This window comes from Muntiacus reevesi, chromosome 8 (genome assembly GCF_963930625.1).
Source record: "Muntiacus reevesi chromosome 8, mMunRee1.1, whole genome shotgun sequence".
In the NCBI taxonomy this organism is placed as follows: Eukaryota; Metazoa; Chordata; class Mammalia; order Artiodactyla; family Cervidae; genus Muntiacus; species Muntiacus reevesi.
In genome coordinates, this window is record NC_089256.1 from 82,021,977 (window position 1) to 82,087,876 (window position 65,900).

At 37.8% G+C, this 65,900-nt stretch overlaps 1 protein-coding gene across 1 annotated transcript; it reads right to left on the reverse strand.

The window, feature by feature from the left end:
• Positions 1 to 15,530: 15,530 nt before the first annotated feature.
• On the reverse strand, positions 15,531 to 54,541 carry NMD3 (NMD3 ribosome export adaptor). Its single transcript, XM_065943064.1, has 16 exons — positions 54,433 to 54,541; positions 53,821 to 53,876; positions 52,555 to 52,689; positions 51,078 to 51,174; positions 38,717 to 38,797; positions 37,855 to 37,983; positions 37,347 to 37,437; positions 30,002 to 30,080; positions 29,222 to 29,318; positions 26,989 to 27,106; positions 25,576 to 25,721; positions 21,032 to 21,144; positions 20,185 to 20,257; positions 18,725 to 18,831; positions 17,361 to 17,431; positions 15,531 to 16,924 (listed from the first exon to the last, which is right to left on the reverse strand). Exons 2-16 carry the CDS (start codon positions 53,862 to 53,864, stop codon positions 16,794 to 16,796), a joined length of 1,512 nt encoding a protein of 503 aa, XP_065799136.1. The 5' UTR covers positions 53,865 to 53,876; positions 54,433 to 54,541; the 3' UTR covers positions 15,531 to 16,793.
• Between the last annotated feature and the right edge of the window lie 11,359 nt (positions 54,542 to 65,900).

The window sequence follows — 65,900 nt, forward strand, 5'->3', positions numbered from 1 at the left end:
TCAATACATTCTTATTTCAACAGATTTTAACATAGAAATGTGAGAATGCTTCTGATTTTCCTAAGTACTTATCATGCACTAGTGCCACCTGGTGGACATTTTTAAACTACAGCTTAAATTATTATTTAAAAGAGTTTGAGGCCTTCTCCATTAACTTAAAAAAAAAAGTAGAAAAACATACTTTATTATTTTGCAACATACTTTATCTCATAGTTTCTGTAACTTGGGGACCAATGCATTAATTCACTCCATGAGATTCACCTATTAACCTAATTCAGGGTCACTTGCAACCTGGCCACATTTCATCTTTGTCCAGATTTGTAAATGGATTGCTCCTTGGAAGAAAAGCTATGACCAACCTAGAGAGCACATTAAAAAGCACAGACATTACTTTGCCGACAAATGTCTGTCTAGTCAAAGCTATGGCTTTTCCAATAGTCGTGTATGGATGTGAGAGCTGGACTATAAGAAAGCTGAGTGCTAAAGAATTGCTGCTTTTGAACTGTGGTGTTGGAGAAGACTCTTGAGAGTCCCTTGGACTGCAAGGAGATCCAACCAGTCCATCCTAAAGGAGATCAGTCCTGAATATTCATTGTTAGGACTGATGCTGAAGCTGAAGCTCCAATACTTTGGCCACCTGATGCAAAGAACTCACTCACTGGAAAAGACCCTGATGTTGGCAAAAATTGAAGACAGAAAGAGAAGGGGACGACAGAGGATGAGATGGACATGAGCTTGAGCAAGCTCCAGGAGTTGGTGAAAGATCAGGAAGCCTGGTGTACTTCAGTCCATGGGATTGCAAAGAGTTGGACACAACTTAGAGACTGAACTGACTAAATGGGTTAAATTATCACATACATAAAATAAGTATTTGCAGTAGTGTCACAAAGCAAATTCAAATGAAATGGGCAAGAAGAGAGCACAGTGCTTATCTGTATCTTTAAACCCACTTCAATTCTTTAGTGAGAAGACTTTTATTTATTCAGAAGATCCAAATTATAGATGGGTTTCCCAGGTAGCTCAGCTGATAAAGAATCCGCTTGCAATTCAGGAGACCCCAGTTCAATTCCTGGGTCGGGAAGTTCTCCTGGAGAAGGGATAGGGTACTCATTCCAGTATTCTTGGGGTTCCCTGGTGGTTCAGATGGTGAAGAATCCGCCTGCAATGCAGGAGACCTGAATTTGATCCCTGGGTTGGGAAGATCCCCTGGAGGAAGGCATGACAACCCACTCCAGTATTCTTGCCTGGAGAATCCCATGGACAGAGGAGCTTGGCGGGCTACAGTCCATGGGGTCACAAAGAGTTGGACACGACTGAATGACTAAGCACAAATTATAGATATCAGTGGTCCTGCCTGAACAGGATCCAGAGAAGCACAAGCTTTAAGGAGAAAGAATTTATGGTTCTAACTACATCAAAGTTAAACACTTCTGTTTAATGAAGGATATTATTTGTAAATTTAACAGCTTAATATAAGGAGTGAAGATATTTGTAATTTCTGAGACCAGTAAGGACTACAAGACATTTCATCAAATGAACACATGACATAAAAATCAAATAGCAGGCAAAGAATATTAATAAGCACTGACCAAAAAGGGATATGAATGGATATTCTGCATTTTATCAAATAAGTAAAATGAGAGATCGCTTTACACCTATCAGGCTGGCAAAAAGTTATTTAGAAAAGTCTGATACTAGCAAGTGCTAATGAGAAGCGTGAGGAGACAAAAGCCCTCAAGTATTGCTGATATGAAAGAAATCTGGCATATACTCACAACCCAACAGTCACATCTCTGGTCATATTAGCTACTTATTACTATACAACAAATTACCCAAGATTTAAAGGCTTAAAAGGACAAATATTTATTATCTTAAAGTTTCTGTGGGTCAGGAATCAGATGTGGTTTAGCTGAGTAGGGTCTCTCAGAAGGTTGCAACTGGGCTTCGCCAGGGGCTAGGGGAATCCACTGCCAATGCAGGACACAGGTCTGAACCCTGGTCCGGGAAGACCCCACACGCTGTGGGGCTACTAAGCCCGTGCACAACTCCTGCGCCCACATGAAAGAGCTGCTAAAGCCGGCTCCAGGACCTGTGCTCTGCAACAGGAGAAGCCATTGCAGCGAGAAGCCTGAATACTGCAACTGAAGAGTAGACCCTGCAACCAGAGCAAGCCCACAGGGCAATAAAGATTCAAAGCAGTCAGTAAACAGGAGAGTCAGCTGGGGCCGCAGTTCCCTCAAGGGTAACTGGGGGAAACACCTGCCTCCAAGCTCCCTCACAAAGCTGTTGCAGGCCCCAGTGCCTAGCTGGTTGTTGGTCAGAGACTTCAGTTCCCTGCTGTACGGATCTCTCCATGTTTCCCCCAAAGAGAGGATGAGAAATGGCGGGTAAGACAAGAGTCAAATCTTTAAAAATCTCATCTTGCAAGTGGCATATCATCACAATTGCCAGATTTTATTCACTAGAATTGCTAGAACCAGCCTACATTAAAGGGGAGGAGATTACACGAGGCGTGAATATTAGGAGGCAGGGATCATTGGGAGCCATTTGAGAGGCTGCCTGCCACACTGGATATATACCCCAGAAATTCTCAAAAGATCAATGTAACAGGGATGAGGCCGTTCATTGCAGCACTGTACGCAAAATAACTGCAGGCAACTTAAATGCCCATCAATGGGAAAACAGATGAGAAGAGAAAGGGTGATAAAGGAGTATGGTAGAATATCATGAAAAAAAAAAAAAGTGAACCAAATTTATCTTACAGCAACATGGATTCACTCCAGAAACCGACTGCTAAGTATAAAAAAAGTAATAAAGAATTAAATTATTGGCACATTTATTTAAATTTAACCCATGAATAGCATTATTTACCTTTAAAGAATTTATGGGAAGTAGACACACATGGGATAACTGATGATGAGAAAAAGCAAGAGGCATAATAAATTACATGAACCAAGGTCAACATGCTACTGAAATGAGTAAAATCAACCTAATTCTGTGGATCTAAATGCATTAAAGACAAATTCCAAAGACAAGGAGTAAAAGGACTGCAACCCTCCAGTGCCATGCCCGAGCCCCCAAGTTCTTCCCAGACACAGTTGCTAATTATAGAAGCTATGTGCACAGTCTTTGCACAGATTAGCTGCCGGTTGTTTTTCACCCCACCTACCCTTCCATATGCTACTCTGAACATCTGGGGCTGGGAAACATCACACTACTGACACACTTCTAGGGTCTCCTGCCAGGTGGCTTCCTGTTAGGCACTGAGGGGAACTGAGGAACCTGAAGCAGCAGAAAGGCCCTGGCTTCCGATGTGCGCCAGTGACTGGTGGACACTTGCCGCTATGGAAATGGACTCCAGATGAACAGCCAGTGCAGAATCATCAGCCTTTACCTACGTGACACCACTTCGGCAGACCCTGGTGTCTTCAGGAGTACAACAGCAGGTCACCTCAAAGGCAACACCACCTGCACTTCTGACCTGCATCTTCCTTTTCCCCTTGTCTTCTTTTTTGCACTTCCAACCCCTTTACGTCAGTACAGTGTACAGACCATCTCACAAATACTACACTTCTGTAATATTATCTTCACAATCATTGGACACAATTTTAAACAACTGAATTCCCATTTTACAGATAAGGAGATTGAGTCAGAGACGGAAAGTACCTGCCTGAGGATCACAGCTGGGATGTGAACTCAGGACATCTGACTCTTACGTCTCTGCACGGAACTATATTCTTCACTTCCTTTCACATACATATAAGTAGACTAAAACTATTTCCACATGATGTCATATGGAAAAAAAAATGTGACTGTATGGTAAAGACAGCCGAGTACCACCTGCGGGCCTTTAAAATAAACATTTTGTATCCTCATACTTTAGAAAATGGAAAATATTATAAAAGTTATACAGTAAAGGATATGACCAACCTCCCTTCCTTCTTGATAGATTCATTCATATGCTTGGTGATAAATATGGTTTCATAAGTCATGCTACATATCTGATGCTAACCTTTCCATGATAATAATATCTGACAGCAAAGGAGCAGGTTACTGTGAACATTTATATTAATAGATCTGAACATTCCTAATAGAAAGAAAACTTCTTTTAATAATTTCTTAACACAAAGGTCTCCCTGGGAGACCTAATATTAGCTCTACCTAATGACTCAAACAGTAAAGAATCTGCCTGCAACGCAGGAGACCAGAATTCAATCCCTGCGTCAGGAAGATACCCTGGAGAAAGGAATGGCAACCCACTCCAATATTCTTGCCTGGAAAATACCATGGACAGAGGAGCCTGGCGGGCTACAATCCAAGGGTCACAAAGAGTTGGACACGACTGAGCAACCCACACTTTCACTTGACTTTCACTATTAGCTTGTATACATGGCAGTGCTTTTAACTCTCAAATTTTAACTCTGAAATAATAATCCACTTACAGGAAGTAGTAAAAAATATATATATACATATACACACACATACACAAGGAGGTTCTATGCATTCTTCATCTATCCTCCCACCATCCTCTTACATAACTATAGTACAGGACCAAAATAAGGAAACTGACACTGAGACAATCCATAGAGTTTATTCAGATTTTACCAGTTTTACAAGCATATGTGTATGTATATGCATGTGTGTGTGCACACACCTGTCTATGCAATTTTATCACCTATGTAGTTTCATGTGATCACCACAATCAAACCATGGAACACTTCCATCATCATAGCTCCCATGTGCAATCTCAATATAGCCACACCCAACCTCCACACATACCCCCATTACTAAACACTGACAATCACTAAGCCATTCTCTTTATAAATGTGTTGTTTCAAGAATGTCATATAAATGGAATGACACAATTTATAACCTTTTGAGATTGATTCTTTTCACTCAGCATAATTCCCTTGAGGTCCATTCAAGTTGTGTGTATCAAACAGTTCATTCCCTTTTATTGATGAATATCCCACAGTATGAATGTACAAGTTTGTTTACAAGTAACAATTTTTAATTTTGTAAAAAATACCTGCTTTTCCCTAACAAAATCTTACATGAAAATCAAATATCTAAATAAAAATGAAGTCGCTAGCTTGAAGCATGAGTTGGGACAACCAGAGCTAGGTCTTCTTGGCCTCCTCCCCAATCTGCCCAAGACACCATTATTTAAACCAGTAAAGCCTAAAAAACAGGCAGGAGAATGCATGGGAATGAACCCAATAAAATTTTTGTATCTGCTCACAACAGTGAAAGTAGCAGTAAAACTCAGGCTGCTTTAAGGGAATCTACAGGAGTATACCCCCATCATCTTAACTGTAACCCTATGTGATGAGAGGGGGAAGGGAGACTGCCTGTTTCTACATCAGAGAAAGTACTGTCCGTTAACAACTACTTAATGAAATGAATTTTAAAGATGAGACTATCAGTTGGCTATTGCCAATAATACTACATAAGAAACCACTCCAAAGCTCAATGGCTTAACAATAATCATTTATTCTTACACTTGGCATTAACAGTTATTTAGAGTGACCCTGCTTCAGATGTTCCATTCTGAGTCCAGCTGAGGAGGCAGCGACTACAAAGGGCATTTTTCTTTGTGGTGAAGATAGAAAGACAGGAACACAAGTGCAAATAAGCAAAGGCATTTTAATCTTCTTACCATATCCACTAACACCTCGCTGCCAAAGCAAGGCACACAGTCAAGTCCAAAGTTAAGGAGAAAAGAAATACACTCCATCACCATGAGCACTGGGGAAACAATGCTATTTATTACCTACAGAGGGATTAAGAACTGTAACCAACAATTCAATCTATCACACTCAGAGGACTTGCTATCTCCCAAAATGTTTCCTCCACCTGACTGTGCCTTTGCTTAAGCCTTTGGTCCCTAACAAAAATGAAAACACTCCCAGGACTAACACTTTACTCCATAACTGTTTATCCATCCCTTACTATGAGTATCAGACCATTTCCTATGAAGAGAGAGAAAAGGTACCAACGGGGAAGGCTAAGAGTAAGGGACTGGGGAAACAACCCCAAACAAACTTTTTGCAATATACAAATTTGCTGAGGATCAGAATCTATGTATTATTACAAAATGAAAGGCAAAATGTCACAGAAATACAGTCACAGATGTAGAAAACAAATTTATGGTTACTGGGAGGAAAGGTGGGGGTAGAGGGGGAGGGATAAATTGGGAGACTGGGACTGACATATACACATTACTATACATAAAATAGATACCTAAAAGACCTACTGTATAGCACGGGGAACTCCACTCAACACTCTGTAATGGCCTATACAGGAAAAGAATCTAAAAAAGTATATATGTATAACTGATCCACTTTGCCATATAGCTGACACTAACTCAACACTGTAAACCAACTATTCTCCAATTTAAAAAAAAGGCAAAATGCCAAAATAGAGCTCTACCATCAGAACACAGATATTTTTAAGATCCTCTCTGAATCACAGAATTCCACATCCCAGGCTATTCATAGCATCACCACCCCAGGAATCTGTCTCATAACACTCGGCAGGGACTTCTACAGCATTCATTTATGCTGATACTCTGTAGAATCCAGATGAACATGGATTTATCTCAGCCTCTGTCAAGTAGCCTGCACTTCAACAGTATTTCCGATCTAAATGTATAAACAAAGAACTATCAGACATACTTAATACTTCCTGAATACAGCCCAGTAGTTTATCCTTTTGATTCAAGGCTACCTTCTCTGAGTAAGTCATTTGTACTTCTCTGTCCACATGACCAATTACAAATACCATCTGTGCTATTATATACAATAAAGTACCCTGAAGGAAGAAAACTATTTACTGTGTGTTGCACTTAACAGTTTGTGATGATACTACGTCAGACTTCTGTGGTTAACCAATTATAATCAGTACTACTCAAATAAAATTTATCAAGCTTAGAATTAGATGTAGGTTTTATTTAAGTAAAATGAAGTCTTGACCAACATAAATAACTCTCCCTACAAATCCGATTTACTGCCTCTCTAACACCATTCAGATCTGCTTGATTTACTTCATGGACAGACTTGTAAGTAATTACTTAAAACTATGCCCATTTTTTAAAAATACTGACTTCAATCAAATCATACTACTAACTACCTGAAGACTCTGCATTGCACTCACGTTGCCTTAAATAAATGCTAATTAGAAAAGTCTAGTTAGAGGAACAAATACATATAAAAACAGTAACGATAACTTAGGAGGCATCTAAAAACTAAGGAGAGATGGTAACTGCCCTAGAAGTTCAACACACAGACCACTGTGGACTGGGCCTCACCTACTTAAGTCCAGAAAATATTAAGTGAAAAGAGAAAACAGGTCAATCATTAAGAACAGATTTTAAGAGACACTCCTAAAAATTATACCACACAGTATCATTCTGGAAAGGACTTTTTGTAATGTATCCTAAGATTCTTATATGCTCTTTGACAGCAATTTCATTCCTAAGAAAATAATGACCATAACAAAGATTGTTATAAGGAAAAAAAATGTGGCAACAACCAACTTTAGAGGTAGGATAATTAAATGTTGGCATATCAATCTACCAATTGTCTAATGCTGGGCAACAAGAGCAAACCCTAAGTGTCATATAAGCTTACTGCTTACATGCCAAGTTAGTTGAGGCTGGCTCACCAGTTCTGCTGATCTTAGCTGGGTTTGTTCAATGTATGAGGTTGGCTGGCTTCATACAGGGTAACTGAGGAAACCTGGTCTATGCCACCTGTATCGCTTCCTCTGACACTCATCCAGGCATGTTTTCACAGTTAAGACAGAGGCACGAGCCTCCTGAGCCCTCAACTCAGAACCTCATTCCAATCACCAAACCCAAAGAGTAGAAGGGCACTTCAAAGTTACATCAGAGGTCAACAAACTATAGGCTACAGGCAAAATCTGATCCACTACCTGTTTTTTTAAATAAAGTTTTATTACAATATAGACACTTCCTTTCATTTATATATTTCCCACAGATTTTTTATACTGTAACAGCAGTGTAATAGTAACAGAGACCATACAATCTGAAAATCCGTAATTATTTGGTCTTATTGCGAATTACAAGATAAAGGGAATGGACAAAGGGAAGAGTAAAGAATTAGGACTATTTTCGTAATCCACCAATGGAATATGCTTTATTATTAAATATGTTTAAAAATTGTTAATGGTTTAGAAAAGGCTTATAAGATAATGTTAATGTTAAAGAGAAAGGAAGGTACAAAAATACAGACAGTATGATCTCACCTCTACATAATTATATATAAGTAAATACAAATATCACAAATAATTCATATATATATCTTCATATAAATATTTAAAGGCAAGCCACAGACAAAAACATTTTCAAAATATGTATCTGATAAAGGATTTTATACAAAATACACAAAGAATTTTTAAAACTCAAAAATATAATTAACACTGTTGTATGTTATATATATATATATGTTATATATATATAAGAGTGCAAATTCTAAGAATTCTCATCACAAGGAAAATTATTTTTTTCCATGCATTTAATTCTGAATCTATATGAAATAATGGTGTTCACTAAACTTATTGTGATAATCATTTCATGATTGTATATCATTATACTGCATACCTTAAACATATATAATGCTGCATGTCAATTTTATCTCAACAAAACGGGAAAAAAAAAAGCTCAATTTAAAAATGGGCCGCCAAAGACAAATATCATATGATATATCCTTTATATGTGGAATCCAAAACAAAAATGATACAAGTGAACTTATATACAAAGCAGAAATAGACCCACAGACATAGAAAACAAACTAACGGTTATCAAAGAGGGCGGGGGATAAATTAAGTGTTTGGGATTAACACACATGATAAACTTGATAACCGAAAAGGACCTACTGTATAGTACAAGGAAGTATACTCAATATTTTCTAACAATCTACAAGGGAAAAAAATCTGAAAAAAGATACATATGTATATATAACTGAATCACTTTGTTGTACACCTGAAGCAAACACAACATTGTAAATAAACTATACTTCCATTAAAAAATGGGCCAAAGATCTGAACAGACACCTCATTAAATACAGAAGATATACCAGATGGCAAATAAGCAATATGAAAAGACACTAATCATCCTTTTATCAATGGGGAATTGCAAATTACAACCATGAAATACCACCAGGCACCTATTAGAATAACTAAAATCCAAAAAGCAAACAAAACCAAATGCTGGCGAGGATGCAAAGCAACAAGAACTCTCATACATTTCTAGTGCCAATGTAGAATGCCACTTTGGAAGACAGTTTGGTAACCTCTTCCAAAGCTAAACACAGTGTTACCATAACAGCCAGCCATCTTGCTCCTAGGTATTCATCCAATTGACTTGAAAACCTTTATCAACACAAAAATCTGCATACAAAAGTTTATAGCAGGTGTATTCATAATAACCAAAAGCTAGTAAACAAGATACTTTGACAGGTGAATGAATAAAGTACGGTACCTCTATACTAAGGAATATTATTCAACAATGAAATACATGCACTATCAAGGCACCAAAGATAGAGTAACGTTAAAGACATACTGCTAAGTTAAAGAAGCCAGTATATAAAAGGTTACATAAGATTGCAATTACATGACACTCTGGAAAGGCTAAACTATACAGATAGTAAAATGATTAGTGGCTCCCAAAGATATTGGGTTCAGGATGAATAGGTGAAGTACAGGGGACTTTTAGAGAAGTAAAACTATTCTGCATCATATAATGGTGACTAGAAGACATTATGCATTTATCAAAATCCATAAAACTTGATAGCACAAAATGAATCTTAATCTAAGAAAATTTTTAAAAATCATATAGGAAGTCAGGGGATTAAATGCAGACTGTGACAAGAGATTCGAACTGTATTGCCAATACACAGAAACTTCACTGAACATGCGTGTGTGCTCAGCCAGCCATGTCCATCTCTTTGCAGCCCCATGGACTGCAGCCCACCAGGCTCCTCTGTCCATGGCATTGTCCAGGCAAGGGCACTGGAGTGGGTTGCCCTTTCCTACTCCAGGGGACTGTCCCAACCCAGGGTTGGACCTTGAGTCTCCTGCATCTCCTGTGTTGGCAGGCAGATTCTTTACCACTGGGTAAGCCGCCCGGGAAGCCTATATACACAGAATTGAATAATTGATTGTATACCAGAATTGAATAATTAGATAAATGAATGGCAGATGAGAGGACCAGAGTTTTAGTTGTTTTTTTTTGGTTTTTTTTTTGTTTTTTTACTATTGGAGTGTGAGCTTACAGATAAACAATGGAAGTCAGATGGATCCATGAGGTAAAGAATTAAAAGCTGGAGATAATATGAACTCATACTTAGCTTAATACAGATATAAATATGTACAAATACATAGGTTACTATAAAAGCATTTTTTTTCAGTCACTCAAGGCCTGAAAGAAATGACACCCACTAGCAATAAGCATGCCTTGTGCCTAGACACGGGCTTTTAAAACCATTCTCCAATAAATGGAACCAGAATTTCCTGGCAAAATGGCTGATTCTAAAGCAGTAAATATACAAAATGAGTCTGCAGTACCATAATTATGGAGGCAGAGAAGGGGAATGTGAAGGGGGAGGGAGACAAGGAATGGGGAAGGGGAAGTAGAGAGAGGGGAGGAGGAGAAAGGAGAGGAAAAGGAAAAAACCACGTATACAAGCCCAATGGGGTTGTGTCAAAGAAGACCAACCAAAAGAGTTAGAAATCACCCAAGCTAGAGCAACTCGAACGGCAAAGTGCAGTAGCACTAGCTAATAACCTCAACATAAAGCGCGTACTCCTGAGTACACGCTGCTCTAAATAAATGACTGACACAGTCCAGCTGTCTCTGGGAATCTGCAAAGGGTTAGTTCCAGGACACCCAGAGGCTCCAAACTACGAGGATGAAGGGCATAATATTTGCGCACTGCACATACCATGCAGCACACTTCAAATCATGTCTAGATTTATTTAAAATGCCTAATACAACGTAAAGTGAAAGTGTTGGTCGCTCGGTCGCGTCCAACTCTTTTCGACCCCATGAACTATGGCCCACCGGGCTCCTCCTCCCATGGGATTTTCCAGGCAAGGACACTGGAGTGGGCTGCCATTTCCTTCTCCAGATCGTCCTGATCCAGGGCTCAAACCCAGTCTCAGGCATTACAGGCAGACTCTTGACCATGTGAGCCACCGGTGAAGCCCAATACAATGTAAACGCTATATAAATCACTGTAACTTTTCCCCAAACATCTTTTTACAAAATTTTTTAATTGAAGTATAGTTGATTTACAATGAAACACTATACTGAAAGTGAAAAACAGAATGGTTGAATGGGCACAGAATGACCATAAGTTTATTGATTGTTTACGCTCATTGCTGACTTGGAGCTATGCTCGATGCCGCTGATCAACATCACAAGAGTATTGTACTGCATATTTCTAGCCCCAGAAAAGATCAAAATTCGAAGTACAGTTTCTACTGAATACACACCATTTTTGCACCATCATAAAGTTGAACAATCCTAAATTGAACCATCATAAATCAGTGACCATCTGTACCAGCAGCATTGCTACAGAACAACACAGTGACTGTCAAACCTACTTCTAATAACTCTGAAATATTATAGATCTTGTTTTACCAGAAGGAATCCTCCAGCATGCCTCTTTCCCAGGCAATAAGGCAGCTCTTTCAAAACATATCAAACTGATTATTCTCCTTGAACTACTTTTAAGTTCAGAGAGATAGGGAGACTGATTTCTTGCTTTCATCAAGGCTCACCACCTTACTTCTCGAAAATTTGCCCCTATCATGAAAACAAGCCAAAAGCAGACTGCACAAAGGCCCTGAATAAGGGATACCCAAAACCTGCTCAGAGAGTTACATTATCAGCATCCATGAATAAAATCAAATATATAGAGGAAAGCATGTGAAAAGGACACAGGAGCCAGACTGCTGGCACACCCGCTAGTCAATTACAGGAGTGAGCATCAAAAGAAAAAATTACCTCAACAAAAGGAAAACAAATAATCTGCTTCTTAAGTCGGCAAAGGTTCTGAACAGCGATTTTACCACTTGAAGATATACATATAACCAGTAAGGACATGAAAAGATGCTCACCATAAGAAGCCACTCTGCGTGTCTGTGTGTGCCTGCTCAGTCATACCCAACTCTGCGGCTCCTTTAGGAAAATGTAAATTAAAAAGCCACAAAGCACTCCATCTACTATCTATCAAGCTGGTATAAAAAAAAAAAAAAAAAAGACATCAAGTGGTAGTGAGAATACACAGTAACTGAGATGCTGACACGCTGCTGGTGGGAAAGCATGCGTTGAGTGCTCAGGTCCCTTCAGCCATGTGACCCCAGGGACTACAGCTCACCAGGTCCCTCTGTCCACGGGGACTCTCCAGGCAAGAACACTCCAGTGGGTTGCTATTCCCTTTGCCAGGGGATCTTCCCAACCCAGGGATCAAACCCACAGCTCCTGCACCTTCTGCAGTGCAGATGACCTCTTTACTTCTGAACCACCAGGGAAGCCTGGTGGGAAAAGTTCAAAAAGGCACAAATCAACTGGAAAACAGTTAAATACACAATTACTACAAAGATCCAACGTCAGATCCCTAGTTATTTATCCAAGTAAAATGAAAACCTATACACAAGTGTTCACAAGAGCTTTACTCCTAATCATCAAAACCTGGAAATTCAAATGGTGTCTCAACGAGAGAATGGATAAACTGTGGTACAACCAAACAACGTAACAGTATTTAAAATAAAAACTAACAAACTCTTGGTACATACCACACCTTAGACAAATCTCAACTGCACCATGCTATTTGAAAAGCAGCAGACTTAAGTGACTACATACTGATTTCATACATAATGATTTTATATCACATATTTTGGAAAAAGCAAACCCTAAGGTTAAAAACTGTGGAAAATTCTGAAAGAGATGGGAATACCAAACCACCTGACTTGCCTCTTGAGAAACCTGTATGCAGGTCAGGAAGCAAGTTAGAACTAGACATGGAACAACAGACTGGTTCCAAATAGGAAAAGGAGTATGTCAAGGCTGTATATTGTCACCCTGCTTATTTAACTTCTATGTAGAGTACATCATGAGAAACGCTGGGCTGGAAGAAGCACAAGCTGGAATCAAGATTGCCAGGTGAAATATCAATAACCTCAGATATGCAGATGATACCACCCTTATGGCAGAAAGTGAAGAGGAGAGTGAAAAAGTTGACTTAAAGCTCAACATTCAGAAAACTAAGATCAAGGCATCTGGTCCCATCATTTCATGGCAAATAGATGGGGAAACAGTAGAAACAGTGTCAGACTTTATTTTTCTGGGCTCCAAAATCACTGCAGATGGTGACTGCAGCCATGAAATTAAAAGACGCTTACTCCTTGGGAGAAAAGTGATGACCAACCTGGATAGCGTATTAAAAAGCAAAGACATTACTTTGGCAACAAAGGTCCGTCTAGTCAAGGCTTTGGTTTTTCCAGTGTCAGGTATGGATATGAGAGTTGGACTGTGAAGAAAGCTGACTGCCGAAAAATTGATGCTTTTGAACTGTGGTGTCGGAGAAGACTCTTGAGAGTCCCTTGGACTGCAAGAAGATCCAACCCATCCATCCTGAGGGAGATCAGCCCTGGGTGTTCATTGGAAGGACTGATGCTGAAACTGAAACTCCAATACTTTGGCCACCTCATGCGAAGAGCTGACTCATTTGAAAAGACCCTGATGCTGGGAGGGATTGGGGGCAGGAGGAGAAGGGGACGTCAGAGGATGAGATGGTTGGATGGCATCACCGACTTGATGGACATGAGTTTGAGTAAACTCCGAGAGTTGGTGATGGACAGGGAGGCCTGGCGTGCTGTGAGTCATGGGGTCGCAAGGAGTCGGACACGACTGAGCGACTGAACTGAACTGAACTGAACTGAAGGTTAAATAAAAAACAGACTGGAAGTTGGCAGGGGTGAAGTATAGGTGAACAGTTTGAAAACAAAGGGGTAGCAAAGGGAATTCAGGGGAGTTGGGGAGGACGACAGGATTTTTTTTAATTGTTGTGGCAGTTATAAGGATCTATACACATTAAAATTCAAAGAACTATATATCAAAGCATATGCTTCACCATTTATAAATTAATGAATTTAAAAAGAAAAATCAAGTTAAAATAACAACTGCAAAGGGTCAAGTCTTTTAATCCCTTCAAATAGAAAACCAACTTAAAATAACCCAAGGTCTGAAAACACCTGGACTAATCAACTGCATACATCTCCTGATGCAATGCAATGAGAATTGTACCACTACATCTGGGGTAATCCTGCTAAAAGGGCTTAACATAATTTTGAGGAAATATCAGACAAGGCTAAACTGAGGCCATTCTACAAAAACTGGTTTAGACTCCTCAAAAATGCCAATTACAACTTTAAAAAAAACTCAGGAGCAGGTTCAGATCAAAGAAGTCCAGTAAGAGAACTCCACACAACACAATCTTAGATTAAGGACTTTATTATAGATGGGATAAAAGACAAAATTTCAGTGTAGTCCACTGATTAGACAACAATATTGTGGCAATGTTAATTCTCTGATTTGGATTACTGCACTGTGATTATGTAAAAAAATTTCTTGCTTTGGAGAGGGAAAAAAAACAAGTATTTAGGGCGTTACTCATAAATGGCTCAGGAAAAAAAAAACATAATTTAAAAGACAAAGAAAAAAAATAAGGTTGTGTTTACATTTGGCAAATCTGAGTGAAGGGTTTCCAGGAATTCTTTGTACTATTCTGCAACTTTTGTCTGAAATTATGTCAAAATTCAATTATTTTTTAAAATAAACATCCTTCAGGCTAAAAATAACAGATCAAGTTATCTAAAGGTAAGAATCACCATGAACACACTTAATAAATTAAGAGTCATGGGAAAGCTCTTGATACTTACTCAAAACTGATCAGAGAACGGTGTCCCAGCACAAAACCTGAATTCTGGGTTCTACTGTGGCAAGGAACTAGCCTGATGCTGCTAAGCATCTTAACTACTGAAGCAACTCTCCACTCGACTGCTTCCCTGCTCATCAAGGGCCTTCTGCCTATAAAATAGTGGCTTGACATGCAGATCTGGCTATAAAAAAATCACATTGACTTAGAAATTATTCCTATTTATAAACTGGGTTATAAATCAGGTTTCTGTGGCTCCAATTAATACCAGCATTTCCCAAATCGTATCAACTCTGGGACATCAACAAGAGCATTTTGGGACCCATAAGCCTGGGAACTATCCTCTAAAGTGGCAGATTTAGCAAGGCAGTATAACTGTGCACACTCTTGGCTAACAGCTTTTCTTTCAGCTATATTCCGTCATCTTGTCACAGCCTTCTTTCAACCAACAGATTTCATTACTCATAAAGACACGACATCAAAACAAATAAGAAACACTAATTTTATCTCAGGAAACTAGAAGAAACTTAAATATGACACAAACATAATCACTTCAAGGACACAAAAAAGGGGGAGATTGTTTTTATTTTCATGCTTTTTAAAGTCTTGACATAGAAGAGATAAAGACAGACCACAGGTAAAAACTTTAAATATGCAAACAGAAAAGAAGTCACTTTAGAAGGAACAAGGCTTTATTCATAACTTTAGGATTAAGGAGTCAAATCTTAAATAGGAAAGTGTTCCATTCAGCACTTACTCAACTTCCTTATTTAGTGATATATACAGAATTTATGAGTTGGCTCTTAGTTCTGGCATGCTTAGTTATCTTGCTTATAGAAATAGGATCTTAAAACTTCATTTTCGGAACACTTTAAAAACCAAATCAATGCCTTGCCTTCAAGAATATGAAAGGTATTTCCTATTTAAATCTGATTCATGGTTTTATAAAGCAAGATCACTTATATTATTTCATCATCCATATGCTGGATTCTAACATTCTTTTTGATGGTGATGTGTTCAATGAAACAAACTTATAAAGACAGAACTCCTTCTCAATTTGTAAACCAAAATTTTAAAAGCGAAATCCTTGTAGACAGGAAGACATTTTCATAACATAAGCAGCTACAACACTAAGCTGCTGGCACAGACCAAAACAATTAAGGAATAAATTATTATTTAACCTTTCAATTCTCTGATTGCTATATAACTTGTAAATATTTTAAATATACCTTCTTCTGCAACAAAAAGTAAGATTATCCCCAGCTTAACAGTTTTTGAAGATATAAATATTACAAATTAAAAAAGGTAACCTTCCTACTGAATGTTCAATTATAAACTGAACCCCCAATTTTCCTATACCAAGGATATAAAAATGATCTAAAGTAGATTAAAGTACCCTACAAGTTCATATTGAAAATGACTTTTCATATGCTCTTCCACTAAAGCAATCAATATAAAAAGAATGTAAAAGCGTGTTTAGTGCTTGAAGGTTTAGGTAACCTCCAAGGAATCACAACTTGCAAGCTTTTAAACCCAGAGCTATACAGTATGTGAAAATACTAATGTCTCATAAAAAAAGCAAGCCAATAAACTTCTATTTGTAAATGGCCTAAATTTCAGTAATAATTCCATTCTCCATAATTTTTTATCTAAAACTTCAAAACCATCAATTGTTTTCAGTTCTTCAAGTGAGCAACTGAAATAGCTGCATTTATTCAGGTTTAAAACTAAATTTCTCTTCTCTCACTGTGAAGGCATAGACAGAACAGAAAGTAAAAGTATTTTGTCCAACATCCTGACCCTACAGATGTGGAAACCATATACATGATCTCATGTCATCATCGATTCACCTTCGCCACCAGTAGCATCTTGAGAAATGTGAAGGTCTTCAAGCATCTCAGCCAGACTAATTCGAGGTGCTCCTTCATCGTCTGTGTCACTTTCCACAGGAATGGTTGAATCTAAGACGATATATAAAGAGAATTTCAAATAAATAAAAATATGGAAATATGCAAATACCTGCCCTCCCCATCATTACTACTATTTAACCATATTGTACCTGTAGCACTTATATCACATCCAGAGCAGGCATTTAAATATACACTGAATGACTGAACTTGCATAACTGTATGAACAACTACCCATGTGTACAGGGGTCAGCATACTGAGGGATCATGCTAGGATGCAAATTACATAAATGTAGCAAAGTAAACAATATTTTACTGTTGTGAAAGTTTGGGATTTTCTTTTAGGGGAAGATGGGTAAATGTTTAGAGTAGTTTTAGAACATATAATAAAAGCCATTTATGGAATCGAAGTTTAAGATATCAAGATACTCATACTGCAGTAATTATTTATTTACAGAAGATACAACTTAAATACTCCTTATTCACCAACCTCTATAAATGTTCACATTTTTTCTAATTGCTTCATCTTCTTCAAGATCTTCAAGGAAATCTTGGTATTGCCTACAGAAGGATAAAGAAACATTTAAGTATCTCTCCTTTACCAAAAAGTATGACGTTAATGTCTTCTTCATTTTCAGCATTACAAGGTAAGTGTGTTCCAAGTATTAAAATCTTTAAAAATAATAACTGAAGGTCAAATATGGATCTTAAATAAATACTGACAGGTTTTTGAAAAATATTTTCCTTCAAAATTACCTGATTAATAAAAAACAATACACACTTGAATGTAAGTGAAAGTCGCTCAGTCGTGTCTGACTCTTTGTGACCCCAATCACTATACAGGCCATGAAATTCTCCAGGCCAAGAATACTGGAGTGGGTAGCCATTCTCTTCTGCAGGTGATCTACCTGACCCAGGGATCGCACCCAAGTCTCCCACATTGCAGGTAGATTCTTTACCAGCTAAGCCACAAGGGAAGCCCAAGAATACTAGAGTGGGTAGCCTATCCCTTCTCTAGCACATCTTCCTGACCCAGGAATCGACCAGGGTCTTCGGTATTGCATATGGATTCTTTACCAACTAAACTATCTGGGAAGCCACACTTGAATATAAGGGGATATTAAATATAAGACAATGAGAAGACCCCTTCATACTTTACCCTCTCCCCCCAAAAATGTATAGCCAAGTTGAAATACAAACATTTTTAAGACTATAGATGAAACAATCAAATATGTACTTATAGTATCTATTTAATATTATATGTTTATACATACGTACTTATTTTAAACTACACTGAAACTATTTTTTAGAAATACTGCTGTCTCCCACTCACATTTCAAGACACAACTTCATTTAAACTTTTCATTTTCGTAAATATCAAAATTATTAATGTCATCCTTAAGGCCACTCTTCCAATCATCCAATAAATTTTTCTAGAACACAGCATCTTCATTTCTCCTTAAACTGAAAACAGCATATTTGGTATCAAAGAGCTGTTTTCTTTTACACTAAGTCACTAAGTACTCATTTGCTCTCTGTGATATCCACAAGGTTATCATTATACCTTGTGGATTATACTCTGGACCCACAAGAACTCATTATATTTTTAAATGAATCATCTAGAACAACACTGCAATTGTCAGGTCACAAATTAGGAAAAAATAACTAGGTCTATGGTAAAGGTCATTATATCTGCTCATCCTGATCCAAACAACATATTGATAAGAAAACAAAATTAATATTGAGTCCAAGAAGCAACCGTGTGCTAACTATTTCTTGATGATATAAAAACCATAAAGATTCATCAAAAGGATTTCCTTTGAGACAACATAAAAAGTATAAACGAAGGGGGACCTTTCATCATCTGTATCCATGTTTTCTTTATCTCTTGCAAGCTCTTTCAGTTTCCAGTTCCTACGACGCTGACGTTTGGTACGGTCATAGCTCTTCTTGATTAATACCTACAGAAATATTTGCAAAATTACAAAAAATGAGAACTAAGTAACAGGACCTCAGAAGCCAATAAAATTTTTTAAATGAAAGATTATGGGAATGTCAGAAAGACCGCCAACTGATGACAGTGGTTATATCTCAAAGGAAAGGAGTACAGATCAAGAAGCAGTGTCAGAACTTTCAATGTTTTTATTAATGTACTTAATATTTTTTTTATGAGAATGCATTTAGCCTTATGAGTGTAACTGCTAAATTTACTGAAATGTTCCAGTGACCGAGACTTTTTTATACTAAAAATTTCATGTTTCTGGTGGTTTTTTCCTTCTGTTACATCAAAGTTCAGTTTTCTGCTACCATTCAGGTAAGTCATTCTAAAACATTATCAAAGGAAGACAATTTTTCTCCCTCATATTCCTACTAATAAATACTTATAGACTACATATATATATTCACAACTATATATCCTGGAACAATTTAATAAAGTGGAGATAAAATAATTTCACAAAATCTTCTAAGACCATTTTAATCTTCTCTTTATGACCTCTCTGAGAAATACCTATTTAGACTTACACCTAAACCATGTTTCTATTTCCTAATTTATTAATTAATAAAAGCACAACTGGGTGATGAGGGAGTCCTTCTTATGCCATGACTCGCTTTCTGCCCACAGCTAAAGAGATCAAGATTTATTTTAAAATGTTAAGTTAAGCAAGCAGGAGATAGCCTTTCACATTTCACATTCACTGTTGCTCCTGATTCTTATAAACTCATGTTAAAACTTAACAACTTTTTTTTTTCCCGGAAGTAACATACTTTCTCTAAGACTTAATACTGTGAAGATTATTTTCAACTAATAATTATATTCAAACCTGAATGATGATGTTAACTTTAAATGCCTTCTTAACAATACATGAGGGACTTTCCCGGCAGTGGTTAAGACTCCACGCTTCCACTATAGGAAGCACGGGCTCGATCGCCGGTCAGGGAACTAATAAGATCTATATGAGCTGCCGCCAAAAAATGAAGGAAAAAAGCATGAAATAAACTGAGCCTAAAAGAATGAACAGAATAAAGGTCATCATTTTTAGCTGTAAATTTATTTTTGCTCTATAGATACTATCAAGCAATTTGACACAATGAAAATTTGGTAAGAGAAAACAAAAAACTCAATAAATCTTGGATTTTGAGATTATCAAAGAATAATCTTGCATAAAGATTTTGCTATTGTAACTTAACTGCAATTTCAAAAGAAACCTCTAAGTTTATTATTTTCAAAAAGTGTGATTTCGTGCATCTTCCCCATAACAGTTACATTAATCCTCATGAACACAAGAAACAGGGGGAAAAACCTGAAGCCTTACCACATCTGGGACTCTATCTGATTTCATTTTGTTGACATACTCATCATTTAAGTTACAGTTGACCAAATCAAACCTGAAACGCAAACAATGAAACAATTAATGACACACTTACTCTTTCCATGTTGTTTTATAAATGATCACCTAACAGTTCCTCCTAAGATCAAGCATTCAATATGCTTTCCCACTTCAGAAATTGTGTGTGAATAGACTTCTACAGATCATAGTAAAGATAATAATGCATTCTATCTCTGAGTTTCACAAGTCATCCACTATTGCCCACCTTACCATACTCTTGTAAAAGAACAAAACAGGTATCTGTCAGTCTAATGTAAGGATTCAGTTAGATGGCTCCATTTTATTTATAAATAACAAAAACAAAACATCCTTCATTCTCCAGTAAAATGAACTGAAACCCCAAGAGCAAAAGTAATGTTTAAGGCAAACCTATTAAGTTCTGCATCAGAATGGGCTATCCTATGCCCATAAAGATCCTTTACATATATAGCTGCCATATTTTAAAAGTGAAATTTATTTTTACAGCGTATGCCTAACAAAAAACCACTTGCTCCCCAAAAAACTACACACATAATCTTATCATACAATTTCAGGGATCAATTACTCAAAATCTTGTAACAAATGACTCTTAAGATAATGGCCAAAATGGAATAATTATAAGCTTCTGTCCAATCAGTAATTTAATTTATTTATCAATAATAAAGTGAGCTATATGGCTCCTAAGAATTCTTAAATTCTTTATAAACAACTTTATTTTAGATAGCTCTGCTGGTTCCCAGAGAAAATCTGCAATGCTAGTGGGTAGTTTAAAATAATATAAAATAATACAAACCCCAACACCAGGTCTCCAGGATTTAGAAGATGTCCCAAATGAGTGCGACAAAAATACTGTTTATCTGTATTCATTTCAGATGTTTTCTGTACCCAGACTTCCCCGAGGGTATGCTTAACAGGGAAGAAAATGAACTCTTCAATAATCTAGGCATAACTTACAAAGCATCTCATAGAAAAGTTAAATACAATGTTGATTTTGGTTTCTGATTTTCATTTTAAATTAGAAGTGTTTGACTTTCCAGACCTCTGAAACACTGTCAAAATTAACCAATTACTGAACTGTGAGTAGAGAAAAACTCATAAGTAATCATAAAACAAATATTTTTGTTAAGATTTTATTCAAGGCTTCTAGAAAACATTAACACTGTTACCTAAAAACAAACACATACGTAGAACTTTCAAAAGAAATGTATTCACAGGGAGATCACCCAACAAACACTGAGCAAAAAGAATAAAGCATGTGCGTCCGTGCGTGTGCTCAATCGTGTACATCTCTGCGATCCCGTAGACCATAGCCCTCCAGGCTCCACTGTCCATGGGATCTCCAGGCAAGAATACTGGAGTGGGGTACCATTCCCTTCTCCACAGAATTTTCCCAACCCTGCATCTCCTGCATTGGCAGGGAGATTCTTTACCACTGCACACCTGGGAAGCCACCTACTAAAAAGCAGGGGAATCTTCATTTAAATACAGCAAATATCTTAAGTAACACCTTATGTTTTACACATAAGGTTAAAAACACCAGAGTTCATAGAAAATAATCTAACAATCCCAGCAGCACCACTGCCACAACAGCACCCAAATCTTCATCAAATTAATTTCCTGAATGTCTACTATTTTGAAGCACAACTTTTTAAAAAAACTATCATGGAAACATCATCTCAAGTTTGAACTTTTTAAGCAAAAAACCACTAAAGGCCCTTTCCAATAAAGAATTTTACAAGCAATTGTAAATGACATTTCAAATTTCCTGGCTGATTTAAGTATAGCCATGCCAATACCTTTTACTAACAAAAACAAACCCAGGTAAAACGGGATTCAAAGCAAAACACTAAGAATTATAGATAGAATTAAAGAATCTCAAAGAGGTAAAAAGAAGAGGTAAAGATAGAGGAAAAAACCAAACTTAACAGACAGGTCCTGGATTTAGGGGAAAACTGGGTGGGGAAAGAAATAAAAGCAAACTACCAGGGAAACACTAAATTCTAACAATGTATTTCCTGAAAACAAAAAAAAAAACATAATATCTAGCTTTATATATGTTGGAGAGGAAGTGGTGGTGTTTAAATGATAAGTGTTTGCTCTTAAATACTACTTTCATAGTAGAAGAAATCAGACTGACATGCTTGAAGAAATACCTGATTTCAGATATTGGGGTAAGAACTACACAATGTGATTTTAGAACACCTAAATGTTGTGGTGTTATCCCAAAACATAAGGATGCTTTCAAAGACTAGTAAAGAAAGTCATGTCAAAGGATTTAAGAATATACCTACAGCTATTAAGAAACTGAGTCAATAATTAATAATCTTTCAAAACAGAAAGCATCAGGCCCTGATGGATTCACTGGTGAATTCTAGCAAACATTTAAGGGAGATACACCATTCCTCTAGAATCTTCTCCAGATGGCAGAAGCACAGGGAACACTTCCTAACTCATTGACAAGCCCAACATTACCCTAAAGTCAATACCAGACAAAGACATTACAAGGAAAGTAAACTACAGACCAATCTCTCATGAACATAGATATAAAACTCCTCAACAAAATACAAAAGAACTGTACACCATTACCAAGTGGAATTTAACACATGTATGCAAGGCTAGTTCAACATTTGAAAATCAAGTTAATGGATCCCATCAGTCATTAACAACAGGCTAAAAACAAACAAACAAAAAAAATCGCACAATGATATCAATAGATAAAAAGCATTTGACAAAATTCAACACTCATTCACGATAAAAACGCTCAGTAAAGTAGAAATAGAGGGGAAACTTCCTTCACTTGATAAGGAGTATCTATTTAAAAATTACAACTAACATTATACTTACAACTTCCACAAAAACTAACTCAAAATGGATCACAGACCTAAGTGGAAAACATACAACTACAAAACTCCTAGAAGATAACAAAAGAAAAAATATAGCTGACCTTGGGTTTGGCAATGACTTTGTAAGTAAAACAAAGGCATGATCTATGACAGAACAGTTGATAAACTGGACTTCATTAAATTAGAAACTTCTGCTCTATGAAAGACCATGTCAAGAGAATACGAAGATAAATTACACTGGGAGAAAATATTTCCAGAAAACACATCTGACAAAGGACATCATCCAAAATACATAAATAACACTTAAAACTCAAAAATAAGAAAAAAAAATCTGATTTAAAAAATGGGCCCAAGACCTTAACAGACAACTCACAAAAGAAGACATATAGACAGCAGATAAGCATGACCAAATACTCCTCATCATGCATTATCAGGGAAATATAAATTGACAATGAGATACTATCATATGCCTATTAGGATGGTCCAAATCCTAAACATGGATAAAACCAAAATCCTGACAACACCAAATGTTGGTGAAGATGTGGAGTAACAGGAACTCTCATACACAGTAGTGGGAGTGCAAGATGATACCATCACTTTGGAAGGCACTTTGGTGGTTTCTTACAGAATTAAATACGCTCCTTGGTATTTACCAAAAGAAGCTGAAAACTCATGTCCACACAAAAACATGCACAGGAATGTTTACAGTAACTCAGTCACAACTGCCAAAACTTGGAAGCAACCAATATATCCTTCAGTAGGTAAGTGAGTAAACTGGGATATCAAGACAATACTTTGCATTACCAAAAAAAAAGCTATTAAGTCAAGACATGGAGGAACCTTAAACACACATTACTAAGTGAAAGAAGCCAATATAAAAAGACTATACAGGTACAATAGGAGAAGACCACATGACATTCTGGAAAAGGCAAAACGATAGAGACAGTATTAAAAAAAAAAAAAAAAAAAAAAAAAACAGTGATTGCCAGGGGTTAGGAGGGAGTAGAAAAATGCATAGTCAGAGTACAGTAGGTTCTATGGGGAATGAAAATATCCTGCATGATACTGTAATGATGGATACATGTCATTGTATCAATACATCTGTCCAAACTCATAGACAATACAATACTAAGAGTGCATTGTAATGTCAAATATGTAATCATTTTGTGTGGTTATAACATATCAATGTGGACATAAATTGTATGTCCATAAATCTATTCACAAATTGTAACAAATGAACCACTCTTTTGGTGGGAGAAAGGCAATGACGATGCAGGAGGCTACCAATGTGTGGAGGCAAGGGGTATACAGGAAATCTTTTACCTCCTCTTAATATTGGTATGAACCTCAAACTGTTCTAAAAAAAATCTTTCTCCAGGCGATCTAGACCCAGGGATTGAACCCTGGTCTCCTGCATTGCAGGTGGGTCCTTTATCATCTGAGGTACCAGGGGAGCCCCTCTCCCACCCACCCCCACAAAAAAGTAAAAGTTATTTAAAAGAAAAAAAACTTTTTTAAAGGACATACATAAACTATTCTGAAGAGGCTGCTACTGGCTACATCTGAGGCAATCTGAGTAGAAGGGAGGGAGGCAGCGAGGGAAGCAAGGAGGAGGCAGAAGGCAGGAACAAAGAGAAAAAAACTCAAAAATTTCAATGGAGGTATCGGGTTATCAAACAATCAAACATTACTTGCCTCTTGATATATCACAAAAGGTACACATCATCACCTCTGAAATGTTCTGACCAAAAAAGAAACTAACCTAAATTTAAATCAGATCCACTTTTAAAGGAAATATAAGAGACTATAAAGCAAGTTAAACAACATCATGAGGAAATGAGAATATAAATCCACAAAATAAATGCCCTAGTTGCCTTAGAAAGTTGGTATCATAAAAAAAAAAAATTAGAAAAAAAGAGCGGGTACTATTATTAATATTTAAGAGGTACAATATTCAAGTTTAATGTACAGTCAGTCCCCAATTAGGCACTGGTTTGAACAAACCATAAAAGACACTTTGGGAAAAATGAAGAAATTTGGCAAGCTATATAGTTGATACGTATGATAATACTTTGATTATGGAGCAAATGTTTCTAAGTTTTACAGATGCATATTGAAGCATTCAGTATTTAGTGATAATATATATTTAATTCAAAATGTTTGAAATTTTTTTAAAAAGTGAAAGAGGGTTAAGCTTCTCATTTGCTCCTTCTATACAAAAAGTAAAAGAAACACTTTTTCATAATAACACTTTAAGATTAAAGAGAAAGAATTAACTTACCAGACAGTATGTCTGATAGTTCTCACCACAATGGCCACGTGTTAAAAGCAGATGGCATACAGACACAAAACACATTTTTACCTGAATGTGGTGTCAGCTTATTTGGAACCACATTTTGGAATTACTAACAAATTTAAAAAAAAAAAAAGAGTGAGAGAGGGGGACTAAAACAGTAAGTCAGGATTGGAGGAAGGTGAACAGGATGGAACTTACCTTTTTTGATATCATTCCAGCACCTGCATTGCGTTTAGTATCTCGGACTATGCTGCATTCCATAACAATAAACTCCTCCAGCTGTTTGGGATGGCATAAACTATTGAAAGGGTGACTCCAGAAGGTGTTCCCATCAATATCTGCAACTAAGAGGAAACACAGAACATTAAACGAAAGAAGTGAAGTATTTCAAAAGCCATCAAATGTGTTAACTAGGAAGAAGTTAATACAGTGACTGTGGAGCTTCAAGTCAACAGAAACCAGAGTGACATAGGACTGCAGAGGACATCATTTACTCCTATCCATCAACCCCAAGTTTCCCAGCGAGTCAGAGAAATACCAGGTGTCAAAAATACGAGTGCCGAAAAATTGATGCTTTTGAACTGTGGTGCTGGAGAAGACTCTTGAGAGTCCCTCGGACTGCAAGGAGATCCAACCAGTCCATCCTAAAGGAGATCAGTCCTGGGTGTTCATTGGAAGGACTGATGCCGAAGCTGAAACTCCCAATACTTTTGGCCACCTCATGCGAAGAGTTGACTCACTGGAAAAGACCCTGATGCTGGGAAAGATTGAGGGCAGGAGGAGAAGGGGACGACAGAGGATGGGATGGTTGGATGGCATCACCGACTCGATGAACATGGGTTTGGGTGGACTCCGGGAGCTGGTGATGGACAGGGAGGCCTGGCGTGCTGCGATTCATGGGGTCACAAAGTCGGACACGACTGAGTGACTGAACTGAACTGAACAAGTCACCTTTAAAATAAGATCAGATCCAATCAGCTGTATAGCTGCTTCATGTGCTGGCATTTTGATACATTATAAGCCATCTTAGGTGTTTAGTCTATGGGAAACAAATTTCTACCTGACAGATGTTCATCCCAATACCGCACACAGAATTTAGACTGATGAATTCTAATTGCTAAGGATACTAAATGACTTTCTAGAAAATATCAAAATAAATTCAATGCTTTATAACAGAAAACTTGTATTACAGTAAACATATGAAAAAGATCAAGTAGGAGATGCAACCAAGTACTGAGAGACACCTATCAATACAGGGTCTTCTTTTAAGTCAAATGTGCCAAACTTTAAAACATACGCTCTACACTAAAATTTGACAATGAACTTAAATAGTCATAAAAAATAAAAGAGGTAAATAAGTCCAGTTCAGTAAAAATAAATGGGATAAGACTAATAAAAACTTAAAAATGCAAAGAAATTTTTCTTCAAAAAAATAAAACATACAAGGGCAACTTACCAAAAGTATTCAAAATTCCAGTGTTTTAACACTGTACAGTATTGATTTTAACTAATTTTTTAAAACAATATTACTGAGAATACTTGATAAAATTAACATTAACCATTTATTACTGCTTTTTAAATAGAAGTGTCAAGGCAGTTTCTAAAACTTACCTTGTAGGGTATTTGGATCTATGAGGTGGATGACACTCGTTACTCGAATACACACACAAATCTGGTTCATGTTTCCCAGGCTTTGTGCCAGTTTTGGAGACAGACAGACAACATTATCCTAGGAATAAGAACTAACATTTAGTGTGAAGCAAATTTTAAGTAGGAGTCTTTGATAAACACTCATCAATGTAAACCTGATCAAAATGCATTTGATCAAACCAAAATGTCATTTTTAATTCTATGTATCAACAAATGGCTTAAGAGAATCAGATCTTGCATAAACAGAAAATAAGCTATACCCTTTTAAGATGGAGATAACTGTCTTAATAAAATGGCTTTAAAAAGTAATTTAAAGATTCTAGTCACCAAGCTCTTTAGTCCATTTCCATTTTATTGAAGTGTGAATGCTTGTTTATTACTCTGTGTTAATATAGTGTGACTTCATTTACTCTCCATAAAAATTTCAGAGGAGCCGTATGTTCCTCCTTCTTGTCTACATGGACCAATGTGTAATCAAAGATCTAATGCCCCTCCAAGAGCACATATGCCTATGTGTGCACCAGGACATACTAACACCGATGTGGCTATCTGTTTTTAAGCTGTTATTAAAATATAAAAGGGATCTGGATTATATTTTAAACTGCATCTATTCACAATCATAGGTTCCCTCACTGCAAGGACATTCTGTACATCCTTACTGGCACCTAGTTCAGTCCATTTTTTTTTCCTGAAACTTACTAAGATTTTCCAAAGATTAATGGGATAACTTCTTTACACTGTGCATTCATTCAGATACCTGTATGAATCACTGAAAGCACTTAATACACAAGGCCTAAATATGTCCTCTCACCTAGATTCACTGTTTTATTTAAACTGGGGGTCTGCAAAATAAGACCCTGAGGCAAATATCTGTAAATAAAGTTTTGCTGGGACACAGTCTCAGCCCTTCATTTACCTATTATCTATGGCCAATTTTGTGCAACAGCACAGCTGAATAGTTGCAAAACAAACTATACAACCTAAAAGCTGCAACTATTTACAATCTGGCTGTTTACATAAAAAAAATTTGCTGACTCTGTTTAAGCCATCATTTCATGGTTCTGTACGAAACCATAATGATGACAGATTTAAAGTCTTAGAGTCACAGACCTAGGTACAAATCCTGGCTTCCTTTTGTTGTTAATTTTGGGCAAATCATCTAACCTCCCCAGGCTTCTTACTCATCTTCAGAATGATGGTATGATTTACTCCAATTGTCATGAGACTAAACAGGTGAAACATACTTAAGTACTTAAGAAAGTACCTTTATGGAAAATGCTCACAATAAATTATAGCACTTATCATTATTAGTGATTTAAACATGGACATGCAAGTTCCTATGTAGCAGAGACATCTAGGACACAGTCCTTAATACACAGTCTTCTATACAACAGATCCCCAATAACTATTTGCTGAATTTTAATTCATTTATATTTTTTGAAGCAGAGTTTTACCTTAGTACAATTAATGAAATGACAATTTTTGTCTTTAGAAAAAGAGATCAGATTTGCAACTACCAGAAGTGGTGGGGGTGGGGGCAAGGGGAAAGAGGAATTGGATTACCGTAGTCAAAAGGCACAAACTTCCAGTTATAAGATCAATGACTATGAAGGACATAATGTACAACATGATAAATATAATTAATACACCTGTATGTTATGTATGAAAGTTGTAAAGAGAGTAAATCCTAAGTTCTTATGAGGAGAAAAATATTTCCTTTCTAATTCAATTTTATATCTATATAAAATAATGGATGGTCATTAAGAAAATGATAATCTATATCTTAAGTATTATTCAGATACTTTTAAACTCACAAAAATAATTCAAAGCTCTCCTTCTATAATATTCTTTAATTTTATCATGCCAAAATCCAGTTTGCACACATTCCACAAAGTGGCTCCCTGATAAGTAATTTCCTGTATTCAAAGTTTCATAGAACTAGCATGTGTCCACTAGGACTGCAAAGTTTAAGGAATTTATGTCTTAAAAACTGCAATGAGGCCTTTTAATTAGTACACCAAAAATTTATAATTTTAAGCATGATTATTCTTAAATCTTTTTAACATGACTAAAATGTATCAGAAATCATTAAGAAGTTATTCTAAATGTTTAACAAATCCCAGAAGGAAATCAGGAGCTAATAATTACATATAAACCAATTAAGGACATGGATTAATTAAATGAGAAAAAGTACCTTGCATATCGGAACAATTTCCACAGAAAAAGTGCTTTTGTAATTATATGTATTACTATGGATATCCTGAGAGATCAGTCTCTGTGAGGCTTTGTATCTATTAAGAGAAAAAGTTAACCATTATAAAAAGCAAAGGTCTTTATTTGTCTAATCTTAGGAATATAAATTTTCATTAAATCATCACTGTCCAAGGTCTGAAACAGGCTCCTGATGCCTGTTATGGTGAAGTCTCAGTTCATGCACTTCATTTATAAACTTTCACCAGTCTGATTGCACTCTATCTGTTCTCAAGTTTATCTACTGAAAACCTCCAAAACATGCCCATGGCTTAGACAAGCAACTCTACATATATTGTCCATTAAAAGCTACACTAATGCCCACTCCGAGTCATTGTTCACACTAATCTCACCCTTCATTACAAACTCTACTTTTGAAAATTTCCCATTTTAGGAGCTTAAGTCCTTCTGCCTCCATAAAGTTTCTCCCCAAAGTTTTTTAACCCTGTTCTGCTTTTTTCTTATTTAAATACATTGAATCAGTGGTTCAGGACTACAGTGCTTACTATCACAGACTGAGTCTAGCTCCCCAAAGATTCTTAATGCTCTTTGGCTAATACTTCCGTTAAAAGTAGCTAATCCAACAAATGCTTACTAATTATGTAAGTAATCCTACTATAGTTTTACATATTTTAAGGTAAGTTGCCTAAGCCTGAAGAATGGATGTGACCTACTTTCATTCCCTGTTGCCTGGATTTAATCACATGTAGGTTTCAGAACATACCTAGTGGGGACGGTACACTGAAGAAATTCTACCATCTTCTGAGCATGTTGTTTTGAGGAATAATAGAAATCCAGACCATCTTTTAAAGAAAAAAGGCATATTAAAGTAATACTGCAAAGATTTTCTTCTACTAATAAGACTGTATCATAAATTAAATGCATATTAAATAACTAAATTATAATTTTCTCACCATAGTACATTAGGAATGCCATATCACTTAAGACTTGTTTGACAAAAGGATAGATTAATCAAATGCAAACAAAACAAAACAAGATTCATAACTTAAACTTCAGACAAAATTCAAGGTCAAAAGGGAAGAGAAAAATATTAAACAGAACAAAAAAGGGTATTTTATGTAATGAATGGAAGAATCCACCATGAAAACAAGAGAAATGCATGTAATAGCATAGTGTTGAGATACAGAAATCATAAACTACTAAAAAGAAAAAAATGACAAATGTTAACACATGTAATCATTGAGGGAGACCAGTATAAGACTAACAAAACCAAAATGGTCACAAAATGAAATGTGCGGTGCAGAATCACTCAGTTGTGTCCAACTCTTTGCAGCCCCATGGACTGTAGCCCACCAGGCTCCTCTGTCCATGGAGATTCTCCGGGCAAGAATACTGGAGTGGGTTGCCATGCCCTCCTCCAAGGTATCATCCCAACCCAGAGATCAAACCCAGGTCTCCCACACTGCAGGTGGAATCTTTGCCATCTGATCTACCATGGAAGCCCAAACTGACCCAAAATAGAAAGGATACACAGAACTTGAATAACCAACTATCAAGGTTGATTTAACTGAGATTATAGAATGTGGTTCAAGAAAGAATACCTATTATTTTCAAAAAGTTGATAGAATATTCATAAAATATTCACATACAAAGATTAAATTTTAAAACTTTCATGATTCAGAAGACATTATTAGAAGTAGGCACCACATATCCTAATTTCAAAACATATTACAAAGTCACAGTTATCAAAACAGTGTGGTATAAACAAAAAGGCAAGTCTACAGAATCAATCCACACATACATAGTCAACTGATCATGATGAACAAGTGTGCCAAGAATACACAGTGGGAAAATGATACCTTCAACAAATGGCATTGGGAAAACTGGATATCCACATGCAAAAGAATGAACTGAACTCTTGTCTTGTATCATTAACAAAAATCAACTCCAAACAGATTAAAAAGACTCAAACTAGGACCTGAAACTGTAGAACTTCTAGAAGAAAATATGGAAAAAGCTTCATGACATCAGTCTTAGAAATGATTTCATGGATGACACAAAAAGAAAATAAACAACTGAGGCTATATCACAGTAAAAAAGCTCACACACAGCAAAAGAAACAATCACCACAGTAAAAGGGCAACCTACAGAATGGGAAAAAATATTTGCAAACCATGTATCTGAAAAGCGGTTAATCTCCAGAATCTAAGGGAATTTCTATGACTCATCAGCAAAAAAAAAAAAAAGAAAAAAAAAACCTGGTAAGCCAATAAGAAATGGGAAAGGAATAAGACATTTCTCCAAAAAAGATGTACAAATAGCACAGATATATGAAAAAAGCTCAATGTTGCTAGTCATCAAGGAAATGCAAATCAAAACCACAACTAGTTTACACTTCACTGCTTTCAGGATGGCTATTATCAAAAAAAAAAAGATACTAGTAAGAATATGGAGACACTGGAACCCTTGTACACTACTACTAAGGCAAATACAAAACAGTACAGTCACTATGGAAGACAATGCAGACATTCTTCATAAACTTAAAATCAGAACTATCAAATGATACAGTAATCCTTCTTCTAGGTGTTTATCCACAAGAAGTGAAATCAAGATCTCCTGTGTTTATTGAGGTATTATTCACTAAGCTATATAGCTAAGCTTATATAGTCAAGAAAATGGATATTTAGGTTGTTTCCACAACAGATGAATGGATAAATTGGGATATATACCTCCAATGGAATATTATTCAGCCTTAAAAAGGAAGGAAACTCTACAACGTGCAACATGGATGAACGTTGAGAACACTGTGCTAAGTGTAATAAGCCAGTCGCAGAAAAACAAATACTGCATGAGTCTATTTATGTGAGGTACCTAAAATAGTCAAAATCATAGAGTAAGAGTGGAACTACGGGTGCTAGAGAGAAAGGAGAAATGAGGAGTGACTAATGGGCATAAAATTTCAGTCAAACAAGATGATTCAGCTAGAGATCTGCTATGTTAACACTATACTTACTCAACTGTAAGGTATTATACACTATCATACACTTAAAATTTTAAGAGGGTAGTTTTCATGTTGTGTTATCATAATTAAAAAAAAAGAAAGAAAGAACCCATTAAGAAAATGAAAATTCAGACCAGGAGAAAATATTAATAAATCATATGTGAAAAGGGGCTTATTACCTAGCATATATTTTAATAAATCTTACAACTTAAGACAAACAACACAATCAAAACTGGCAAAAATTTAAACTGCTGTTTCACCAAAAAAGATACAGAAATGATAATAAGGTGATGAAAAGACAATTAAGATCATCATTAGGGAAAAGCAAATTAAAACCACAATGAGATACCACTTCATTCCCTAGAATAGCTACTTATACAAAGAAACAATAGCAAGTGATGTCAAGATGTAGAAACTGGAACCCTCAAAGACTGTTGACAGGAATATAAAACGGTACAGCCACTTTGAAAATGCAGGTTCTTAAAAAGATAAATACAAATTTACCATACGACTCACCAATTCTACATCTAGGTAGGCACTTAAGACAATAAAATAGTTTAATGCTTGCTGAGAAAAAAACGGAAAAATATAGCTTTAAGTACCAGCTGTGGAGCTAATATGATACTCAGAAGAAAATTTATTAACTTTAAATCTATATATTAGAAACTTAAAATAAGCTAAGCTTTCAATTAATTAAAATAAAAAATACTAAAGAAAGTAGAAGGGAAAAAAATTGTATAGCTATGTATGGTGATGCATGTTAAGTAGACACAGGGTGATCCTTCAACAATATACACAAATATCCAATCAGTATATACCTGAAACTAATATAATGTTTTATGTGAATTTTACAATTCTATTTCAATAAAAAAATTTTAAGTAGAAGGAGTTAGTAATAAAAACAAAAATTAAGAAAAAAGTAAGACTTTGTTTTTTTTTTATAAAACTAAAACTATCTTTAGAAAAAACTACTATAATAGACAAAACTCTGGCAAATCTGATCTGAGTGGGGAGAGGGAGGAAGTGAAAGAGGATGAGAAAAGACACGGATTAGCAACAATGAAGAAGATACAATGATGAGTTATGGATGAGATCTAAGACCACAATAAACACACATACACACACACACCCCATGTTCAATTCTATGCCAAGTATGTGAAAAGCCAAATGACATGTACTTCCTTGGAAAATGCTAATAAAATTGATTCAAGAAGCAGTATAGTACCTGAAAAAAATTAACATTCTAACAAAATGATTTGAAAAGGTTTTGCTTCCTCCCTCTCCTCATACCAAACTGAATGGCTTAATGGGCTGGTTCTTATTAAACTTAAAGATGTTGATTAAACACCATGCAGAAAGAGAAAAAACTGATTGCTTCTATATCACTAACATAACTAATAGCAAGATTAGAGAGAACAGTTTAATATAATTATGCATGCATATGAACCAAATACAAATCTCAACAAATATTCTATTTAGGGATGAAACACAGATAGACAACAATGCCTGTTACATTATCACTCAACGCTATTCTCCACTCCTAGACAAGGGGGAAAAAAGAAAGGGGAGAAAAAGAGGGAATGATACCGTAAAGGAAGAAATAAAACTATCATTGTATACAAATAATTATTTACCTAGTAAACCAAGAGTATTATGTAAATGACACAAGAATATAATGTAAACCATTAGTGATATTAAGAAATTTCAGAAAGATCAACCTATAAAATCAAGAGCTTTCCGAAAATATTAGCAATAAAGACTTAGAAAATGTAGTAACAACCACCACCCCCGATAACTACAAGTATAGAATAGTCTGGGGAAAAATAGTGAGAATCATTCAAAATCTTGATGAGGGAAACGAAACTATGTCAAAGAAATACAGAAAAGAACTGAAAAAATATGATTATGCACCAGGTTGTAAGTGCTTTACATAATTTAATTCTCACTGTAATCCTATGAGACAGATGTTATTATCATCCACTCCATTTTATAGACAGGAAAACTGAGGCTCAGAGAAGTTAAATACCTTGCCTAGGGTCACACAGCAAAAACATGGTAGGAAAGAGATTCAAATTCACAAAATCTGGTTCCACAATTCATGCTCTTACTATTAACCAAGTTTTACAAAAGAATTAATAAGAGGGTATATATTATGAAGTATAATTTATATACTGTAACAAAAGCAATGAGACAAAATAAAATAAAACTGTGGGATGTGTATAAAGGAATTTAGTATATATTAGAAAGGAGAACTTTTAAATCAGTGAGTGAAGAAGAGACTACTTGGTAGGTAAGTACTGAGACAATGCAAGTTAACTTTTTGGGAAAATGTCATACCAGGCAAGATTAAAGATCCAAAAGTAAAACAAAATCTATTTTTTAAAAATAATCTTGAATATAAAGATAGATTAAAGAAAGATAGATTCTATCCTATGTAAGATAGAAAGTCATAAGCCATAGCTATATGACTAAAATGGGCTTCCATAGTAACTCAGTTGGTAAGAATCTGCCTGCAATGCAGGAGACCGCGGTTGGATTCCTGGGTTGGGAAGATCCACTGGAGAAGGGATAGGCTACCCACTCCAGTGTTCTTGGGCTTCCCTTGTGGCTCTCAGTTGGTAAAGAATACACCTGCAATGAGGGAGACACGGGTTCGATCCCTGGGTTAGGAAGATCCCCTGGAGAAGGGAATGGCTACCCACTCCAGTATTCTGGCCTAGAGAATTCCATGGACTGTGAAGTCCATGGGGTCAAAAAGATTCAGATACGACTGAGTGACTTTCACATGTCTTCATATGACTAAAATATGAACAGCTTAGATAAGAGAAGACATGAGACAGTAAGTATCTGCTCTCTCAGCTCACACTCAAGGGCATGCTCTATATGCTTCTCTCTGTATATAAATACACACATAATGAGACTGATATCCTCTGTAACAGGAAATAAATAAGGAAAAATTAGATATACAAAGAATAATTTTCATTAGATAAACAGCCAATACATATGAAAATGTTAACCCTCATTAGTAATCAAGGAAATGAAAATAAAAACAAGATGACTTTATTTTCTTCATTAGAACAGCAAAAATTAGAAAGCCCAATACAATCTTATGCAGTACTGGCAAGTGTTTGATAAAACAGAAATTCTCACAAGTGATGGGACTGTAAACTGGTACTATTTTGGAAGACAATCTAATTGCACATGTAAAAATTTAACATTTGCATACTCTTGTCCAGTAATTTCAATTCTCGAACTCAGTCCCAAAGAAAAATTACTAGCTATGCACAAACATAAAGATGTTTGCTACAGAACTGCTTGTAGTAGCAAAACACTGGAACATCTTGTAAGCCAATTAATACCAAACAACTAAATAATTAAAAACACAATGATTAACAAATATACAACCAGAGTTAAAAATAATGAAACAGGATTATATGCAATGATGTGGAAAGGTTTCTAAATATAGTAAAATGGCAAATCACAGAATGTTACAGAACTATCTCAAATATGAGGAGAAATCAATGTTATCACAATTGCTATACAGAATAAACACTGTAATAGCCTACTTTAAGGGGCTATATCTGGGAATAACAAATGGATAAATGGGACAGAGGTCCTTTATTCATAAAAGCTTGTTTCCTTTATAATTTTTCTAATTTTTAGAATTTTAAAGTTTTATGAATGTTTATAATTATGATGATTTTAAAAACACAGTTATAAGCAAATTAACAAAAGAGTAATTTACATCAAACCAAGAACCAGTAGGAAAAAAAAAAGATTTAATTCTGGATGAAAAAAAGGATTGTTAAACTTCCAGCATTTTTGGTTTTGAAAGTGACTGCAAAAGTATATTTCAGAATGTATGCAAGTCTTTTGCTACAAAAAAATTCGGTGAGGATATTTCTGCCACAGTGATGAACAATAATCAGAGTCTTCTGTTTCCTTTGCTAGATTAGGATCCCAATTCCCAAGTTACTCAAAACAAAGTTACTCAGAACAAAAGTACATTTTTGCCTGATGGCTAGCCACAAATAGCAGACACTATATTAAACAGGTAGCAAAGTACTTTACCTACAATAAGTATTCAGTAAGTTTCATGTCACAGATTTTGACTATTAACCTTATGTCTACTGGTAATGCAGTCAAATCAGACACAAAGTTTTAAAGAGTTTCTCCAGGTGACAAAACTGATATTTTTTTCCCCCCATTTAAGAGACCCCAAACCACACTCATAAGTACTTTCCTCAAGACATATGAGATAAATGAATAACACATCAGTAAGTAAAAGAGGAACTTACACTTTTAAAATAAGTAGCACAAGAATTTGGTCATTCCTTCAAGAAAAGCTATCTCTAAACCCGTACTGTAACAATCAGGAAAACTATGTACATGTCCTACAACTAAAAACATTCACTTTTAGCAAGAGACTGAAGTATTTGCTAAAGAATACTTATATTTTCTATTATTAAAGAAATATTCATCCATCAACTAGTATATGTAAGTATGCTACACTAATAATAAGTGCTAAGACAGAATACACTCTGAGGAGCCATTATGAAACTACACAAATATTTTAAAATTCCATCTTCAAGAAATCTAATTATATCATTTGTATATCACTGTTTATTATTACTGAGTTTACCCTTCTGATTCAAAGTATGCATCACAAATGCCACTAGGCATATGAAAAACAAAAATATTACAACTAACAGATCTCAAAAATAATTTCCTTTCAATAAGAAACTGAATTCTGCACAAAACAAGCTTTTGATAAATTTCTACCACTTTACATTCCGTTAATGCAGTTACTGGTTTACTCATTTGGTAGCCATTTAGTGTAAATATAAACTAAAATATAAAAAAAATAAAAAATTTTTATTTAAAAAATTAAAAATTAATCACATTTCAAATATTCAACAGTTACTTATGGCTAGTGGCTACCATATTAGTTGGATAACGCAGAAAAAGAACTAAGATTTTTTTTTCTTCCTAACAGAAAGTTCTTTTGGACAGTCCTATTCTAGATACTATTACTAATGATAAAAGACTCCTTAAGATAGTTAAAATAAATCTGAAATCATTTCAAATGCTTTAAATTTTAACTCACCATGAATCTCTTTGATACGAAGTGTATTCTGGTGCATCCCATACTTCAAAATCAACTGTTCCAGATAGTAGAAAGTTTTTTTGTGCAAAGTCTAAACATAAATGAGTTATTAGATCAACAGATGAAATGCAAAAAAAAAAAAAGGCACCTACAGACACAGTGCACTCATTTGTTTAAATATCTATTGGAGCACGGGTGCTTCACAATGTTGTGTTAATTTCCACTGTACAGCACAGTGAATCCGCTATATGCATACAGGTATCCCTTTTGTTTTTCAGATCTCCTTTCCATGTAGGAGAGCACAATAATTTTTAAAACAAAATCAATATAAAGATTATCTAAAATGTGGCAGTGATCTGTTTCTAAAGGTGAATGTCCCAAAGCCCTGGAATATCCTTGGTGCCTAAACTACCTGGAAAGAAGGGAAAGGAGAAGGCTTTACCCACTATTTATAATGGACAAAGGCAAAATCAGATGAAGGACTCACACATCATCTTTCTCTCATTACCTTTTGCCTGACTTGAACCACAGCCTTCCAGAAATCCTTAGCTTCCACTCTATGGCAATCTCCACACATCTGGGGCTGAACAACATAATCCACCACAAACACTTGCTGAAGGATGGCACCATTCATCACCTGACAAAGAAAACAATCCAGTTCTTCACTCTTTCCTTTCTCAAAAGAAGATCCTTTAATAGCTAACTTAAAACCTTTTTCTATGAATGCTCTGAGGACATTAGTAATAAATAAGTTACATTTAAAGTCGTTAAGTTATACTATTTCCAGAAACATACATAGGTTTAATTCATGGGATTTATTAGATTAGATTAACATTTCAAACTTACCTTTAGCTGAAGTGGTTGTAAGATATTCTTTGAAGATTTTTTATAGCTATATATACATATATATGCATGTGTGTGTGTATAAAATTCATCCTTAAGGGACAAAGAAAACTCTCAAAGAAAGAAGACATTACTTAATTGTTCCCAATCTTAACCATCATCAGAAATCACTCGGGAAGTTTTACAGATTCCTGGATCTTACATCCAGGTGAATCCAGTTTGATTCAGTCACTGTGAGTCATAATCATTAGCCAAGTTTGAGAAGCACTGCCTTAGGTCATGTTTTTACTTCAATCTTATTCCAAATAAAAATGACTTTGAGAAAATTAACTTAGCCCACTAATCATGAACAAAGGCTGGTCTTACTAGTGACCTGATCATTTCTGCAGATGATCCACAAGAAAACAAAAAATTAAAATTAATAATGTTATTTATTTCTCTTTAAGCTGTCAAGCCCTAATTTACCAATAGCCCCTTATTTTCACTACCTACATTTTAACCATGCCAAAAAGTTATGTATAGCTTACCTCTTTCTGAATAGTCAGTTTAACTTTTAGTCTCTTAGAATGAGGCTCAGTCCAAACAAAGCTTGCATCTACAAGCCGTACCTTCAATAAAACACAAACAAAAAGAAATGTAAGTTCCCTTCAAAAAAGAGAAAAAAGATGAAAGAATAACTCATAATAAAAAGATTTCACAGATGCTTAAGCAACTGTGACTAATCTACCCAACATCATCAATTTTTTAAAAAGCTATCAGAGGTATGGCAACAAAAACAGCAAGTAAAGTGAAAATCTAATGACTATATTAAAGCAACTGGTATAATTCAAGCAAAAATTAAAAAGGAAAAAAACTCCTTCCCCTTAAAAACAGTAGTTTTTCTATTTCAAAGTACACTTGTTAGGAGAAAACAAAGACCTGATGACTTCATCTACTAGAAAACTCATGAACAAAGGTTTCTACTTTTATTATTCTCTCTATAGTAAGTTTGTAGCTTAAAAAATATATATGGACATTCATTCTTCAGAGGGAGTCTCATGCACTGAATACTGAATTCACAATGGTAACTCACTGCTAAATCAACAGAGTCAGCAGAGGCCAAAACCAGTTTGCCCTATGTGACAAAGTCAAAGCAGTTCATATGGCTAAAATGAGTGTTTCAAGAAAGGAGGCTGGAGAACAAAAAATAGAGGTTGTTTCATTAATTTGAGCAGGAGTTTAAGTAACCTGAACTGAGGGGCTGGAAATAATAGCAACAGAAGGATCCAAGCCAAGAGATATTAGGGAGATAAAATCTATAGGATTTAATAACAACTAAATATGGGAAGATTTCAGAATGATAGTCAAGGATCCAGCTTGGTAACACCAAGGTAACCAAGGACACCAAGGTAACACTATTTTTCTGACACAATAAAAAAGAGATTAAATGCAGAGGAATGTGCTATATTTGGTTTCAGACACTTAAGTTCAAGAGGATTTATCTGAGACATCCAACTGAAGCTGTTCAGGAGACAGTGATATATACACATTTGGTCTGGTGCTCTATGAAGAAATCTGAGTTATAGGTAACAGGTTTGGGAGACATCAGCAGGCAGATAATAATTTTATCAAGACCTGTCTGGTGAGAAGTAGATAAGCTAGTGTAGATACAGCTATCTAGAATAAAACCCTCCTCACATGACTGGCTCCCCTAAACCAAAGCCTAGTAGTCAGTCGGCAAGTCACCAGGTACAAAGGGTGACAGACAGCTGTTGATTCCCTCAGCCTCCATCTGCGGCAGTCCGCGGAAGCTCCGTGGGCCTGGATGAGACTGCCCTCTCCTCAGCCTCCAGTCTCCACCTGTAGGACTGGACCTACCTCACCATTCCCCAGCTCGGGCTCACCACACTCTGTCCTCAGACAACCAGGACTAAGCCAACTTTACCATTACCTCAGCCACCGGCTCATCTCCCACACTCCAATCTCCATGCCTAACACATACGCCCTTTTCTGTCGCATCCAACACTCCTCCCCAAATCCTGAAAACCTTCTTACTGTGGCCTCTGGAATTCAACATTCACTAACAACAAAACCTTCTAAATCCTCAATCTTTTTCCTGAACATTCCTTTCACCTTCTAGATCTCCTGATTTTATACATACATACATACATACATATATATATATACACACACACACATAGATATATATTGCTCTCCCTAGAGTTAATGAGGCTGTGACAGTACAGAAGCGGCAGCTATGGTTTTTCCAGTGGTCATCTATGGATGTGAGAGTTGGACTATAAAGAAAGATGAGTGCTGAAGAATTGATGCTTTTGAACTGTGGTGTTGGAGAAGACTCTTGAGAGTCCCTTGGACTGCAAGATCCAACCAGTCCATCCTAAAGGAGATCAGTCCTGGGTGTTCACTGGAAGGACTGATGTTGAAGCTGAAACTCCAATACTTTGGCCACCTGATGCGAAGAGCTGACTCATTTGAAAAGACCCTGATGCTGGGAAAGACTGAGGGCAGGAGGAGAAGGGGACAGTAGAGGATGAGATGGCTGGATGGCATCACCGACTCAAAGGACATGGGTTTGGGTGGACTCCAGAAGTTGGTGATGGACAGGGAGGCCTGGCGTGCTGAGGTGCATGGGGTCCCAAAGAGTTGGACATGACTGAGCGACTGAACTGAACAGCTAATGAAAAGTAATGACTGATTGTTTTTTCATCTTCTCCAACGTTTATCATCAAAGAATCCTAGGATTCAATCCTCAAATTTCTCCTTCTCTAAACTCCCTAGGAAATCTCATTCAATTTCATAGCTTTAAATACTATATACATCCCCAAATTCAATATCTGCAGTCTAGACCATGCCCTTGCTTATTCATCAAGCTCCCCACTATTTCTGCTTCCATGTCTAACGTACAGCTAAGTACCACCTGAGATGAGCTCTGATTTCTCCCACCTGACCTCCTTCTTTTGAAGTCTTTCCTACTTCACTAACAGCAACTTCCCCCTGGTTGCTCAAGAACCACAGAAGTCACCCTTGACTCTTTCAACTCATAAGCATACATCCAGCTTCATCAATAAAGTCTACTGAAGACCTTCAACAACAGAGCCAGAATCAATCCACTTTTCACTACCTCTACTACTGATTCAAGTATCATTTCTCATGATTACTACAATCACTTCCTAAAGGCCCCCATCCCCCTCAAATCTATTCTAAAACACATGGAATTCTCCAGGCAAGAATATAGAAGTGGGTTGACATTCGCTTCTCCAGGGAATCTTCCCAACCCAGGGATCGAACCCGGGTCACCTGCATTGCAGGCAGATTCTTTACCATCTAAGCCACCAAGGGAGCCCCACTCAGAGTAAAAACCAGTCTGCAAAAGGGCCCATGAGGCCTGACCTACTCGGACTTTCCTCATCTTCCCTAGTTCACCCCCAAGTTCTTTCCCCTCCCAGTTCCACTCTAACCATACAGGTATGCTCCGGTCCCTGGCCTCTACACTTGTTTTGCTACCCACAGTGCTCTTCTCTAAACTGTGGCCTCCTCCCTTACTGATTGTAATGTTTATTCTAGTATCACCTTTGGAGAAGGCAATGGCACCCCACTCCAGTACTCTTGCCTGGAAAATCCCATGGAAGGAGGAGCATTGTAGGCTGCAGTCCATGGGGTCGCTAGGAGTAGGAAACGACTGAGCAACTTCACTTTCACTTTCACTTTCATGCACTGGATAAGGAAATGGCAACCCACTCCAGTGTTCTTGCCTGGAGAATCCCAGGGACGGGGGAGCCTGGTGGGCTGCCGTCTATGGGGTCACACAGAGTCGGACATGACTGATGTGACTTAGCAGCAGCAGCAGCATTTCACAGATGTTTATTAAGTGTCAACCTTGTGCCAGTCTGCTTGTGGTGTCAGCCCACAGGCTCCTCCGTCCATGGGATCTTCCAGGCAAGAGTACTGGAGTGGGGTGCTGTGAGATACTAATGAATTATTAATGAACATTTGACAAAAGCCTGAAGAATCAAAGCAAAAGACCAAATTACACACGAAACTGACTCCAGGGGGAAAAAAAGAGAAAAACTTGAGACACATCAGGGAACAGAAGAAAAGTATAAAAACAACAACTAAAACTTTCAGAAATATTCAACAGACTGAATCAAGAGCATTAAAAATTCTAAACTTAAACTATTAGTACTGAAAAAATTCATACAAAAATTAGAAGATAAAAGAAACTGCCAGGAACACACAGAAAAAAAGAATTAAAGACAATACAAGGGCAAAAAGGCATTTCACAAAGTCTTAAGCTGGTAGGGCCAACATTTGACTAGTGAGAATTCCAGGCAGAAAGAAATAAGGAAAATAGAGAGAGAAACTTTAAAGAACTATTACACGAAATTTTTTCAGAGGATAAGAGAATCAGAAGACCTTCAAACCAAAAGAGTCTATTTCAATTAAAAACATAGCTGGTGGAAATAATTCATAGAGTTTAGCATAAAGAAAACTCAAAGTGTTATATAGAGAGGCTAACTAAATTAACAAGCCCTATTTGGTTTTTGGAGATGTTTATGTACTGACTTTAAATAATAAGCACAGGTATCTTCCTTCCAGAGAGTGATGAAAATTTTTTAAAAAACTGAAAACCATAGCCCTAATATTATTATAGTCTCCAAATTATGTTTAGTGATGGTTGTATATATATATTTTCATAAAAGATTACTGCACAAAAGAGGTTCTCAAATAATCAACAAAGTTTGATTCTATGCTAAATCTTTTTTTTTTCATTTATTTTTATTAGTTGGAGGCTAATTACAATATTGTAGTGGGTTTTGTCATACATTGACATGAATCAGCCATGGATTTACATGTATTCCCCATAATTCTATGCTAAATCTTTTAAAGCAAAAGGACTTTCATTTCCATTAAAGAATATATACAACTTTAGGGAGGAGCCAAGATGGCGGAGGAGTAGGACGGGGAGACCACTTTCTCTCCTAGAAATTCATCAAAAGAATAACTGTATGCAGAGCAAACTTCACAAAACAACTTCTGATCGCTAGCTGAGGTCACCAGGCGCCCAGAAAAGCAGCCCATTGTCTTCAAAAGGAGGTAGGACAAAATATAAAAGATAAAAAGTGAGTCAAAAGAGCTAAGGACGGAGATCCGTCCCGGGAAGGGTCTTAATAGAGGACGTTCGGAGACACCTGGGAACCCTCGACCTGGCGGGCCCGGGGGAAGTGTTTGAATCTCAGAGGGCAACCTGACTGGGAGAGAAACAATAATAAAACCCACAGATTACCAGCCTAAAAGCAACTCCCAGCAGGAAAGTACCCCAGACACCCGCATCCGCCACCAGCAAGTGGGAGCGGAACGGAGAGGAGCGAGCGGCATTATTTGGGGCAGGGTCCGGGCCTGAGAGCCCTGTGGACAATCGGAGGGAGCTTTTGTGAGTTCCCAGCTTGAACTGTGGGAGAGCAAGAGAGAGAAAATTAACCGGCCAGAACACGCCGCCTGCGGTTCGCAGAGCAAAGGGACCGAGATTCTGGATGGTCGACATCCGCCGGGAGGGTCGCGGCGAGACAAAGGGCACAGGCACCCGACCGGCGCAGGCGGGGACTGGTGCTGGGGACGCGGCGGGCAGAAGGCGCACGCACAGGACTGGCGCCGGCGTAATCTGAGACTGGGACCGCGGAAGGGAGTGGGCGCGAGCACCCGCGGAGAGTGCGCCCGTCAAGCGTCAAGCCCCTGGCTGCCCGGACCGCTCTGACGGGGAGGGCACAGGGAGCAGGCGCAGATCTCAGTTCCGACCCTTGGCGGAACACCCGAGGGCTGGAACTGCGCAAAGCGCCGCTCCATATAACAGCTGGGAGCCTGAGCAGCTCCGGATCCCGAGCAAATCTAGCCCCTCCCTGCAGCGCGAGGGAACTAGCTACCTGAATAAGAGTCCACCTCCGCCCGCTTGGGTCAGGGCAGAAATGAGGCCCTGAAGAGCCTGGCAAACAGAAGCCAAACCGCTTCAGAAGGAACTGGTGCAACAGATTAAAATCCCTGTAGGAAACACTGACCACACCACAAGGGTCCTGTAGATATCAAGAAGTGTAAGCTGGAACGAGGAGCTATCTGAAACTGAGCCGAACCCACACTGACCGCAACAGCTCCAGAGAACTTCCTACATATATTTTTACTTTTTTTTTTTTTCTTTCTTTCTTTCTTTTTTTTTTTTTTTTTTTTTAAGCAGGGGAAAAAAAAGAAATTTTTTTTTAAGTTTTATTTTTTCTTTTTAATTTTTTCTCTTTTATTTTCCTTTAAAATTCCCTATTACTCCCCCATTACTCCTTAACATTCATTTTCATAAATTCTTACGATTTTTGTAGTTAGGGAAAATTTTTTTTTTCCTCTTTTTTTTCTCTTCTTTTTTTTTTTTTCCTTCCCTTCTCCTCCTCTATTTTTTATTTTTCTTCTTCTCTTATTTCTTTTAAAGTCCTCTAGTACTCCTCTACTACTCCTTAATTATTCATTTTCAATACACTATAACCTTACAAAGAGGAGGGGAAAAAAGGAAAAAAAAGAAGAGAAGCCTTATTTTTAAACCGAACCTCATATATATTTCTAAAATTTTTTGGGAGGTGTTTTTGTTTTTGTTTTTAATATAGTATTTTTATGAGTCTAACCTATACTCTAGATTTTTAATTTTTGTTCTTCAGTATATGATATAAACTGTAAACATTTAAGAATCCAATATTCAGTTTCCATTTTTATTCAGGAGTGTGGTGATTATTCTCTCCCAATCTTGACTCTCTGTTTTCTACCTCAGAACACCTCTATTTCCTCCTTTCCCCTTCTCTTCCCAATTCAATTCTGTGAATCTTTGCTGGTGTCTGGGCTACGGAGAACACTCTAGGAACAGACGACTGCATAGATCTGTCTCTCTCCTCTTGAGTCCCCCTTTTTCTCCTCCTGCTCATCCCTATTTCCCTCTTCCCTGTCCTCTTCTTCATGTAACTCTGTGAACCTCTCTGGGAGCCCCTAACAGGGGAGAATCTTTTCGCCATTAACCTAGAAGTTTTATTATCAGTGCTGTATAGTTGGAGAAGTCCTGAGACTACAGGAAGAATAAAACTGAAATCCAGAAGCAGGAGACTTAAGCCCAAAACCTGAGAACACCAGAAAACTCCTGACTACATGGAACTTTAAGTAATAAGAGACCGTCCAAAAGCCTTCATACCTACACTGAAACCAACCACCACCCAGGAGCCAACAAGTTTTAGAGCAAGACATATCACACAAATTCCCCAGCAACACAGGAACATAGCCCTGAAAGTCAACATACAGACTGCCCAAAGTCACACCTAACACATAGACCCATCTCAAAACTCATTACTGGGCACACCATTGCTCTTCAAAGAGAAGAAATCAAGTTCCACGCTCCAGATCACTGAAACAAGCTTCCCTAACCAGGAAACCTTGACAAGTCAACCGTCCAACCCCACCCACTGGGTAAAAACTCCACAATAAAAAGAAATCACAGACCTCCAGAATACAGAAAACCCACTCCAGACACAGCAATCTAAACAAGATGAAAAGGCAGAGAAATACCCAACAGGTAAAGGAACATGACAAGCGCCCACCAAGTCAAACAAAAGAGGAGGAGATAGGGAATCTATCTGAAAAAGAATTTAGAATAATGATAATAAAAATGATCCAAAATCTTGAAAACAAAATGGAGTTACAGATAAATAGCCTGGAGACAAAGATTGAAAAGATGCAAGAAATGTTTAATAAAGACCTAGAAGAAATAAAAGAGAGTCAATTAAAAATGAATAATGCAATGAATGAGATCAAAAATACTTTGGAGGGAACCAAGAGTAGAATAACGGAGACAGAAGATAGGATAAGTGAGGTAGAAGATAGAATGGTGGAAATAAATGAAGCAGAGAGGAAAAAAGAAAAAAGGATCAAAAGAAATGAGGACAACCTCAGGGACCTCTGGGACAATGTGAAACGCCCCAACATTCGAATCATAGGAGTCCCAGAAGAAGAAGACAAAAAGAAAGGCCACGAGAAAATACTCGAGGAGATAATAGCTGAAAACTTCCCTAAAATGGGGAAGGAAATAGCCACCCAAGTCCAAGAAACCCAGAGAGTCCCAAACAGGATAAACCCAAGGCGTAACACTCCAAGACACATATTAATCAAATTAACAAAGATCAAACACAAAGAACAAATACTAAAAGCAGCAAGGGAGAAACAACAAATAACACACAAAGGGATTCCCATAAGGATAACAGCTGATCTATCAATAGAAACCCTCCAGGCCAGAAGGGAATGGCAGGACTTAATGAAAGTAATGAAAGAGAATAATCTACAACCTAGATTACTGTACCCAGCAAGGATCTCATTCAGATATGAAGGAGAATTCAAAAGTTTTACAGACAAGCAAAAGCTGAGAGAATTCAGCACCACCAAACCAGCTCTTCAACAAATGCTAAAAGATCTTCTCTAGACAGGAAATGCAGAAAGGTTGTATAAACGTGAACCCAAAACAACAAAGTAAATGGCAACGGGACCACACCTATCAATAATTACCTTAAATGTAAATGGGTTGAATGCCCCAACCAAAAGACAAAGATTGGCTGAATGGATACAAAAACAAGACCCCTATATATGCTGCCTACAAGAGACCCACCTCAAAACCAGAGACACATACAGACTAAAAGTGAAGGGCTGGAAAAAAATATTTCACGCAAATGGAGACCAAAAGAAAGCAGGAGTCGCAATACTCATATCAGATAAAATAGACTTTCAAATAAAGGATGTGAAGAGAGACAAAGAAGGACACTACATAATGATCAAAGGATCAATCCAAGAAGAAGATATAACAATTATAAACATATATGCACCCAACATAGGAGCACCGCAATATGTACGGCAAACGCTAATGAGTATGAAAGAGGAAATTAATAGCAACACAATAATAGTGGGAGACTTTAACACCCCACTCACAACTATGGATAGATCAACTAAACAGAAAATCAACAAGGAAACACAAACCTTAAATGATACAATGGACCAGCTAGACCTAATTGATATCTATAGGACATTTCACCCCAAAACAATCAATTTCACCTTTTTCTCAAGTGCACACGGAACCTTCTCCAGAATAGATCACATCCTGGGCCATAAATCTGGTCTTGGAAAATTCAGAAAAATTGAAATCATTCCAGTCATCTTTTCTGATCACATTGCAGTAAGATTAGATCTCAATTCCAGGGAAAAAATTGTTAAAAATTCAAACATATGGAGGCTAAATAACACGCTTCTGAATAACGAACAAATCATAGAAGAAATCAAAAAAGAAATCAAAATATGTATAGAAATGAATGAAAATGAAAACACAACAACCCAAAACCTATGGGACACTGTAAAAGCAGTGCTAAGGGGAAGGTTCATAGCATTACAGGCTTACATCAAGAAACAAGAAAAAAGCCAAATAAATAACCTAACTCTACACCTAAAGCAGTTAGAGAAGGAAGAAATGAAGAACCCCAGGGTCAGCAGAAGGAAAGAAATCTTAAAAATTAGGGCAGAAATAAATGCAAAAGAAACTAAAGAGACCATAGCAAAAATCAACAAAGCTAAAAGCTGGTTTTTTGAAAAAATAAACAAAATTGACAAACCATTAGCAAGACTCATTAAGAAACAAAGAGAGAAGAACCAAATTAACAAAATAAGAAATGAAAAGGGTGAGACCACAACAGACAACACTGAAATACAAAGGATCATAAGAGACTACTACCAGCAGCTCTATGCCAATAAAATGGACAACTTAGATGAAATGGACAAATTCTTAGAAAAGTATAACTTTCCAAAACTGAACCAGGAAGAAATAGAAGATCTTAACAGAACCATCACAAGCAAGGAAATCGAAACTGTAATCAAAAATCTTCCAGGAAACAAAAGCCCAGGACCAGATGGCTTCACAGCTGAATTCTACCAAAAATTTAGAGAAGAGCTAACACCTATCTTACTCAAACTCTTCCAGAAAATTGCAGAAGAAGGTAAGCTTCCAAACTCATTCTATGAGGCCACCATCACCCTAATTCCAAAACCAGACAAAGATGCCACAAAAAAAGAAAACTACAGGCCAATATCACTGATGAACATAGATGCAAAAATCCTTAACAAAATTCTAGCAAACAGAATCCAACAACATATTAAAAAAATCATACACCATGACCAAGTGGGCTTTATCCCAGGAATGCAAGGATTCTTTAATATCCGCAAGTCAATCAATGTAATACACCACATTAACAAATTGAAAGATAAAAACCATATGATTATCTCAATAGATGCAGAGAAAGCCTTTGACAAAATTCAACACCCATTTATGATTAAAACTCTCCAGAAAGCAGGAATAGAGGGAACATACCTCAACATAATAAAAGCTATATATGACAAACCCACAGCAAGCATCACCCTCAATGGTGAAAAATTGAAAGCATTTCCCCTGAAATCAGGAACAAGACAGGGGTGCCCACTCTCACCACTACTATTCAACATAGTCTTGGAAGTTTTGGCCACAGCAATCAGAGCAGAAAAAGAAGTAAAAGGAATCCAGATAGGAAAAGAAGAAGTGAAACTCTCGCTGTTTGCAGATGACATGATCCTCTACATAGCAAACCCTAAAGACTCTACCAGAAAATTACTAGAGCTAATCAACGAATATAGTAAAGTTGCAGGATATAAAATTAATACACAGAAATCCCTTGCATTTCTATACACTAACAATGAGAAAACAGAAAGAGAAATTAAGGAAACAATACCATTCACCATTGCAACAAAAAGAATAAAATACTTAGGAGTATATCTACCTAAAGAAACAAAAGACCTGTACATAGAAAACTATAAAACACTGATGAAAGAAATCAAAGAGGACACAAACAGATGGAGAAACATACCGTGTTCATGGATTGGAAGAATCAATATTGTCAAAATGGCTATTCTACCCAAAGCAATCTATAGATTCAATGCAGTCCCTATCAAGCTACCAACGGTATTTTTCACAGAACTAGAACAAATAATTTCACAATTTGTATGGAAATACAGAAAACCACGAATAGCCAAAGTAATCTTGAGAAAGAAGAATGGAACTGGAGGAATCACCCTCCCTGACTTCAGACTCTACTACAAAGCCACAGTCATCAAGACAGTATGGTACTGGCACAAAGACAGAAATATAGATCAATGGAACAGAATAGAAAGCCCAGAGATAAATCCACGAACCTATGGACACCTTATCTTTGACAAAGGAGGCAAGGATATACAATGGAAAAAAGACAACCTCTTTAACAAGTGGTGCTGGGAAAACTGGTCAACCACTTGTAAAAGAATGAAACTAGAACACTTTCTAACACCATACACAAAAATAAACTCAAAATGGATTAAAGATCTAAATGTAAGACCAGAAACTATAAAACTCCTAGAGGAGAACATAGGCAAAACACTCTCTGACATAAATCTCAGCAGGATCCTCTATGACCCACCTCCCAGAATATTGGAAATAAAAGCAAAACTAAACAAATGGGACCTAATTAAACTTAAAAGCTTTTGCACTACAAAGGAAACTATAAGTAAGGTGAAAAGACAGCCCTCAGATTGGGAGAAAATAATAGCAAATGAAGAAACAGACAAAGGATTAATCTCAAAAATATACAAGCAACTCCTGAAGCTCAATTCCAGAAAAATAAATGACCCAATCAATAAATGGGCCAAAGAACTAAACAGACATTTCTCCAAAGAAGACATACAGATGGCTAACAAACACACGAAAAGATGATCAACATCACTCATTATTAGAGAAATGCAAATCAAAACCACAATGAGATACCATTACACGCCAGTCAGGATGGCTGCTATCCAAAAGTCTACAAGCAATAAATGCTGGAGAGGGTGTGGAGAAAAGGGAACCCTCTTACACTGTTGGTGGGAATGCAAACTAGTACAGCCACTATGGAAAACAGTGTGGAGATTTCTTAAAAAACTGGAAATAGAACTGCCATATGACCCAGCAATACCACTTCTGGGCATACACACCGAGGAAACCAGATCTGAAAGAGACACGTGCACCCCAATGTTCATCGCAGCACTGTTTATAATAGCCAGGACATGGAAGCAGCCTAGATGCCCATCAGCAGATGAATGGATAAGGAAGCTGTGGTACATATACACCATGGAATATTACTCAGCCGTTAAAAAGAATTCATTTGAATCAGTTCTAATGAGATGGACGAAACTGGAGCCCATTATACAGAGTGAAGTAAGCCAGAAAGATAAAGAACATTACAGCATACTAACACATATATACGGAATTTAGAAAGATGGTAACGATAACCCTATATGCAAAACAGAAAAAGAAACACAGAAGTACAGAACAGACTTTTGAACTCCGTGGGAGAAGGTGAGGGTGGGATGTTTCAAAAGAACAGCATGTATATTATCTATGGTGAATCAGATCACTAGCCCAGGTGGGATGCATGAGACGAGTGCTCGGGCCTGGTGCACTGGGAGGACCCAGAGGAGTCGGGTGGAGAGGGAGGTGGGAGGGGGGATCAGGATGGGGAATACGTGTAACTCAATGGCTGATTCGTGTCAATGTATGACAAAACCCACTGAAATGTTGTGAAGTAATTGGCCTCCAACTAATAAAATAAAATTTAAAAAAAAAAAAGAATATATACAACTTTAAAGATGAAAACAGCATGTGTAGTAGTGTGCTTACCAACAGCAGCATTTAACAGTTATTTTGTAAAATCTACTCATACAAGGATTATCTGAAAATGAGACATTAAATCATAGCCACACCCACATACACCTACAAAAACTGATTTTAGCTATTTGACCTACCTTACTCAGAGGGGCTTTGATTTTTTTCAAACACAAAGCAAGAAGATCCCTGGATTCTAATGCACATTGTACCCAAGTTCCTGGTGGCTGAAAATACCTGGGAGAAAAGGTACCATATTGAAACTCAGTATCTCTCAGGAAAAAAAAAAAAAATCCACTTAAATATGAAGACCCAACAATGATTATTAACCAGATATAATAATACTCAAGGTTGATCTGAGGCACTTAACCCAAATATATTTTAATAGGTTTAGTAGGCTCAGAAACTTTCAATTAGACCAGTAGTTTAGTTAAAAAGGTGAAATTCTGAGTATTTGAGAAAGTCCATCTGTAATAACTTATTAAAAGGTCTTATTACTTCAAGCACCAATAAGAATTACAATGATGACAAAATGCAAAGAATTTCCTGAAGCTATGTTCTGAAACACGGATAAAAACTCATCTCACAATAGCATTAAAATGGTTTATAGTGTACAAATAAAATGCTTAAGAACTGCTTATTTCTCACATGCACAAAAAATGTAAATTAGTACCTAATACTATGTATAAATTAGACTTCAAGACTACTCACATACTTCAAATCCCTTTTCAGGCTTCCCTGATGGCTCAGACACTAAAGAGTCTGCCTGCGATGAAGGAGACCCAGGTTTGATCCCTGGGTAGGGAAGATGCCTAGAGAAGGGAATGGCAACCCACTCCAGTATTCTTGCCTAGGAAATCCCATGGAGAGAGGATCATGGTGGGCTACTGGCCATGGGTTCACAAATAGTCAGACATGACTGAGCGACTAACACACGAATCTTAGTTTTAATTTTCAAACTTGAAATTGTAAAATTTAAAATCTTATATAAAACCTGACTAAATTAAAATCTTTTATATATGTACTTGAAGTCTTGTAGCCCAACCAAGCAAGTTAGGGCAGTGCTTAGCATAGAGTAAATGCTCAACAAATGTTTGTTAAATACGTAATACTTCTAAATGTATTACATGAATGCTTTGTTCATACTAAAGTAAATATTCTGATTTTCACTTTTAAAGGTTCACTAAAAAACCTTACTTACACACTGCCAAATTACTTTTAAATATAAGGTGCTTTTTATCATATATGGCTTCGAGTGGTTGAAGGGAAAAACAAAAACTTCATGGTAATTGGAACAGTTATGTCTTTAAAATCTGCTCTCACTCCTGAAAATATGAACTTTTATGTATTAATTATACATATCAAACCTTTTAATCCCTTAACAGAAAAAAAACAGATTCAATCCCTTTATACTAACTTTACCACATTAGCAGGGAAAACTAGGATAATACATTACAAAATTGCAAATTCTATAATCTCTAGCTTTGACACCATAAAGAAAACTTAAATCTCAGTTACATGCACTTTAGTATATGTATCTTAATCTCACTATATTCTAATGGCTCTCCTATATGTGAATTTCAACTTTAAGTAGGATAAAAAAGTATCACACTATACCTTTGGCATTGTTTGCAGAAAGATATAGAGACTTGTTTCGGAATGCCTTGGCTGATGTCTACTTTGCTTCGCAGACAAGCCACACAAATGTTAGCAGGATTTGGACTAATTGGGACACCACAGTCGCAGCACAAGCTTAAATAAAGCATACATTTTTTCAAGTTACATTTCATAAGTGTACTAGTTAGACTAAAAAACTATCAAACAGGGATTAGCAGATACAAACTACTATATATAAAATAAACAAGGTCCCACTGTATAGCACAGGGAACTATAATCAATATCCTATAATAAACCATAATGGAAAAGAATATGAAATGTATATATATATATATAACTTAATCACACAGTTTATATATAAAACTGATCACACTGCTGTAGAGCAGAAACTAATACAACACTGAAAAATCAATTATACCTCAATAAAAAAAAATAATAAAATTAACAAACAAACCAAAGTCTTCAAGTCAGGCCATAGTATCTCTGTCCTTTTTAAAAACCTGACTTTGAGCAATCTTCAAAGATGCACTAGATTTTTAAAAACCTTAGATTATTGAGGAAAACAAAAAGGATGGCCACAATTCCAAAAAGCCTCAAAATATGACTGATACACAAAAGGTTAAAAAAAAAGGGGGGTCTAGAGAATCTAAAGAACTGCTAATAGCAATCACTATTAGCAGTAGACAGACAGCTTTATAGCCAGCACTATAGATAGCTTTATAGTCCACAGGCAAAAATTTTTTAAAGCCTCAATATAGCAACCGGGACTGCCAAAATGTAAAAAGGATGGAAGAGTATCAGCATAACTGATGGCAGTGTCATAACCCTAGGTGTATTGGGAACAGAAAGTATTTAAAAACCATTGATGCTATCCAAAATAAGAGTTGTATAACCACTAATGTCCACTATGGTAGCCACCAGGCATATGTGACTACTGAGGATTTGAAACATGGGTTATAGAAGAACTGAATACTTAGTTTTATTACATACTTGAAATTTAAAAAGCCACATATGGCCAATGGTTGATGCCAATCTAGAAGAATGTACAGAGACTAGACTATTTTAACACTTTTAAAACAGTATTTAGCACAACAAACTTTCTGGCGAAATATGAACTCGTTTTTTCCAGGAAACAAGGCTTTTCATTTTTCCCACTTAAGACAAAAGAATCCCCCTAAAAGAAAAACTTTCCCCACAGTAAATTTTAAAGACTCATTTTTAAGTTTTTAAATTTAATGGGGATAGGGGAAAAGGGACGCGACTCACATATGTCCAGGTGTGTGCTTGACGGGTTCTGTCATATACTCCATTTTTCTGTACACCTTGATTTCAAGGACAGAGAACAGTGAGATTTAGACATTTTTCTATTCACCCCTTTACACAAATCTTCCTTCTGCCTTTTCTGATTAAGACAGCCAAGCCTCGTACAGCGGCAAATAAGAAAAACCCATTCCACCTCTGGAAGAAGTAATTTCCTTAATAACAGAAGGAAGCGACTGGCGGAGGATCCCATGTGCAAGACCCGCGGGGTCACAAATCTGGCCGCTGACCTCAGGTGTCACTTGGACGCCAACCCCGGCAAACTCAAGAAGGGGCAAGAAACGGCCGGGGCCGTCCCGGACACCACCAGCTCCAAACCCTGCTGCGGACGCGCCTAGAACGCACTGCAGAAGTCCGCGGGCGGTGTCACCGGGCCTGCGGGCCTCCCACCCCGACCTGACCCCGCAGCCCGCGGATAAGACCTCATGCGAGCTCCTGCTGGCCGCGCACACGCTGCGCCCAAGCGGCCCGACGTCGGCCCACGACCGGGGAGTCCGTCCCGGTCTCCTCTCAGAGACCCCCGAGACTGCAGCGCGGGGCTCGGCCACCAGAACTTACTTAACACCGCGGCGCCGGACCCAAACGTGCTCAAACTCTGGAGCAAGACCAGCTTCACTAGCCCAGTGAGCCGCCGCCAGAGCTGACGCCGGTACACTGCAGATCTCGCGAGAGAAGGGTTCGAAATCCCGCAAGTCGCGAGACGAGACTCACAGCTGCGGGTGGGGCGGAGGAAGGGGAGGGCGCTGGAGAGCGTTGGGCCGAGCGGAGGCCGAACGGCAGGGGTGGATCCAAGGGAGAAGTCAGGGGGCTCTCTCGTCCTGTGGCTCCTGAGATTTAACACAGACTACAGCTCTTCTATTGGGTTATCATCCTTCCTTGGCCAGAGCTCACTCAAAGCCACTATTTAGATATCCCTATTGGGAGCTTCTTGGTTAAATGATTATATAAACGTTATCCGTTCACGGCACCACATCACACAAAGAAATTAGAGTAACTTCCATCGAGGGCAGTGCTTTTGTTTTACTCACCATTTTGTGCCTAATGCCTGTCACATCATAACTGCTCCAATGAATATTTGTTGAGTAAATGAGAAAGAAATGTAAGAATTATTTGTGAAGAAGTCCATGTTATTTTAAGACCACTCATTATTAGAAAAGAAAATCGCTCAGTCCTGTCTGACTCTTTGCGACCCCATGGACTGTAACTTACCAGGCTCCTCCGTCCATGGGATTTTCCAGCCAAGAGTACTGCAGTGGGTTGCCATTTCCTTCTCCAGAGGATCTTCCTGACACAGGGATTGAACCCGAGTCTCCTGCATTGTAGGCAGACATTTTACCGTCTCCGCCACCAGGAAAGCACATTATTAGAAAGTGCTCCCCAATAGTGCACTTAATGACTTTATACCTTGATCATACAGCAACTCAGAAAGAATCTAATCACTCTTTCCTATGACAGAATTTCAAATATTTGAAAAGGGCAACCATATTTTTTTCTGTCTTCTCACCCCAAATTTCAAGGAATAAGCAAGGTCACCTTGTGATCAGAGATGGTCTCCCTTGTCTTATGTAGGGAACTCAAGTAGTCCCCCATTCCTTCTCCTTATTTCCACACCCCATCCTTCCAAGGTATAAGTTTGATCTTGTTACACTCCCCTGCTTTTAATCCTTCAAAGGTCTGTGCTCTGGATTATTCAGTTCAGTTCAGTTGCTCAGTCGTGCCCGACTCTTTGCAACCCCATGAACTGCAGCATGCCAGACTTCCCTGTCCATCACCGACTCCCGGAGTTCATCCAAACCCATGGCCATTGTGTCGATGATGCCACCCAACCTTCTCATCCTCTATCGTCCTCTTCTCCTCCTGCCCTCATTCTTTTCTCAGCACCAGGGTCTTTTCAAATGAGTCAGCTCTCTGCATCAGGTGGCCAAAGTATTGGAGTTTCAGCTTCAACATCAGTCCTTCCAATGAACACCCAGGACTCATCTCCTTTAGGATGGACTGGCTGGATCTCCTTGCAGTCCAAGGGACTCTCAAGAGTCTTCTCCAACACCACAGTTCAAAAGCATCAATTCTTCGGCACTCAGTTTTCTTTATAGTCCAACTCTCACATCCATACATGACTACGGGAAAAACCATAGCCTTGACTAGACGGACCTTTGTTGGCAAAGTAGTGTCTCTGTTTTTTAATATGCTGTGTAGTGTAGGGGGGTCATAACTTTCCTTCCAAGGAGTAAGCGTCTTTTCATTTCATGGCTGCAGTCACCATCAACAGTCATTTTGGAGTCCAGAGAAATAAAGTCAGCCACTGTTTTCACTGTTACCACATCTATTTGCCATGAAGTGATGGGACCAGATACCATGATCTTACTTTTCTGAATGTTGAGCTTTAAGCCAACTTTTTACTCTCCTCTTTCACTTTCATCAAGAGACGTTTTAGTTCTTCTTAAGAACTATAAGGGTGGTGTCATCTGCATATCTGAGGTTATTGATATTACTCCCAGCAATCTTGATTCCAGCTTGTGCTTCTTCCAGCCCAGCGTTTCTCATCATGTACTCTGCATATAAGTTTAATAAGCAGGGTGACAATATTCTGCCTTGATGTATTCCTTTTCTAATTTGGAACCAGTCTGTTATTCCATGTCCAGTTCTCAGTGTTGCTTCCTGACCTGCATACAGATTTCTCAAGAGGCAGGTCAGGTGGTCTGGTATTTCCATCTCTTTCAGAATTTTCCACAATTTATTGTGATCCACACAGTCAAAGGCTTTGGCATAGTCAATAAAGCAGAAATAGATGTTTTTCTGGAACTCTCTTGCTTTTTCGATGATCCAGTGGATGTTGGCAATTTGATCTCTGGTTCCTCTGCCTTTTCTAAAACCAGCTTGAACATCTGAAAGTTCATGGTTCACATATTGCTGAAGCCTGGCTTGGAGAATTTGGAGCATTACTTTACTAGCATGTAAGATGAGTATAATTGTGCAGTAGTTTGAGCATTCTTTGGCATCACCTTTCTTTGGGATTGGAATGAAAACTGACCTTTTCCAGCTCTGGATTATTACCCATATGGAAAATTCAAATTTCTCTGCATACCAAAAAGATCCTTCAGGATCTGGCCTGGAGATAACCTGTCACATTCCTAAGCACACAGCCATACAAGCCAACTGGTAGGACTTGCAGGAACTAATCTTCCTTTTCTGGCCTATCTGTGAGTACAAGCCACGTTCTTGAATGTCTGGGGCTGTTCCTTTTTTCTTTCTCGATACACTGCTTCCATACTGTGTTTGATTTGTCACCAAGTGCCATAGTGCCAGGTTTGTTGGGCATTAAATCAACTCAGACATGGTCCCTGCCCTCATGGAGCTTATGTGTTACAGGTGAGGCTGATATTTCCAAACAACTAGGTAACTTGTTGAGAGTGCTGTAGCAAGCAAGTGGCAGAACCAGGACCCAAACAAGAGTTTGTCTAAGTCTGTGTCCATGTGCCACTATACCAGGCTCCCAGCCCATCTGAGGCTCAGATCAGCTATTCTTATTCATGGACTTTTTTTTTTTTTTCCAAGAAACTATTTATTTTCCATAGAACTTATTTACATTTTCTGTTAACGAGCATGTGAAGGAGCCGTGTAAGCCCACTGTGGTTGTTCCTCCTGGGTCAGTGGCCTGAGCCGCAGTTATGGACCAGCCTTCAGAGGCAGGTGGAGCGCCGTGGTCCTCCAGGAGTGGCTGCTGGCAGGCACCGAGGCCACCTGTGCCTACAGACCCTGTCCCTGCAGACCCGTCTGCAACTTGGGGTTGAGTAGACATAAACTCAGGACCTGGAGTGATTCATTCACCCTGAAATTCCTCCTGAGTCTCAGCCTTATCAGCGCCACCTGCTCCTCCTTTTCAGGCTCTTCAGGATCCCTGGTGAAACAGAGACAGGACCTGACCTCATACAGGTGTGCGCCTGAGACGGATCCTCACAGGCGAGGAATCCCCGGGCCGGCACGGCCACATCAGACCCCGGGGGCTCCCCTCTTGCTGCGGGGGTGGCAGGGTCCACACAGCACCCGGGAGAGTCTGTGTGACCTGGCGCAACAGTAGGCAGGTTACTGTAAGACGTCTCTGTGAGACCGGTGGTCACTCCTGGGATCTGTAAGCACAGCAGACAGGGCAGAAGCTGCCTGCATCAGGTTAGTGATGCTTACAGGAGTGGATGAAGCGCCCCACAATGGAAGTAGCTCCCGTGGCAGCAGCAAACTTACACAGCTTGGCTGAATGGCCAGCATTCCTGGTGCACATGATTCTGGCATCAGCTGGGTTTTCAATGTCAGCAAGGGCATGAGCTGCCAGCAGAAGCTTCTTCCAGGTTCTCTTCAGATTCACAAGGTAACGCCATCACTTTTCCTTTTGTAGATATGCTATCCCATTAGGAAGTCACGTTGGCACCCCCTAACTGGGCTCCGCTGTGAGGGATTTGAGGACATTTTCCTCCTTCGTTTGCAGGCCCTCAAGGGCTCCAGATATTGTGAAATTTTCCCTCCCAAATTACAAGGGGGAGCATGTAACCACAAACCACAAACATGACATTGATATAAATATTAAAAAAAATTATATCAGAATCCATAAAGTCTCTTTCTTGACCAATTAAGGTAAATATAAATATTTTCATCAGTTTTGTTTTAGCTTACAACATTACTTTCTTGGAGACCCTGGTTTGATTCCTGGGTCAGAAAGATCCGCTGCAGAAAGGTTAGGCTACCCATTTCAATATTCTTGGGTTTCCCTTGTGGCTCAGCTGGTTAAGACTCTGCCTGCAATGTGGGAGACCTGGGTTGGGAAGATCCCCTGGAGAAGGGAATGGCTACCTGCTCCAGTATTCTGGCCTGGAGAACTATACAGTCCATGGGGTCACAAAGAGTCTGACACGACTTTCACTTTTCTTGAAGATGAATTAAGTGTTTAAAAGTAAAGTTTTCTTAATTTTAAGTATCTTCTATACCTAGCAAGTAATAAATGCTCAATAGCTATTAGTGAAATTCTATACAGAATTTTCGAGTGCAGAGTATGGCTATTCTCACACCATGTGATAGCACGTGTGTCTCATTATCCAGAGATTAGCGTAGGAGAGGTTTATTATGGAGCACACTTAGAATCAACACCTGTGGAAGGGGAGGAAGGGACCCATAATTGAGCAGGGAGAGAAGCCATGGTACGCTGTGCTCTGATGGAGGCCTCACCAACCATAATGCCAGAAGCTCAGAGGCTGAGATGACTGTTCAGTTTTCCCCAGGGTGCTGGGCCATGGTTCATTGATGAGTCATTGGATGTGACTGCCCACTGAAGAAGGCATAACCTTGGGTGAGGTTTCTTCTTCAGTCAAGGGGAATCCCAGAAGTGGGTGAAACTCAGAGTTTTCCCCCAGTAGCAGGGATAAGGAGTTTGTAGAGGAATAAGTCCTTCATCTTGAAGGGGTGTCTAGAAAGCGCCTCACAGCATGCCTCACACAAGAGCAGTTTGTCTATAGAACTGCTACTAGACCTGGACTCTCAGGAGCCACTCAGGTGGCGGAGTGGTAAAAAAATCCTCTTGGCAATACAAGAGATGCAAGTTCGATCCCTTGGTCAGGAAGATTTCCCTGGAGTAGGAAATGGCAACCCACTCCAGTATTCTTACCTGAAAAATACCAAGGATAGAGGAACTTGGTGGGTCCATGGGGTCAGACATGACTGAGCATGCATAAATTCCCTTCCATGCTGGACTCTCAGGGCCTTGCTTCATGTCCCATGGCTTTTAGACCCTCTGCCCCCAAGGAATTTCTTCACCTCTTTGAGTCTCAGTTTCCTTCTTTTTTAAAAAAAAATTTAATTGAAATATAGTTGATTTAGTGTGTCGTGTTAGTTTCAAGTGTACAGCAAAGTGATTCAGTTATATATCCATATGGTTGTTGTTTAGCTGCTAAGTCAAATGTGACCCCTGCAACCCTGTGAACTGTAGCCCACCAGGCTCCTCCGTCCATGGGATTTCCCAACCAAGAATACTGGAGTGGGTTGCCATTTCCTTCTCCAGAGGATCTTCCTGACCCAGGCATTGAACCCATGTCTCCTGCCTTGCAGGCAGATTCTTTACCACTGAGCCACCGGAAAGCCCAGGTATATATATATGTGTGTGTGACAGATGGGCTTCCTGGTGGCTCAGTGGTAAAGAATTCTTTTTAAGATTCTTTTTCATTATCAGTTATTACAGTATATTGAGTATCGTAGTTACCTGTGCTGAACAGTAGGTCCTTGTTAGTTCCTTCTTTCTAAAACTGTGTAATTATTTGTCCCTCACAGAGTTGTTATGAGAAATGATTAAGATAAGGTACGTAGAAATATTAGTAAGCTGTAAGCTCCAAAAGGAAGTGTTTAGTAAACTGCAGAAACTATTATGGACAGAGTTATGTCATTCTCAGCCAAAGTTCCTTAACCGCAATTGAGTTAAATGGCATGAAATGGTTAGTATTTGATACATCCATTGTATAGAATTTCAGATATCACACTTATGATCTTGCTTTACTATTAATTTACAAGATAAATTATAAACAAAATAAAATTTGAGTGTTCATTTTGTGAAATTCATTCAGCTATAACATCTGTGCATATGTCTGCATGTGCATTTTACTTCAACAAAAAGTTTTAAAAATACAAATAAACTTGTTAAAAATCCCAGTTTTTAAAAAAAAAAAAAAAAAACAGATAAAATGATAAAATCAAAATAATAACCCTTGAGAAATTTTCCCACTTTTGCAAAGTTGAAAAATAGGTATCCTAATAGAGAAAATGAACAAAGAAAAAATAGAAGTGAACAAGTTTAGATGTACCAAAATAACTTTCAACAACAAAACAAAACAAAATAGATAACTAATAAGGACCTGTTGTATACCACAAGGAACTCTACTCCATGCTCTGTAATGACCTATATGGAGAAAGAATATAAAAAGGGGTATATTATATATATGTAACTGGTTCCCTTTGCTGTATCCCTGAAACTAACACAACATTGTAAATCAACTAAACTCCATTCAAAATTAAGAAATAAAAAAATAAACTTCACTGGGTCCCAAAGAACTAAGAATTTGGGGATGTGAAAATTTTTCCTCTCATCTTTCTTTTCCAGTAATTGCTACCATGTCAGTGTCCCATTCATCCTAAAAGCCTCCTCACCTCTTCCTCTCAGATGATCTCAAAGATGCTTGGTGCCTGTTTTTTATTTCACTTCAGTAGCAAGAATGCAAAGGACACACAAAACTGTACTTGTAATGACCAGTCAGTCTGGAGGTGATGGGGAGAATTTTTCTGCCAAAACTGTTTAGAAGTAAACATACATTGCCTATGTGGGCATTTTATATCATCTGAAGTAGAATTTCAGGGGAGGTTTCAAGGATATACAGGGAGTGTATGTAGACAAATTTGGATGTTAAATAAAAGCACTTTTCTAAAACTTCTGGTTGTGTAGCTGATTTACTTTAGGATACTTTTCTGTTAGTTGAACCTTGGCCTCCCAATTAGTGATGAAAAAATTCTAAAAGTTTCCAGGTAGGAAAAAATAGGTCTACAGAGGCTCAAGATCAGAATAGCTTCAGACTTCTCAATAGCAAACACCAGATACAAGAAGACAATGAAGACATACTTTGAAACTTTTGAAGAAAAATTGTTTCCAACCTTGAATTCTATACTAGACTGAATTATCAATAAAGTGTGAAAGTTAAACAAAGATAGTCTCAGTTTCACCCTTCTGAGGAAGTTACTGGTAGATATAAACCAAGAAAAAGGAAGACACAAGACTCAGGAAATAGGAGGAAAACAAAATTCCAAGGTGATAGTTATATGCTGTACAAAGGGAACTCCACTCTGAATTGGAGCAATCAGATGGCTCTAAGAAAGATTTCTACAAGAAACTAAAAATTGATGACATATATAGTGTTTCTGAATATCTTAAAGAATTTGATAACTGGCAAATAGTTGGATATTGATAAGGGAATACTAAGATAAAATTCCACACAAAAATTTGAAAACTTAATGATAATAGATCAATACCTCAAAAAGCACAAACTACCACAACTCACCCCAGATGAAGTAGATAGTTTAAATAACCTGATAACTACTAAGGAAATTGAATTTGTAGTAATTTTTTTCACAAGGCTTCAACACTCTTCTTCATCATCAGTCAACTGACTAACCCCACGTACGTTCCCCCTCTCTCTCTTTACCACAAGGAGCAACCTCCAGACACGAATTTGGCCAGCGGATAACAAGGGGAAGCCTATTGGGCAATCTTCCAGAAAACTTTAGCTTTCTTAATAAGAAGGTGCAGACTCAGTGGGTATGCCATTTTGCCCTCATTCTTTGCTCCTTTGCCCTATTGTCTGCTTATTGTCTGAAATGCAAATGTGATGCATGGAGGCACAGCAGCCTCCTCCTGACCATAGGCAAAGAGCAGTAAGGGCAAGGGCCAACAAGCAGATGGTGAGGCAGGAGAGAGCTAGGAAGAGCCTGTGTCTTGGCTCTGTTATTATGTGGCGGCACCAACCCAGGAGTCCTTTCCCTTGAAGGAGAAAAAAAAACACACCACTTTACTTGTGTAAGCTGCTTTTGGCCAGATTTTCTAATATTTGTCACCAAACACATTTCTAACAGATTCTTCACTCACAGGAGATTCTCAGCAGGAGTAATACACTACAGCTACCTTATGAGACTATTACAAGGATGAAAAGCATGATAGCTGCTTAATATTTTCTGTTTCAGAAACCCAATTGCTGACATTGCCTTTTCCTTTCTCTACAATATTTTCTATTTCTTATTCTTCTCAGCTTGGCCTGAGTTTGTATTATAATCAGACTCTTGCCAGTCATTCTCCTAATTGGATTGGGCTTTTGTTCTAGCTCAGACAGCTCAGAATTTTTTAATGGTCTTTCTAAGCCATTCCAGCCCAGGGCAGTCACTCAATTCTTTGACCTCATAGCTTTTACTGTCTGCACTTCCCAACTGCCCATTCATCATGCACCATCCCGTGACACTTCTCATACAGCTCGTATAGAATAATCAATGTTTAGAGCTGGAGGGGACATTAAAAATCATCTTCTCCAGCCACCTCAGAGAATGTGAATTGTGGCTTAAATCCTGAATTTTTCTTTACCTCGTCGTGGTTTTACCACTGATCATCCCAACTAGATCTTAAGCTCCAGGGGAAAAGAAAAATGAATAAATATTTGTTAAGTTACCTGCTATAAGTCAGACACTTTACACTCACTGTTTAAATTTAATTTTCACAGCAGTCCTATGAAATAGGTCTTAATCCCCATTTGCCAGGTGAAGGAACTGAAGCTCAGAGAGGGGTTACTTAGCAAAAGTGCCATTAGTCGAAATTTTAGAAACTGAGACCTGATTGAAATTTTTAAAAATATTCATTTGGAATTTGTTAGGACTGCCTCCCAGAACACACAGATCCAGGATGCACTTGAATTGTGTTCTGCCAGACTACAAAATGAGAGAGACTGATAAAGGCAAAAACTGCAGGGTTACAGTTAATTACATGAGTTACTTACTAAGAATTATAATTGGAGCTGGCAAGAAGGGTGATTGCTAAGTAAGGATTTGTTGAGGTCTGAAATGGTTGCCTAGCTATAAGGAGAGACCTTGAGAACATAAGATTGCAGTTGGCCGGGTTTGTTTTAAATGCAACTGCTAGTTGTGTGCCTGGATGTGGTACAGTTTGAAGAATGTCCAATTCTCAGTAGTTTAAGGGACATGTCTCAGTAGTTTAGGGACATGGCCACCCAACTCCATTTTTGCATACCTGAACTGTGATCACTCCGCTATAATTTCAATCTGTCCTCAGTACAATACCTAGAAAGAGGGGAAGCCCATTCTGGCTCAGGTCTCAAGAAGTTTATATGTCTTTAACCTCCCTCTAGGCTGCTAAACCACTTGATTGGATTTTGTCTTTGGGGGTTCTTCAACCTTTAAACTTCAAGAAATTCTGCATTTTCTTCCCAGGCTTTCTCTCTAATAAGAGATTTAAAATATATCTGTGATATTTTGCCATATAATAAGAAATATATATATTTGGTCTTTATCTCAAATCCCTGACACAGGACTCCTGAAACCTTTGTAAATTCCTAAGTGGTAAGAGCACAAGCAGCAACTTTTTTCTAGGAGACTCTGGGTGGGCTCCTGGCTGGCTCCTGCATGAAGGATGATCACCAGAAAGACCAAGCCATGATTAAAAATTTTTGAATTTTCATCTCTACCTCCCATCCTCCAGAGAGGGGAGAGGGACTGGAAATGGATTTAGCAATTGACCATGGCTACATGAGGAAGCCTCCATAAAATCCCAATAGTTAGGGGCTCACAGAGCTTCCAGGGGGGTGAACACCCACACACCGGTAGGTGGACAAGCTCCACTTCATGGGGACAGAAGCTCCTGTGCTTAGGACCCTCCCAGGTTTCACGCTGTCTATCTCTTCATCTAGCTGTTCATCTATATCCTTTATTGTACGCTTTAATAAACTGGTAAACGTGTTTTGCTGAGTTCGGTGAGCCATTTTTTAAATTAATAGTACCTAAGGAGAGAGCTTGGAGAAGGGCATGGCAATCCACTCCAGTATTCTTGCCTGGAGAATCCCACGGACAGAGGAACCTGGCAAGTAACAATCCATAGGGACGCAAAGAGTTGGACACAACTGAAGCGATTTAGCACAGCACAGCAAGCAGAAAGCTGTGAGAACCTCCTGTTTGTGGCCAAGTCAGAAGTTAAGGGTAACCTAGAGACCCAGGGACTTAGGACTGATATCTGAAGTAAGTTGGGAGCAGTCTCGTGGGATTGAGCCCTTAACTAGTGGAATCTGACACTATCTCCATATAGACAGTGCCATGGTGAATTAAATCATCAATCCACCTGGTTTCCTGGAGAATTGCTTGGTGTAGGGAAAAAACCTTCACATTTTGTGACCAGAAGTGTCAGGCATGTTATGAATGTGACAGCAGTGTGAGAATAAAGAGACGCACAGGAGAATTATAGGTTTTTTCCAACTCAATATATCAATATATCTTAGCCAAATAAGATATTGGTTCTTCGTATTTAATGTAACGTGGTTAAGATGCAGTGCTGATAGAACAAAAATATTTTACTGTTTTGTTTTAGTGAAAAAATTGTTAGCTATCCATCATGATAAAATCTTATAACAAAAATACATAAATTGTGAAGTTAATGTGGAAAAGTTTTTGTTCTATCTGAACAGCAGCAAACAAGAGTGCTTTGTAGAGAATAACTTTGTAAGCTATTTGAGATAATTCATGCCACTAAGAAAAAAATAATGGAAATATTTAGAGAAATGAAATTTAGTAGTTCCAAGGTTCAGAGAAATGTCAGCAATGTTTGATTCCATTCAGTAAACCAATTGTATCTTTATTTTTATCTGCAGTATTCCATACTTTAATCTGGGCCTCTCAGGTTTTTGATTTGGAGATTGGAAGTCTTTCAACTGCGTTACATTTTTGCAGAACTACCTTAATGCTAGACTGGCAATTAAAATGCAGGTGTTCAGTTCAGTTCCGTCACTCAGTCATGTCTGACTCTTTGCGACCCCATGAACCACAGCATGCCAGGCCTCCCTGTCCATCACCAACTCCCAGAGTTTACTCAAACTCATGCCCATCGAGTCGACGATGCCATTCAGCTATCTCATCCTCTGTCGTCCCCTTTTCCTCCTGCCCCCAATCCTTCCCAGCATCAGGGTCTTTTCCAATGAGTCAACTCTTTGCATGAGGTGGCCAAAGTATTGGAGTTTCAGCTTCAGCATCAGTTCTTCCAATGAACACCCAGGACTCATCTCCTTCAGGATGGACTGGTTGGATCTCCTTACAGTCCAAGGGACTCTCAAGAGTCTTCTCCAACACCGTAGTTCAAAAGCATCAATTTTTCAGCGCTCAGCTTTCTTCACAGTCCAATTCTCACATCCATACATGACCACTGGAAAAACCATAGCCTTGACCAGACGGACCTTTGTTGG

Excerpts from the sequence above, each read along its gene's own strand:
- NMD3 (XM_065943064.1), bottom strand. The coding sequence starts at position 53,864 with ATGGAGTATATGACAGAACCCGTCAAGCACACACCTGGACATAT. Across the intron at positions 21,145-25,575 it reads CTGGAATGATATCAAAAAAG|CATACCCTCGGGGAAGTCTG; the intron begins GTAAGTTCCATC and ends TTCCCTGTTAAG. Across the intron at positions 16,925-17,360 it reads AAATGTGAACATTTATAGAG|ATTCAACCATTCCTGTGGAA; the intron begins GTTGGTGAATAA and ends ATATCGTCTTAG.